General features: G+C 28.8%; 3 protein-coding genes and 1 long non-coding RNA gene across 4 annotated transcripts; 1 reads left to right on the top strand and 3 right to left on the bottom strand.

The window, feature by feature from the left end:
- Window positions 1-683: 683 nt before the first annotated feature.
- LOC108774811 (uncharacterized) lies at window positions 684-1,478 on the bottom strand. The gene is made up of 3 exons (XR_001940738.1): window positions 1,408-1,478; window positions 1,200-1,333; window positions 684-804 (listed from the first exon to the last, which is right to left on the bottom strand). It is a non-coding gene; the product is annotated as an uncharacterized LOC108774811 (long non-coding RNA).
- An 8,685-nt stretch (window positions 1,479-10,163) lies between these two features.
- On the bottom strand, window positions 10,164-12,842 carry LOC108774798 (venom allergen 2). The gene is made up of 5 exons (XM_018540998.1): window positions 12,801-12,842; window positions 11,923-12,019; window positions 11,430-11,485; window positions 10,991-11,105; window positions 10,164-10,255 (listed from the first exon to the last, which is right to left on the bottom strand). Exons 1-5 carry the CDS (start codon window positions 12,834-12,836, stop codon window positions 10,164-10,166), a joined length of 396 nt encoding a protein of 131 aa, XP_018396500.1. The 5' UTR covers window positions 12,837-12,842.
- Window positions 12,843-15,148: 2,306 nt separating this feature from the next.
- Window positions 15,149-20,105, bottom strand: LOC108774810 (venom allergen 2). Its single transcript, XM_018541009.1, has 5 exons — window positions 20,004-20,105; window positions 18,554-18,647; window positions 16,802-16,857; window positions 15,447-15,561; window positions 15,149-15,320 (listed from the first exon to the last, which is right to left on the bottom strand). The coding sequence occupies exons 1-5, from the start codon at window positions 20,037-20,039 to the stop codon at window positions 15,211-15,213; spliced, it is 411 nt and encodes a 136-aa protein (XP_018396511.1). The 5' UTR covers window positions 20,040-20,105; the 3' UTR covers window positions 15,149-15,210.
- A 16,822-nt stretch (window positions 20,106-36,927) lies between these two features.
- LOC108774799 (octopamine receptor beta-3R) lies at window positions 36,928-59,330 on the top strand. The gene is made up of 4 exons (XM_018540999.1): window positions 36,928-37,533; window positions 39,830-40,136; window positions 54,611-54,722; window positions 59,078-59,330. The coding sequence occupies exons 1-4, from the start codon at window positions 36,928-36,930 to the stop codon at window positions 59,286-59,288; spliced, it is 1,236 nt and encodes a 411-aa protein (XP_018396501.1). The 3' UTR covers window positions 59,289-59,330.
- Window positions 59,331-72,089: the final 12,759 nt, after the last annotated feature.

The following is a 72,089-nucleotide window of genomic DNA, read 5'->3' on the forward strand; positions in this document are numbered from 1 at the left end:
ATAAAAATATATTTTTGCGGAAATTTGTATTAATTAATAGAATACAATTATAAAAAAAACGAACAATTATTTCTCTCTCTCTCTCTCTTAATTAGAAAAAAATATTCTTAGCTTTAATTTCTGATTCTTTATTAGAGATTTATGTCTCAAAGTTTAAGTTTTTATAATAACAAAAAATAACGAATTATTGAATTAAATATTCTATTTATAATAACAAAATCAAACTTTTATTGTTACTTTAAATAAAATTTTTTATTTAAAACACTTATATTACAAAAATTTAATTAGAGAAGTAAATTCTTAATTCTTAAACAAGTTGAATATATAAAGTTTTGTTATATAAATATTTGCAAGTATAAAGAAATTTTAAAAATTAAGTTTATTGTATCAATCTATTTTAAATATGTTTAGAATCATATAATAAAGTGAAAAAAATCTATATATTTCGAAAAATATTACATTATAATAAATACATTACAAAACCAAGTCACTTAATTAAGATACAGTTATATATATATATTAATCTTAAAATTCATTTCATTATAACAAAAACAAAAATCAAAGGACATGGGAAAAATATAAAATGAAAAAAACATTAAACATCAAAAATGTATTATGTAATCAATTCTAATATTATTTTAATAATATATTTCATATATTCAATAATATATTTCAGTGTTACAATTTTACAATTTCATTATCAATCGTGTTCCAATATCCAGCTTTATTTGATCATACTTTACTTTTTACCAATTTACTTCCTACTTTTTATTTTTTACCTCCTAGTAATGATAGTATCGTAGGCTAAAAAAATATAAACTTATATAAATTATTCTATAATAATAAAAATATAATATATCCGATTAAAATAATGTTTAATTATTCTGCACAAGATTTATGTATTGATTCTAAATTCAACATAGAATACTTCTGTATCTTCAAAGATCGAGTGTCAGAAGCGATATGAATACACACACACACACACACACACACACACACACACACACACACACACACACACACACATACAAATATTTCTATCTAAGATGGATACAGTATCCATAAGATCCCAATACTATACTTGATCATCTAAAATACCTATTTCAAATATGATTTTTCGACTGGAAACATTAATTTTATATCACATTTGCAATTTGAAACATTTTTTGTCAGAGGTAAATATAATATCAATCACTTACGAGTAGAGGTTTCCCGGTAACTATGATTGTCATCAACGTTGCAATTATCGCAACAATGGCTATTAACTTTAAAGTATTCATACTATCCAGTTTAAATTAAATGAGTGCTGTATATTGCTCTTAGGCGATGCTTTCTATTAATTTAAAAATATATGATTTTGAATCAAGTAAGTAACAGATATATACCAGTAAGACATGATGTACGTACATAGTTCAGGCTGAAAGTTCTTTATTAATTTAAAAACATGATTTTAAATCATGTAAGTAACAGATATATACGAGTAAGACTTGAAATTGTATGTACATATACATATATCAGAAATAGTAAATCTCCTAACGCACTAAAAAAAAAATTATTATCATATTTAAATTTATCATTACTTGAATATGCGTCCAAGGATAAACATAAAATATGGTTTTTTATAATAAACGTAAGTTCTGACAAATATGTGTAAAAAATGTTTACTTATACATATATCTAAATCTTTATTTTTTTATTAAAATGTGTGTGGATTATCAAACAAGGAAGTGGATAGAAATATAGTTTTGATAAGAATTGACAGTTTTTTGAATGCACGATTGTAAGATACACAAGAGACATAACTCTTTTGACACATAAAATTTTTATCAAGCAGTTACAACTTTAGTAGTTATACGTAGCGTATTACGGTAGGGATATCTCTAGAAATATTTCTATAAAATGTTTGAAAACTTCTATCATAAAACAAATTTGCAATAATTTACGAATAGATTTGAAATTAATTAAATTGCAGAATTATATATAAAATTTAATAGTAAAAAAGTTTTAAAGAGATTAACGGGTATTGAAATAAAATATAATTATAATGACATTTAACAAAGAATACAAAAAGATAGATAATGAGAGACAGGATGAATAAAAAGAGGTAAGAGTTAAAAAGAGTATGAGAGAAAAAAAATCGATAGAAAGCACTAAAACAATAAGTATTTAGTCGAGCCCAACCCATTATTCACAGACATGTCACTTTTGATAAGAAACAACTGATCTATTTTAGATAATAAAGATTCTAGATAACTATTCGATAAATTCCACTAATCTTAAAAACTTATTCTTACGATATAAAAGCAAAAGTTATTCTCGGTTTAACAGGAAAAAAGCAAATTTAGCATTGCAATATCTGGAGACACTGCCGTGGCTACTTTACGCGAGCCGGCGAGATGCGGCAGATTAAGATTATCAGATTTTATAACGACTGAACTGATCAAGTTCTATAGACTTAATCGATAGCCATTACTTAAATTGTATAATAAAAGTGCTTTTATTTTTTTTTCTACGTGCCCTACGAGCGGAAATATCTAATTATAATGTTATTATCTACATCTCGATTGCCAACATGTATTTTCACGTACATCCCGTTTACCTACAGTTCGATTACCTTATACATGTTCTATTGCCTACAGCCCGATTGCCTTATTATTTATTTTTGTTTACATTTATTTTGGTAATTATTCGAAATAAATCATAACTCATGTGGACAGTGGAATGTGTAGACAGTAATGCGTGAGTTCGGGGCGGCTACGTCACCCCGACAAATGGACCTAACACATCCTAGCAGCTTGGAGCCTAACCGCCTAGAAGTTACAGCGTAGATTTACTCGGAATATTCCTAACCTATCAAGACAGTGGGGTGTGGGAACAGTCTTTTTAGAAGCAGTAAAAACCCATTTGGAATTTGTAGTGTGAAGATAAGATTCAGATTTTCTTAAGTGTGGGACCTATTCTGTATAGTTACCAAAATAAATGTAGACAATCAGACTATAGGCAAAAATTAATGTAATCAATCGGAATGTAGGTAAAAATATATGTAGGCGAAAATACATGTAGACAAAAATAAATGTAGGCAATCGAGCTGTAAGCAATAATACTTGTAGGCAATCGATCTGTAGGTAAATGGGATGTAAAAGTAAACGGTGCTGTAGGCAATCGATTTGTAGCAAACTCCTCCCAAGTGATAGCATAAGTTTATAATAAATTATTTTAATTAAATTTTCTTTATAAGCCAACTTTAAAATTATATGTATTCTACTCATTTTTCAGGTAGGACTTGTTACACAATCTTATTTTATTTTGTTTTTAATTTTACCTTTATAGATAATTTTTTTATTATCTATAGTTTTTCTTCTATTTGTTGCGAAATCTATAAAATTATTGACATGTTACATTATGTAAAATCATTGATAACACTTTAGAATGCTCTAGTTCAGTTTGCATATGATAGTTTTCATAAAAAAAGGATTGCACTTTTTTCTCAACATTTTCTTTAATGAAAATACTCTACTTTCTGTAGCGATTCTTCTTAAAGAAACTTCTACAAAATGTATACCAGTAATATGTATTTCAGTATTTAATACGTACTATATTCCTTGGTACATTACGTTCAGTAAAAAAAAAGTACTATTATACATATATACACACGGTATCGATTATGTTATATTGATAAGGCCATAAAAGTCATTACACCATTTTTTTTTTTAGGAAAGGTAGTTTGAAAATGTGAGAGAGCTTCATTCGGTTTGCGAGAAAAGTAAAGGTAAAAATGATGAAATATTAGTTTTGCGGAATTGTACATTTTTTATGACTAGCGGGATATTATTTGAAAGACAAGAAAGATTTTTTTCTTCCTCTCTTTTCCTAATTAATAAAAATTATCTGAAAATTTAATTTTCCATTTTTTCACTAGACGTTTATACTTAAAAATTTTAGTAAAAAAAATTATAAACTGAATATTTCATATAATAGAATTGACAGAATAAAAATTAAAGATTATAAACATAAATAAAATATTATGGTTCAACAATAATAAAATTAGTAATGGCAATTAATAAGAAGAGTTACTGGCTAAAACAATTTAATTTTAGCTCGTAGCCCTTATTGTCATTATTAAAGTATATTAAATATATAACAAGATTAAAATTTATTATATAATTCATTTTAATATTATTTTAATATTACATCTGTTGTGGTGTAAATTTTTTACAATTTCACAATCAATCGCATTCCAATATCCAGCTTTACTTCTTACTTTAGTTTCTAATGATGCCATTTTTGTTTCAAATCTGAAAATATTTCTTTTTCAGCCTGAAAAAAAATATAAACGCATATAAATAACTCTAGGAAATAGAAATATAATATATTTTATCTCAAAATATTATTATAAATAATCTTAAAATAATTACAACACCTTTTTATATAACCATATAGTATTATACGCTTAGATAATTAATTATTTAGATATAGATAAGATAAATTACACAAAAATATATCTTACAATTAGATAAGATAAAGGTGATTAACTTTACATTAAAATGAAAGGTAAAATTAAAAAAATGTTTATTTATATAATTTTATTTTTAAATAGCTATTAGGTAGTAAAACAATTTAAGATACAAAAAACGATTTCATATTTTTATAAATTTTTATTTTTTAAGAACAAAAGTGTTTTGAATATTTCGTTCTGATAAACGATTTCTATGTAGAATTAATATTTAATTGTCACACAACTAAAAAAGCACTCTACTGATGATGGCAATGATGTATTATATTAAAAAAAAATTTGTATGACTTATAAATATAAGTTAAGAATATCTATTTTCTTAGGTTTATTTTCTAGATATGAAAGTACTTCAATGTTGTTTTGAATAACTGTGTCAAACTAATCTCAATTTTTTGTCTATTATCACGAAAAGAATTGACAACCACCGAAAGACCGCCTAACCTACTGACGAAACTTGCGCGAACGTCGCGATGCCGAGAACTTGCGCGGATTTGTAGGTGTAAGGCTTAGTTTTTTGTTTATAAGACACTTGCATTAAAAAGGACCTTTATATTAGGCCGTTGCATAGAAATTTCTTACTCAATAATCTTGTACAATCTTAGATAATTTGAAAAAGGTAATAACATTTCTTTTATCTAAGATCACACAGCTAAAGATAATCTATATATTTTTAATAATCTAGATAAAGATATCATGAAGCAATTTCTTCATCTTCAGATGTGATTATTTAGATAACGAAAAACTGACCATATATCGTTGTTATTTCTTTCAATAATTATTCTATATACAAGATTTATGAATTTATTTTAAATTCAACATAGAATACTTTTGTATCTTCAAAGATTGGGTATCGGAAGTTATAAAAACACACGATGCGCGCGCGTGTAGAGAGAGAGAGAGAGAGAGAGAGTACATATATAAAATAAAAGAAAAAAAGATGCTTGAAAAGAATAATTTAAGATCATATATTAGAAGAATTTAAGATCATGTTACGAATTTGTACAAAAACGTAATTATAAATTATATATCATTTAAGAAAGTTGGAATATTACTAAACTATTAACATAATAAAATCGAATTTATTAGTTACTTACGTGTTTAGGTTCTCCCAACACTATGGTTGCCATCAATATTGTAATCACCACAACAAAGGTTACTGGCTTTAAAGTCTTCATAGTGTGTAGTTTAAATGAGCTATATATTGCTCTTAGGTGATGCTTTCTATTAATTTAAAAATATATGATTTCGAATCAGGTAAGTAACAAATATATACCAGTAAGACATGTTGTACGTACATATATATATATGAAAGATCGTGAATATCCTAAAGCGCTAAACAAATTATTATTTATTATTTGCGTATGATTACTTGAATACGTCAAACACACCATTCCAGCTAAGAATGGACATAAAATATATTTTTTTATAATAAATTCTGACGAATATGTACGAAAATGTATCCATATTCAAATATTTATTGTTTTTATCAAAGTACGCGTGGATAAACAGGGAAGTAAATAATGTTGTAACTTTGATATGTTGATTATTCTTTTTTTGAATACACGATTAGATGACATCAACTCTTTTGACGCATAAAATTTTTATCAAATAGTCGTAATTTTAACAGTTATATGTAACATACTATGATAAAAGTCTGTCAAATATTCCTAGAAATAAAAAAAATCTGCACATTTTTTCGTAATTAAAACGCCAACATATTTGGACAACATAAAATTGGATAACTTACAAATAGATTTGAAATTTATTAGATCGCAGAATTATATGTAAAGTAAGTTTAATCGTAAAAAAAGAATGTTTAAAAGATTAATAGATGCTTTAATAAAATATTATACAATTGTAACTCAAAGAACACACAAGAGTTAACAAAGAATCAAAATTACATCAAAATAATATTATGTTGATCCTTAAAATCACTAAACAATCAAACTATGTAATGAAAAATTATCATTTTTAAATAAATCAAAATTCAATTTCCTTGTGGACTCTCCAAATTTAAACCAGGAATTCTAGTAATAAAGGGCGAGTGAGTACAGCGTTGTTGTTACACAAAGTAATAAGAGAGAAGTGAATTTCTTCAAATTACTAATTTATTCAATCAATATAACAAAGGAGAAGGGCCATCAATAAGATGGGTTCTTGGACTCATGATCGCTCAGTCTCAAAGTGTCGTTTTACTCTTCTGTCCAATTAACCTTATAAGGCTAAAATGGTTATTTTAAAAAATTATTTGATGCGGAGGAATAATCATCTTTAAGCTTCCATTTTACATAGATTTTTGTATTTTAGACTTTAGAACAAATCAAGATGCATTTCATATTCTAAATATTGTTCGCGCAAGATCAAACTTCCCTAAAAACTGCACATATATAGTGTGACAAATAATTTTTAAGACTGGCGCCATATCTCAGCTAGTGGCACTATCTGTTGAACATTAGCATCACTAGAAAGATACATTTTTCTTCTTTCTAAGCACCCAGTTTATGCAAATCGGATGACAAATGATAAAGTTATGACAGGTCCTCCTAAACAAGTTTTAAGTCGATGTTGAAATTTTATCACGGCACAAAGAGCGATCATTAAATTCAACGCAAAACTTGATAAAAGTGCATCAAAAACATTCCGGTGGATACAGCAAGTATATGGCGATGCTTGTTTAAGTCGATCAAATTTTTTCATGTGGCATTAATGATTTTTTGATAGTAGAGAGTCTAAAAGATGATGAACATACGGGAAGGCCAATTTTAATTCGAAAACCAGAAGTAACCGAAAAAGTAAGAGATTTTGTTGCAAATGACCGCAATGCTTCACTGAAAATGATGAGGCTCTGAACATCAACCGAGAGACGATTCGGATTATTCACGAGGATTTGAGTAAAACAAAGGTCTGTGCTAAATTTGTTCCACACACTTTGACGCGCCATCTCACAATTCACTCATTGTTCGTCAATTTTTGGCCCGAAATCAAGTCTGCTCAATTATCCGCCATATTTACCTGATTTGGCTCCATGCGACTTCTCTTTATTCCCAAAATTGAAATTAAAATTGAAAGAATGCTTTTTTGAAGATATTCCGACCATTTAAACAGCTTTAAAATGAGCTGCATCATGCATTTGAATTACTTTTGAATCACTGTAACAAGTGTATTAAAGCAAGAGGAGATTATTTTGAATAAATAAAACAATAAGCATATGAGAATATTTTGTTTCTTATAGGCCGTCTTAAAAATTATTTATCGCACTGTGTATAAAACAACACACTTTGAGACTGATCGGTGTGTGATGGGCCCAAAAACCCATTTTTTTTCCTTTAGAATATTTTGACTCATTTGGAATCTTCCTCAGTTAATATAAATTTAATATTCTTCCTTTATGATATATTTATCATTCGAGTCTCACATCAGATTTACAAATTTGTTGAAACCTCTGTTAAATTTAACATGGCGATAAATGAATGTAATTTAATTCGTTAATGAACAAAATTAGCAAGTGACTTACCTTACAACAACACAAAATAAATTTGCGCACTGACACCGATGATTTACACCAAAATTATGTACAAATTCTTAATGACATAAAACCGTGTTGATGTATTTAGTTGTATAATGTATCTTAATGTTTTTATTTAATTGTTTCTATTATAACGCTCTTGATAATTATATTTACTTTTAATTTCAACTTATGTACCTTCTCTTTATATTTACATTGTCAACACACATGTTTTGTAACATAAAATTGTTAGTTAAAGATTAGACTCTCAAGTGTATAGCACGTTACACTTAACAAGTGATGTAATATAATAAAGTAATGTAATTTGCGATGTAAAATCTACTCATTGTTTTTTATTAAATTAATCGATTCAATGTTTCAAGACATTTTCTTTGTATTGATGTGAGGTGAGTCATTTGCTAATTTTATTCATTAACGAATTTAATTACATTCATTTATCGCCATGTTAACAGATATTTCAACATCAAATCTATAAATCTGACGAACAATAAATACAAAGGAAGAATATTAAATTTATATTAGCTAAGTGAAACTCCAAAGTGAATCCAAACGTTCTAATTTGTTGTATTGATGGAATAAATTAGTAATTTGAAGAAATTCACTTCTCTTATTACTTTGCATAATAACAACAACGCTGTAATCTTACTCGCCCTCTTTATGTATATATCACCGGAATTCATGGTTACCATTTTGATGTCAAAGTACATTATTTTAACGTGAAAAAAGAAGTAACGTGTTCAATAATAAAAATTCCATGTCACAATATTCTAATACATATTATAATTAAAAATTAGGTAAGATAATCTGCAATGACCAAGAAAACCAACTGATCTTTATTATAACAGATAAGATAATGTCGGTGGTAGAGAATGTCAAGAGAGGAAAAAGAGCTTAAAAATTACGAAAATAAATGTAAACAAAAATAAATAATAAGGTAATCGGGCTGTAGGCAATAGAACATGTAGGCAATTGAGCTGTAGGCAAAAATACATGTATAGCTAAAAATAAATGTAAGCAATCGGGATGTAGACAAAAATACATGCTCGGTAAAAATACATATGTAGGCAATCAAGCTGTAGGCAATAATACTTGTACGCAATCGATCTGTATAGGCAAATGGGATATAGGCAAACAGAGCCTCCTTTTAATATGGCTCTTCATATCTCAAAATTATCATCTTTGATGCTCGTGTAATTACGTTTTGGCAAATTAATCAAACAAGATTTAATTCAATACACTCGAAATCAAACTTGAATATTTCGCATATCGCAACGATATTAATGCTGTATATTTTCGTTGACTTGGGTAACAAATGCTCTTCAATGATTAATAAAAATCATTGCTGTGTTGTTATATACATTTATTGCTTTGTTATTTTATACATCTAAAAAATAAAAATTATATTTGAAAAAATTTTATTCATTACTATTAGGTCTATAATTTAATTCTCGGACCATATATTCAATCGACTACAATATTTATTTAAATTATATTCTTGTTTTCGCCATACTATCATTTTGAAGTGTTATCCTTAAGTTTTAAAATAAAATATAGGTGTCTCGGTGCTGCTAATCATACTTCAAAAAATAGTAGTGAAAACTATGTCGTTCGAAATGTAGCATTTGAAACACTGCCTTGCGTTCCAGCTAAAGAAAAATGTCGCTTAAGCTTAAGAAATGATTTGCTCAACTTTAGATAAAATATTGTTTCTGTATCAAACAGACACACTCTGTATTGTACAGTACATGTAAAAAGTGATTCCAAAGATTTCGTGATAAAAATTTTAATTTTTTTCTTCATTGAATTCATCGACTCGAAACAACCATTTTTTTCGAAACGGAATCCGACAGTTGCCTCAAAAATGACAAAAATGTGTAGAAAATGAAGAAAATTATTTTGATTAGGTTCATTCTTTTATAATTTTACATCAAAAACTTGGTAAAAATAGTCGATTTATGAAAATGCTTTAAAAAAAATAAACACCATTACGCATGATATTTTATTATCGTTAGTGTAACATATTAATTCTAATTTAATAACTAAGATAATTACAGAGATACAACGTAGAATTATGGATACAGATTATTTCATACACAAAATTGGTATAAAATAAAAATTATCAAATTAGTATTCAATCTTACTCATCACACCATACTTTATAACACATGCTATTTGAGCTAGACTTATATCTTCGTTGGATCCTGATTTTTCACCTTCTGTAATTAAAAAAGAGAGGACAGAAAATTATAAAATTTAATTCTAAATTATATATATATATTTTTTTTTAAATAAATTTTATTTGAAATATATATAGGTATATATGTGTGCGCGTATGTGTGTTATGGGCGATTCGATTAATTTGAGAATTATACATAATGGTCGGTCCGGTATATAATATATAATTCCCAATTTGTTCAGTCAATATAATTAATAGAAAAGAATTATTTAAATTTCTCGGTAATTACGTATATTTCTTCATGCTAAATAATTATTTTGATAAATTATCTTGTTATGTTACGTGAGGAAGTACGCGAAAAAATCTTATTTATTTAAAGGACAAGGATTTAGCTGTAGGGGTAAGAAGAAGCAACGTAATTCAAAATGTCATGATAGTTTATCTTGTTGAATAACATTAGTTAAATATTATTATTGAATTCATATTATTTTTTATATAACTAATCGATTTATTCCTCTGTCATTTTATTGTTCTGAATATTTTCAGTACTGATAGAAGAAATTAAATAAATAAAAAATATTTAAATGCATGAAATAATGATAATAAGTAATATGTTGAGATTGTAGAAAACAGACTGCCTTATTCTTTTAATTTTCAATCGTTCAATCTATTAACCACATTTCCCACTTATAAATGAGCATAATTCATATTGACCGGCTATTTTGATTAATTTGGACTTAATCCTCAAATTGCCTATAACACATATATTAATTACCTGTATCTATGCACCACCCAACGGTCTTCTCGCATGATTTCACGTTGTTTTCAGTCATAACATCTTCGCAATATCCAACACCTTTTTCTTTGACTACTTTATCTTCTTTATTAATCTTAAATAATGATCTTATTTAATATAAAATTAATTTTTTTATTTAATTTTAAATTTTCTTTCTTTGTGCCAATTAAAATATATAATCAAATATACTAAATTATTAACTCCAATTTTATTGTTATTAAATTATTGTATTCAATCTAATGAACTTTTTTTTATAAAATTATAGTATAATATGTGAAAAGCACCATATGTAAAAATTCTTAGCAAAAGTAGATAAAATGAAGTTACATAATTAAGGAATGTATTCTAATATCTCATTACATGTATATGAATGTATGTTTTTATTTTTATATAATTTCTATTTTTAATGAATACGTACCACGTGAACCCTTTTCAGTGCACAAAACCATACATAAACATCTATGACGGGATCGACTGCAATATATATTACAAATTTATTAATATATAATTTTAAATATAATATCAAATCTTATATTACTGTAAGTTGTTACTGTTTATCTATTACCGGAAAATTTCAAATTTAAAAGCATTAATACAAATTATAAAATACTTGATTATTTATTATAGTTAAAATTTATTTGAATCAGTGTATATCAGGTATTTATTAATTTAAATGTATACTTTGTATTGCTCTGGGAAAAGTTCTAATAAAAAAATTATAACAATTTATTAATGCTGGACTTCTCCTACATTAGAACTGTGCAGCTAACGACAATTTTTACTAATAAAATTTTAATAAAAAAAATACGTTATTAGAAATTGGTTTTTTTTTAAATTTTATTTGTCAAATACAACTAATTTTTTATAGAAACTTAATATTCAATATTTAATGTTTAATATTTCATACTTACCCATTAGATTTCCGCATTGCGGCAATTTCTCTTTACATTCCTTTATGTTCTTATGTAGAGTTTTTAATCCTTTAGGATTTGTATTTGCATAAGCTACCTAACGTTTAAAAAAAACTGATCATATTTATGTATAAACATATATAAGTACTTTAGTTTTAAAAATTGTTAAATATATGCACAGTAATTTTTTTTTAGTTGTAATAAGTATTTAATATGTATATTTAAATAAATCATAATATATAATATTCATATTTATTGAAATATATATTTTTTAGACAATTTTAATTAAATTTGTTTAATATTCTATATCAGGGATTCTTAAAGTGTGAATTGGATCGGAAGTCAATTTTTAATAGAACGCGAAAATTTTCAAAATGTTAAATCACGCTACATTATTTCATGGAACGGTACAAACTTACGCACGAGTGCTACAATTTACATATACACAACGTACATGTGTATATGTAAATTGTACTTAAAATTTGATTTTTGGAACAATGACAGAAATTAAAATGAAATATAGAAGTAAATTACAATTATCGAACACACACTCTTTACGCCTAATAATTCGCATTATTGTCGATATGAAAGCTATCGTCAACAAAAATAGTAAACAAGAGCTTTCTTTACGCATATTTTATTATATATTTCAGAAAAGATTTATAAAATTATGTTTAATAAAAATTTAAAAAAAAAGGAAGAAAATAATTAATTAATATAAATAATAGGATATAAATAAATGTAAATAATTTACTTCTCCAACTTTCTTATATGTATTAACTAGATCATAAATATTAAAAAATGGGTCATAAATGTTAAAATCTAAATTTGGAAAAATTGTAACTCTACATATTTAAAAAGATATAATTTATACTTACGGCTAGGAGACACATAACAAGTATACAAGTCTTCATTTTTAATTTTTCTAATTGTAAGACGCGTATAGAAGTTATGAGAAGTATCTTTTATAGTGTACTGAGAATATTTCGACAATGTATTTATTCTCAAGAGAATCCCTACAAAATGATTGTTAACGAAATTTACACTCATATTTATTGCATATATCATATACGCATGCGCATATTATGCACAAATACATTAGACGTGTAATCATATTGCGTCAAAACTTTGCACATAAAATAATAAAATAAAATCATAATAACATTTTAATACACATCTTTATCGATCATATTTACAAAATTTAATAAAAAAAATATAAAATATATAATAATATAATAAATATAAAATGTACTACATAAAAAAATAGAAGATCATATATTTTGACTTCCAAAAATAAAGAGAAAGAGAGCATATAACTTTGTTAAAAATAATATACACTACATAATATTTATTATATATGTAATATTTATTATTATATTTATTATTATATTTAATATTATTTACTTTCAATTTTTAATTACAATAAATGTTCAAAGTGTTTCCCATTTAATTCGATACACGCTTGGACATGTCGGATCATGGACTGTCACATTCTTTCAAAGATCTTGGGACAATTGCGAACGGTACCACAAGTATTAAAGTGCCTTCGCGTAGCATACCTTCAGTGACAATTTGAACTTTAATAAATAAATTAAGGATTTTAAATGACCTTAAAGATACAAATCTACAGGATTTAGATCGCATAATACTCAAATATTTGAGTTATATTTCAGTAACAGTGGATGGACATATATTCGTATTAACATTTTTTATGTTTTGGTGTAAAAAGCTCGGCCCTGAAATTTATTACCTTATTTTTCATTTTTTTTTTGTTACATTTTTTTGTCATTGTATATATCAAATCGTGAATACCATTTAACGCGCTAAAATAAATTTTTATCGTTTCAGTATTTATTATTACTTGAGTACATTGAACACATTATTCCATCCAGGAGGAAACATATAATAAAATATGTTTTTTGTATTAAATACATTTTTTCTGACAAATGTGTGAAAGCGTGCCAGCTTGTACATATATCTAAATACTTTTTTATCAAAGTTCGTGTAAACTGTCTAATAAAAAAGTAATAATAATGTTGATAAGTTAATAGTTTTTTTCAACACATGATTGAAAAATATAGACGTAAATTTTTTTGACGCATGAGATTTTATTAAGCAATTATATTTTAATAGCTTATATGCATATATAGTGCACTATGGCAGAAGTCTCGAATATTTCTAGGAATACTTTCTGAGAATGGAGTATGTACAGACACTTTTTTGATGTATAAAATTTTTATCGAGAATTTATAATTTTAGTAGTTATATGTACGCACAGGTAGAAGCTTTTTAAATACTTTTTGGAATAGAAAATCTACATTAACAGCACGTCATTTCGTAATGTTATTAAAACGTAAAACAGATAATTCAATATTATTATCATTGATTAATAATTACCTGTTTTGGTGAATTAATTAAACAAGATCTGCCTGAACACAATGAGTGATTGCTTAGACGATATATTCCTAGATTCTATTTAGCAGGCATTGTCAAATTCAAAATCAAACTCGAGTATCTTGTATGTTACAATATATTAATGCATTTGTTGATTTAAGCAACAAATGTTCTTCAATGATTAATAAAATTCATTGATTTGTTGTTGTATACATTTTTATGCGATTTTTAGGAAATATTACTCTAAAAATTTGGTTTTTATATTTTAATTGCAAAAATTGAAAAATATGCAATTGTATTAACCGCGGAATTCATAATTTTCTGAATTTTTAAACGCCATAATTACGTGATATTCTTCGCAATATATTAGATTAATTTAAAGATTTTAACGAAATTATTGGCTCATTGCCCTTATCTCTTTATATTAGTTGTTGAATGCATATTGAGCCTTATCATAAATATTTGAATTTTTGAATTTCTTTTCTACGAAAATTTAAAAAACATATAAAGGTATAAAGTTAAATATGATATAAATCATAACTTATAAATTTATTATTTATATTTAATACGTATACTTAGATTAGATATTATTCATAAAAAATTTTACTCGAAACAATAATATTTATTACTGATAACAAATTAAAATAATGTTATCGGTTCATAATTAATGTAAAAAGTAAGGTTTAATGAAAATACTTTGAAAAAAATAAACACTATTATGCATAATATTTTATTGTTAGTATAACATATTGGTTTCAATTTAATAACTACAATAATTACAAAAACAGCATAGATGAGTTATAAGAAAACAGATAATTTTATATATGTATAATTGGCATAAAATAAACATTATCCAAAATTAATGATATTTATACTTTTGATAATAATCTCTTTTTACGCGTTTTCTTCTTTTGGTTTCACAATCATACCCATCACACCATGCAGTATAATACATTCTAGCTTCCTGCTGGTTTTCTCAAAGTTGGAGCCAAGCTTTTCATCTTCTATAATTAAAAAAAAAACAGAAAACTATAGTATTTAATTCAAAATTTCATCATAAAACATAAATCTCTTATGTTTTATTAAAAGTAAACTATTTATTTATAAAATATGTATATATAATTGGTTACCTTTTTCTATGCACCAAGTAACGACCCTGTAGCAATATTCCAAATGCTCGTCCATCATAACAGCCTTACAGTAATCAATACCTTTTTTCTTTATTACTTCGTCATCTTTAGTAACCTACAAATAGTAATCGTATTTAATATTATTGTGTTATTAAATAGTACATACGATATTTAAAACTGAAACATTTATTCTCTTATATATCTTGATTATATTATTTTAAATTTTCTTTCTTTGCTAATTAAAATACATAATCAAAAGTTGCTATTAAATTATTGGCGCATTATATTAAATCCGGTAAATATTTTAAGAAACTACAACCTTGGCCAAAGATATTAGGCATTTATTTAGGAAACAAAGAATATGATATTTTAAATCATTCGTATCATGTTTACACGTTTCTTAAAAGATTTTAGCAACAACACCATCAAATAGAGCTAAGTTTTTAGCTTTAAGAATCTTATTTTAAAATTGCAGTTCGATTTTTTGTTACTGAATTATCGCGGATTAAGTAAAAAGTGAGCACTTTGACTTTAATTGCTCATTAAAAATTATCGTACCACAATTTTAAAATAAGATTCTTAAAGCTAAAAACTTAGCTCTATTTGATGGTGTTGTTGCTAAAATCTTTTAAGAAACGTGTAAACATAATACAAATGATTTAAAATATCATATTCTTTGTTTCCTAGATAAATACCTAATATCTTTGGTCAAGGCTGTATACATTATATATTCTAGAGTCAAGCACAATATATATATAAATTCTTAGCAAAAGTAAATAAAATTACATTAATTAGGGAATGTGAATATTCTGATCACCGCACGCATATACGGGGTGTTTGTGAAGTAACGAAAAATTTTATCGCATAGGAGTAGAATTGACTAAACTGAGAAGAAAAAGTCCTCTACCATTTTACAATATTTTCACAATAGTTAACGAGATATTATGATATTAATTTATAAAAATATCCAAATACGCGCGGCTCACCGCCAAGGCTGCGTTCGGAAATGTCACCCAGGTTTCCCCGAGTATCATCTTATGCTTGTTGTTCATTCAATGTTAAACAAAGATAAGATGATACACAGTATTCGAGTGATATTTCCGAACGCAGCCCAAATGTAAGCGCGCGGTTGAATACGACCGCCCATCGAGGCGCGCCGCGCGCGTTTGCCGTCGCTAGACACGGCAAACGGCAATGGGCATTATCTAGCGACGATCATTGCTTCTTGTTTAGTCCATTCTACCCCTATGCGAAAAAATTTTTCATTACTTCTCAAACACCCTGTATATATGTGTTTGTGTATGTGTGTGTTTTAATTTTTTTATATAATTTCTATTTTTTTAATAAATTCATACCACGCCAACTCTTTTCAATGCACAATGCCATGCAGGGACGCTTACTAAAGGATTTCCTGCAACATAAATTACAAATTTATTAATATAATTTCAAATACATATACGTTCTTACAATTAAATTTATATGAAAAACACTTATTTAAAAACCAATATATAACTTTGCTTAAATTAATATGAATTTTTAAACTTCTTTATTTCTCTATGCTTATGTTAGTGATATTTCAATTCTTAGAGGTGTCATACTCTTGAAATACTTTGACTAAAATATTACACGAAATATTGGTCAAAGTCTATTTCAATTTGTTATTTTCTTTTATAAATTTTTTTTATAAATCTTTGGGTTTTGATAATTGTTTCGTTCTGTGCTGGACTTTAACTCTTTTCAAGTTTATCCGTTTAAAATGTCATTTAGTTAAAGTAAAAGACATATTACTTTCTCCCGTTTTGTTGGCAAAACGTAAATAGATTTATCTCAATTCTATTTAATATAAACATGTACAATTTTCAATGTTTAAAAACTCATTGCTTTATATTGAAAATGAGTACTTTATACTTTAAATTTTAATAAAATTAAATAAATTTATATTAAGTTGACTTTTGAACAATAGCGAGAATTTTTTTTAAATAGAAGAAACCAAAGTTAGTTTTTAAAATTAATTCTTTTAGTTATCAAAGAGAACAGTATTTTTATACATAATATATGTAATCTTTGTGATATTCTACTATTCCACTTTAGTTTGGCAGTCATAATTGAAATGTAGAAAACGCTACGTCTGTTCATGTAATTTTCATTGTTAGGATTAAATATTTTATCGTTCGAATTTGTTTTATTGGATACATAAATTAAGATATGTTATCATTTTTATGTGGGGCATTCCATGCCAAGTGGGCCACCCAATTTTTGGGCTTTCTCGCCGCAGCACTCTTTTCGCTTGTCATTAGTGGGCATGAGAGGCAAGTTTGAAAATGAAATGTAGAAGTTACCTTATAGAAAATTGAACGCTCTTTCACGTAAGAATACTCTTTTTTCGATCAGACCGGTTTAAGACGATGTTTGTCAGTAAAATGAGGAAAATGAGTGGTGCGGCAGGGGGACGGAGCGACATTGCCTCACTTTCCTAGCTCTTACTCCCAAACGAATGCGTGTCCCATTAAGTCCTTTTAGAGTAACAAAGTAGAGACCTAGAGCTACATTTTGAGCTATATTAAAAGAAAATTGAGACTGGCCTTTTAGGCGCGCCGCCATTTTAAAAACTTCAAAACTGACAAACATCGTCGTAAACCGGTCGAAAAAAAAGTATTCTTACGTGAAAGAGCGTTCAATTTTCTATAAGGTAACTTCTACATTTCATTTTCAAACTTGCCTCTCATGCCCACTAATGACAAGCGAAAAGAGCGCTGCGACGAGAAAGCCCAAAAATTGACGGCTCTATAGTTCGGCAACCAGTTGGCCTACAGGTATATTATTTAGCATAGAGTCTTTATTCATCAAACTGTTCAAGTTCAAGCAATATGAATGAAATCCATGAAACTTCGCAAAATGAGTGGCCCACTTGGCGTGGAATGCCCCATATATTTCCTAGATCTTTACATTTGTTCTGTATAGCTAATAATGATTTTGATTAATATACTTTGAAGTAGGAGTACACTTTTAGAAATTAATTTCTTTCTAAAATTTTATTTGTCGAATGTAATTAACGTTTTATGGTAACTTAATATTCAATATTTTAATGTTTAATATTGTATACTTACTCTTTAAATTTTCGCATTTCGGCAATTCCTTTACACACTGCTCTAAGTTCTCAAATAGAATTTTTACTCCTTCTGGATCTTTTCCATAAGTTACCTAACATTGAAAAAAAACTGATACTATATTCATGTATGAACATTTTATACATAAGTATTTTAGTTTATTTAATATATGAAAATGATATAATTTCTTTTAGCTATAATATAAAATAATTATAGATATATTTAATAAATCATAGTGTAATATAATAATCATATTTATTAATTTCTATTTTTCAAACAATTTTATTTATTTAATTCAGACAATTAAATTTTTTTAATATTCCTAAAGTGTCCCGAATTTAAATGATCAAACTTTAAGAATACGCGAAGGGAATCGATACTAAAAAAAAATTCTTTTAAGATATTCGTTTTAGAAAACAGTGCAAAAAAAGACAAAACGTAATTTTCGGAATATTATCGTTTTCAAGACGGAATATTATTGTGTGTGTGTTTCCGTGTACGATTTCAGCGATAATACTTCAGAGGAAATGCGAAAGTATGCTCGCCGATTTCCAGACAGAAGAGTGCCTGATTAGCGAGACATTACGTTGACTAGATTAGTCTTTGGCTGTAATACGAATTAACTACAAGATGCAATGCGTGCATTGCTGCAAGATGCCAACATTTTGAACAATATTTGTATTAAACAAGTGACAAAGTGAATAAGTAAATGTGAATGAATAAAAGTAATAAATGAGTATAAAAATAAAAACTATATTTTATTTTGTGATTTTTCCATAGCAAAGCAAAAATGAGCATGTCTCTAAAGATTCATTTTTCTTATCGATTTCCCTTATCTATCGATTTCCTATACACTCGCGAAGTTGGCCATTTAAATTCGGGATACCCTCTATATCATTAATTCCCAAAATGTATCACAAATCGGTTTTTAGTGGATTGAAAATTTTCATGTTAAATTACACTTCGTTATTTCATGTAACTATACAGACTTACGCACGCGCATCACTATTTTGTACCTATCTGAAATTAAATTTTCAACAATATTAGGAATCAAAATCAAATATCAGAATATATATATATATATATATATATAAATTACGATTATCAAACTTTGCACCTATAGTTCGCATCAATATTAATATCAAGATTACAGTGAACATAAATATAATATTATAGTAAACAAGCGAAATCTTCCGTTATATATTTAAGAAGTAGATTTATATAAAATTAATATTTAATAAAAATTAAAAAAATAGAAAGACAAAATAAATTAATATAAATAATATATATATATATATATGATATAAATAAATAATTTATTCTCCTTTCTGCTTTTTTATTTATATTTATAAATTAGATGGATATTACTTTTGTTCTAAAAAATGGATCGCGATCTATACAAATTTGGGAAACCCTAATTAAGTATTTGAAAAATATAATTTGTACTTACGGCTAGCAGGCACATGAAAAGTATGAAAATCTTCATTCTTTTACTTTTTTGTAAGACGTATAGAAGTTATGAGAAACTTTTTCTATATAGTGTATTGAGAATATCTCGACACGTATTTATTCTCAAAAATAAATCTACCGAAAGATTGTCAATGACGTTTATACATATATTTATTGCACATATCGTACACGAATATTACACACGGATACACATATTACGCATATAACTATCAAACACGTTTTATATAAAACAATAAAATAAAATCGTAACAACATTTTGATACATATTTTTATCGATCACATTAATAAGATATACAATATAATAATGTAATAAATATAAAATGCACTACGTCAAAAAAATAAAAGATCATATTATCTGACTTTCAAAAATAAGGAATTTATAAGAGAGCACACTTCGTCAAAAGTAATGAGTTGATCCAGAAATGATTTTAAGGCTTTCATATAGCAAAAAATCAATTACATTGTTATTTAAAACACCAATCTAAAAGTATAAAAATAAAAAAAAACAAATTTTTTGCAAAATTATAGAATTAGGCTTAGATAATTTCTTCTATTCTAAATCTGAAAAATAGAATAAATGAAGAATCAATTCGAAGCCGAATTCCATAATTTTGCATGGAATTCGTTTTTCTTTTTCAGTTTTATTTGCGTCTAAATTTCTCGCTCGCTTTAAACGACTACCAAACGTAAAAAACGTGTCAATTCTGATTAAAATTTAGTTTGGAAGAGTTTAAATACTCGTACTTTCCAGATGTGACATCAAATGAATTGTGGCATCTCATAAAGATTTATGATTTATCAAACTTATCAAATCATCCTATACGAAATATAATGTACAATATGTTTGTGTGCAATAAGCATATCATATATATATAATTCTCTTACTTTACCATGCTTTGACATAAAAATATTAAAATAACAGCATTTAATAAGATCTAATACACAATATAGCCTATTTGCTGTTTATAGATAGCTACATTATTAAATCTTTACTCATGTAAATATTGAAACTGTCTTATATTTCCAATTAATGTTTAGAAATGTTTTTTATTTTGAATCTGCAACTATCAGTTTTCGATTCAACAAAAATCACAGATAGGATATGTCTAACTATATCCATGATACAGTTACCTTACATCCAATTAAGTATGATTGAAGATTTTGTTTACGTACAAAATGATTAACAACAACATCGTTTGCGCTTTCGAAATGTTGCGATTTTTGTTGAATCAAATATTCAAAATTGTCAGATTCAAAATAAGAAATATTCTGAATATTAATTGAAAATATTATGAGAGACATTTTTAATATTACATAAGTGTAATCAAAATTTAACTATCCATATAACTATCCACAAATAGTAAGTAGACCACATTGATTATTAAGCTTTACCAAATACAGTTTAATATTTTTGATGTCAAAGTACATATCTTATATGGTACCAAAATAAAAAAGTCATAATGCTATATAAATTTTATTTTAATTAACGCAACTTTGCGATAATTACTTTTGTTTAAAAAAAATATACATAGTTAATAATATTGTAATAGATTTCTTACGTTATAATATTTTTTTGTGTAAAATATATATATGTGTTTAAATTTAATTTTGTACAGAAAAAATTCAAAATAAGAAATCTTCCAATATTTAACATTTTTATCTAGCATACTATTCATCCAATTAATGCGTGCACTTGGTGCCTTACTTTACTTAAAAGAAATAATTTTTAAACAATAAAATATTTAATACATAAGAGCGAATGTTATTGCTTTTGGAATGTTATTGCTTTTAGTATAGTCACTTCATTATCAACGCATGCTGTATCGAACGATACATAAAATCGTTTATATATTTTATATAGCCTTTGATAAAAATAAAATATAATACGTTTTTACACCTTCATACATACGTGCATCTACGTGCGCGTAAATGCATATACTTATTTACTTATCATAGTACGTGTAGATTATATCTAAGAAGGAAGAATAAAATTTTTATTGACAATTCGGTTACTTCAACGCACGATTGAAACATTTGTACAATACGTAAAGTTGTAGTTTTTATTTTAAGTGCAAAAATTTTTTTTGATGAAATAATCGTCATAATTTCTATTATACATATACGTACGACAACATATTGCAACAATATATGCACGTACAACATATTGCAGTAAAAGTCACAATCGTCAAAATTGTAAATAAATGGTATCTCATGTGTAATTTGAAGTAAATATAGATGAAAAAGATAAAAAATAAATGCATTATTTCACTATTACGCATTATTTGCAGAATACACTGTACATTTAAGTCATTATAAATATTAATAGATATCTGTAATGTCGTTGTACCTTCGCTATCTATTACAAATTGTATATATTATAAAATGTTTATTTTAAATATTTCATAAACAATGTAAAAAATTATTTATAATTATACAATTTTCCAATTTTGTTTATTATTGCGAGCTGTTTTTTCAGTAGATATTAAATTCTTTTACAATTAACACAGAGATTTCGTGATTGAAATAGATTATGTATGTATAGATAAGAATACTTTTTCGTGATTAAAAAATTTTTTAATATTGTATGCTTGCTTTTTTCACATACAAACCAAACTTCTTTTATACAATACGCATGAATATTTAGTTTTTCGTAAAACATTTTTAAATATATGAACGATACAAGTAAACACAATGTAAACACAATTCAGAATCGAATTGCTTTTATTATAAAATAAAATATACTTTGTAGTATTCTGACATTTTTTGAAAATTTTTAATTATATATTGCATATAACAAATTTCTCCAAATAGACAGATTATATTAAGAATTACATCAAAGTTGAACTTTTCTGTAATTAATAATAGCTTCATAACTTTTATCTCGTTCATTTCAAATTTGCATGAATTAATTTGATAACATTCTTAAATCGTGGAAGCTTCTAATATAATGTTTGTGTGAATTTATATACTACGTATGTAGATCTCTAAATGCGCGCCAAAATATTTTTCCTATATTAGGTTCAATTTTTCGTATTGTTGGTACTTCCATCTTATATCTTCGTGTCGAAAGTTGTGTGTCTCTAAGTAGAGGGAAAGATGGGGTGGATCTTACTTCGCGTGAAAAGTGAATGTAATCGAGAATAAAAATTCAATACTTTAAGATGTTTATATCTCAGAAATTAGAAGAGTCTACCACGTGATTCAAAGTGAATCACTCAACATTATATCGACTTTAATTGTATTTAAAAAACAAAGTCATATTGGTGAAGTTTAATCTCTTCGCATTAATTACCAAAAATTCTGAGTGGAGACGTCAAAGTTAATTTTACTTTTTAAATGATTATATAGTTTTTAATACATCTACATTTGTATAGTCCAATTCATTACGGTTTCAATGCGTATGACTTAAAGGTCATCGAAGATCAAATGATCAAATCGTGACTATAATTTACAATATTATTACCTTCGTGTATGTTCAAAGTGCCGTCCTTGGCTACGAATATAGAAAGTAATATTATATAATTTCTAAATCGCGACGTATTCGATAATGTTATAACGTAATTATTGGCGAGATATTTTAACAATTGTAATTCACATTTTCAAGTCGATTGTCATTCTAATAAAAAAAAGTAAACAATTGAGAACGATAAGATTTCTATCAATTTGTATCATTTTCTATAAGTTTATATTATTTTCTGTAATCTCAACCTCGTGAGTATCAAGATTGATCGGATATGAATTCTATCGTATTTTATTGGGTTTTATAAGATTTATACAAGATTCTTATAAAATTTGAAATTATAAGATTTCAAATTAGTGAAGTCACGAACCAGATTTCATATTCAAAACGATTTTTCTATATTCTTTATCAACTTTTTTTTACCAGGATTATTCAATCTTCTGTATCTACGTACGATATCTCTAAGGTATCAGAGAAAAAATCTAACGTTAAGTCGGAGGATGGTAGCTGGCCAAGTAATAAGGAAACTTCTTTCACACAGAATCCAATCTTTTAGAAACATTTGATTCAGAATATTCCGAACTCTGCAAACGCTGCATAATTTGCAAGCGTGCCATCCTGCTGAAACAACAGTTTTTGTCCATCGGTTATAAGATCGACGTTCTCTAAAAGTTCCGGCAGTTTTTCTTCCAGAAACTCATTATAAACCATATTTGTAAGAGTATTATTGAAAAAATAAGAACCAATTACGTACTCGTAATACTGCACTAAACATTCAACGATCATGGTCTGATATGGTATGATATAATATTGTCAATCAATAAGAGTTTTCGCTGTCCAATAATATAAATTATGTCAATATATTCACACTACATTAATAAAAGTTTTATTAGAAAACAATACAAGAAAAAGTTGCCATCCCTCCGTATTATGTATTGAATCCAGTAAAAGTAGTTTATTTTTGAATGCTTGCACTAAATTAATATGAATAAAGTTGGAACTTAAATCTTCTTAATATCATGAAATGGTTGATCGCAAAATATTATAAACAGTATTAAATGAACACACATTGTGAGCACTACAGCAACAGCATGTAAAACTACAAACACACAATCAATAATTCCGATTAATTTCGGTCGAGTCCTATGAAATGATCTTATAGAAACCTTATGCAATTCCAAGTTGCTATGAATGCTTATTTGGATGTAGAACTATCGGTTGCGACACAAACATGCAGTAGCCCCGAAATTTCCGTGACATTTATTTAAAATCTTTTGCATTTATTTTTCCGCAAATATAATTAATTATATTAACGTAGTGCACAAAGATATGGAAACATAATTATGTACTTTCTTAATTCTTACCAATCTTCTTAATTATTTTTTTTTTGGCAATTTGTTTATGTGATATACACTGAGAAAAAGAAATTGTTAACTCAACTAAATTGGCGGTCACGGGCTGTCAAGCAAATATTTTGTTAATTCAAAAATAGGTTCTGTCGAAATAAATAAGTCATTGTTCAATGTACTACTGCGTATTTGACTCAAATACATTAATATTTCGACTAACAAAATATTTGCTTGACAGCCCGTGACCGCCAATTTAGTTGAGTCAACAATTTTTTTTCTCAGTGTATAGCAAGAGAATAGTTCTTTAAAAAGAAGTATGTTAAATAGAATAATGTTAAATAGATATCTTAAGTTTAGAAATAGTAGTATTTTATTAAGTTAGAAAGAGAGAGAGAGAGAGAGAGGGAGAGAGAGAACAAAAGTTTGTTACAAACATTACAAACGTTACAAACTTAAAAATTCAAATAGCTGTCATTTTATGAAAAATGAAGGAAATTTCAATTTAAAAAGAGTTTTAAAGATTAAAATCTCAATTTTCGAAAGATCACTATGTTTTGTGAGTGTCTGCGAATATTTTCATTATTATATATAGAAAACAAATTAAACACAAAATGAGAAATTCTTTTTCACTTTGTGAGCTTGTTACATTCACAAAAACTTGAAAATTTTTTTAATTTAAAGCGTGAAAACTTACACTTTTTCTTATACAAAATCATATTTTGCAATTGTTCTTTGTAATATCTTTTGTTACTTTAGTTATCGTGGATTGAATATAATAGAAGGAGTACTTTAAGTGAATAGAAGAAGTTTTGACTTTGATAACTCCATTAAAATTCAAAGTACTGCAATTTAAAAACCAGATTCTGAAAGCTAAAACTTTACTTTATCGAATGGTTTAATTGTTAATTAAAAAAAACATGCAAATATTAATACAAATGAAGTAGCACTACGAACTTTTATTCCAACCCAATTGATATAAAACCATATAAATTGATATCGAACTTACAAAAGGAAGCGTAGATTCGGCTTCAGTTTCCGCTAGAGCTTCGGCTGCAATTTTAGCTTCAGCTTCAACCCGAGAATCAATTTTGACTAAGGGATTAATCAGTTGATTAAGTCAGCGTAATGCTTAGGCCTATAACAATCACCGCTACAAACACAAATTTTGAAACTTTTTTATCGTATTCTAACTTCACATTACACTTCCACTGCTTTATATCCCGTGATTATTAGGAAATATATATGTAACTCAGATAAGAGAATTTATAACGGGCAGTTGTGTGAAAAATAAATATGTTTTGTTATTTATAAAATTATGACTTTTGATATTTTATGTTGATATAATATGTATAAATATAGATATAAATTATGAAATAATACAGATTAGTTACGCATAAAATTCCGATTCGTAAAATTATATAAGAGTTACAATATTAATAAAATAAAATCTGTTACCTCTATATGTATAACAAAAATTATAAAAAATTCATAGAATTTATAAATAATTTATTATAAATATATAGTAATATACATATCATGACATTATGTTAATTGTTATATATATAATTTTGAATAGTTATCATATCAAAACACAAGGCATATAAGATTCTACATGTACTGTATTATTTGAATAATAAGTATGAGAAAGTTTACAATGTATATTTATAAGAAAATAAGAATATACTAGCTACTAGGAAGACCTACACAAATTTAATTTTTCTTAAATCTCCTTTATCTTCTAAAAGAGAAAATCAGACATATAAAAGTTTATCCTAAGACAGATGAAAAGATTCATCGGACAAAAGGTGAAATCAATTTCCGTGATATGGAATACGGACACGGCACGTGTCACCACCGGTTTAGGAGCCTACTGTGAAAAATGGGCAGTATTGGAAAAACGACAGTGTTCTAACTGGACAGTCACATACACAATCGGAGAACAGATAACGAATGTAAATTACGACGCCATGTGTTCAAGTCAGCTTGTAACTCACATATCTTCAGAAAAATCATTCGAAAGGTTACTTTTTTAAAATAATTTAATTCATTTATCACTAGGTCTATTCTCGTACATCTTAAAAATTAAATCGTGTAAATATATAGTAGTTTCTTCTTCCTCGATTAATCATATGTATGCCCATTATTTTTAAATGATTTATATTTTTCAGTATTAATTATTGTACTTATTATTAATTATCATACGTATTTGTATTTATTATTCAGTTTTAGTTTTCGTTTATTTCCATTTCCTTTGAGATTTTACTTTAGTTTTTTAAATTTTATTAGTTTCTTAGCTTATCTACATTCTTAGTTGTTAGATGTTAAAAATTCAGAAGATAAAAAAAATACGATAGCGTCCAATTAAACTTTATAGAATAAAAATCGTTTCAATTTTCAACGAGAAATATTAAGAAATAGCTTGTTCTCTAAATACTTAACCTTTAAGATCCCAGACTCAAAAAGAGGGTTTTTATATACATAATATACGATCACAAATATCTGTCACAGACAACGCTTATAACATATAATTTCGCGTAAAGGTCTTTTGCAGTCGACGTGCGTGGTTTGAGAAGTTCGAGAAAACTTCTCGCCTTCTACGGTCGTCGAAATTGGATCGGAACTTCTTACTTACTACGCAGATGTAAGATCTTCATAGAGGGCAAAAAGTTAGAACGAGGTGGCACTTCAAGAAGTCGGTGTAATCTTCGTACTCGTCGCGATCAAAGTAAAGTCCCACCGCTTTTCCCCTAATACAAATGACTTTTTCAAAATTTACTTAAAACTTGTTTAAATGAATTAATTAGAATTAAAAATTTTTCTTATCGCGCGTCAATTTATTAAAATATTAAATTCGTATGTTAAACTCCTTATTAAATTCGAACGAATCTTGAAGCGAGGGGACCTTGAAGAGGCACACGAAACTGGCTCACTCGTCGTTGCGTGCGGTCGCTCCTGCTTTTCGCGTGATCACCGCCTTTCGAGCAGCGCGCGCCCTCGAGGAGGAAGCGATACCCTCGAAGAGGCGATTTCGAGAAAACGAGAGCGTGTAGTTACAGTAAAATCGCGCGCGAAGGGAAACACGTGCGCGGCCTCGGTGCTTTCGCGCGAAGGCCGCTTGTCATTATTACATACGTGCCCCGCGAACACCGATCGATCGTTCGATCTCACGATACGAGCACTATACGTAAAGAAGGATTTTGCCTCTCTCTTTCTCTTTTTCGTTTATCTTTCTCTTTGTCTTACAATTTTTCTCTTATAATATAATTATATATACTGTTGGAGAAAAAATATCGAATTTAACGTAAATCGCATGTCCACTCAAATTTTTGGGATAATTTGACACAAGATGAATATGTTAGAAGGTTACACAAACAGCATGTAAAAGAGAGTAAATACAAAAAAAAAAAAACGATAATATCGACGCAGTTTGTAAACAGCAAAGAGTGGAAGCATTTTTTTTCCAGTGAAATTAACATTTATGACATGTTAAATTAACCCATATTTTATTTAATTAACTTATAATTTGCATTTTAAAACATTTTATTTTCATGTTATTTGTTCACTTACTCATAAATTGTGTCATTTTGACACTAAGGCATATTGAAAATATCAATTTAACGTAAAATCTTTAAATAACACAGTCATATGTTATATTAAATTAACACTCGAATACGTTAAAAAATTTAACACAAACTGTTAATAAGAACGTGAACCGTTTCTAACACAAATATATACAATCTTCTTTAATGTATATAATGATTACCAATCAAATTTTTTGCACTCTTTATTAATTCTATATGAACATTGTAACATACAAAATATAAATACATTAATGTGACATTTATGTTTTCTATGAGTATAATATATAACAGTCTCACTTTCTCTCTCTCTCTCTATTCTACAATATTATATATATTACGACAGCTTTACAATTTCTTTTCCAAGCAATCGATTCCGTAAGATTATATACATATGTATACTGATGAAAAGAAACGTTTTATTAATGAATTAGTGGATATTTTATGTATATATTTCAGAAATATACTTCGTGTATTTCTGAATTCACAGATAAACGTGTGTGACGTAAACTTTTGTTCCCGACATCTTCACGGTACATGTGGTGATATGAGAGTTGCGAAATATGGCATCGATTGAGCCGGAATTGTTAGCGAGCGTGTGCAGTTATTGAGATAAATTAGTATAATACGCCACTAAGGTTGCAGTAATAAAACGTCATTTCTTTTCTCGAGATCTCGGATCAAGGTTTCCTCAATCGTCAAGCTTCTGTGCGTTCATTCTATGTAAGTAATTTACTGAGAGTTTTTTTTTTACCTCTTACGATAAGTTTTTCGTGCAATACTTTTTCTCTTCTTTTACAAAGAACTTTATTGTTATCTCAAATTGCATTTATATGTGCATAGTGACTGACTGCTGTCACTCGTGATAAAAATAAGATTCACGAGCTATACGTTTCGTAACAGACCGCCCGTTTTCCATATTACAATTAATATCAGCGCACCCTTCTCATGTTCTCATGTTATGTCGTATATGCAAATATTTGTACGGTACAAGACAATGCATTTCTATACATATCTGAGCTTGAGAACCCGGATATGCGACCTTATATCATCCAAACAATAGAATCGTCCGGAGAAATCGTTATATGGCGAACGCGAAACAATGCATTCGTTCGTTTTGTTTGCGTTTTTCTACTCGACACACTTTTTTTTATGTTTGAAATATTTCAAATGTAGAAGTTTAATAATAACGCAAATAAATATAAATATTATAAATATTTTTATAATTAAATATTTTTAATTAAATATTTTTTAATTTTGTGTGTATCTTTAAACAGAGCTCCGCAAATAATCTCTCTACTTTTAAAAAAAGGAAAGAAAGAAATTAAATGTTTTTAAAAAGTAGTCAAAAAAAGTATTTTAAAATATCAATGTATGTGCATAATGTGTGTATACGTATAATAAAGAGTATATTTAATGTACGCATAAAGGGAGTTAATTATAACAAATGAAACATTATTATTAAACTCAGTTTATATTATATTACGCCATACTTTATACGTTTTCATATTAAATTACTTACATAACTATGGGTGCTGGAGTCAAAGGTCAAACTGACGTTTCTACAGTTGTTTTACCTTAGAAATAGAAATTTCGTTACAAATCTGTATGTCAAATCGAGGTTGTATAAAATTTCTCACATATCTTATATTGTTTTTATTTTGTACATGCATCTCATATTTTTCTTTACCTTATCTAAGTAAATATGAATTCTTTGAGTCAAAGGTCAAGTTATCGATATCCCGCATTTATATCCCTTTCCCCACGTATCGAAATACACAACATAGGGCGGCACTATGTGAGAAAGGAAGAGAGAGGTAAAGAGAGAGAGAGAGAGAGAGAGACAGCGAGAACGAGAATTCGAGGGGGAGAAATGCGGCGCCGTGGCGAACGTCGCGACGCTCAGTCTACCGGCGTCGTCCGAACATGTACGATCCGTTAAGGCGTTACTACTCGCCGCCTCTTGAAATCACCGCCACCGACGACGACGACGCCGACAACGGGGACGACGACGGTCTCGTCGCGACCTTGCCCGCGAAAGATCGATCCGACAGCATGTCGCGGATTAGAGCAAAACATCGATGTTCTAGGACCGGTCTTGCCAACATTACATTAAATAATAGTGCAGTTTAAATCTTTAAAGGAGTGTTGATAAATTTATCGTTATCTCATTGTTTATGAAAGACTCAAAACTAAATACTGAAGTATTCAAGCAAGCTTTAAAATTAAAAATTCAATAACAACGATAGCATTCCCCACACAAGTGACATTCAATACTGTTTGGTAGAAAAAAAAATAATAAGTTTTAAATGGAGAAAAATTCAATTTTATTTTATTTACTCACACTACAATTATGTGTTGAAATTTGTTTTCGTATTAATTAGGATAAAACAATGTCATAAATTAATTACGAAAAGCCTCAGTCATTTAAAATTTTATTAAATGTTTTCTTTAATCGTTAAATTTAAATGTTTTTCTTTTAAAATTTAAAAGTCTGAATCATTTAAGTTCCATTCATAATTACAATGATAATTGAACGGAACTTTTATCTAAAGAATCCGGTTTGTTCTTTATTAGAGACACATATGTATACATATATACTACTAAAATATTGTAGCTAAACAATATTTGATCAATAATAATAACAACAATAATAATAATAATATCTTTTTAACTGTGAGCAACGCCGACTGACATTGACAGAATCGATCCTAGATCGCATGGAGATCGCGAGTGTAAAGGTTGGCGTATTGTTATAAAGCATTGCGAATGATGTGAAGAGTATCGCCCTTATAAAGATGGTTTAATTCAGATCACTCTTATGATTTCCTAATGGTGACAAAAAGTGAAAGAATTTTGATTAACTGCTTCCTTTGAAACAATTCAGAACGAAATGGTTCGTGACATTGATAATGCTTATCGTCGTGAACCATTCCCCTTTGCAGAGGTGGTTAGAAATATGAAAGACACGCCGCGCGAAAGCGCTTGCGCCTTTCGTGGCGTCCTTGGATGCGGTTATATGAAGCAACGTCTAGACGTCAAGACGCGCTTTTAATTTCTCTGCTTCTTTAAAATGGGTAGATGAGGTGACGGATAAAATAACAAATGGTGATCTGTTGATTTCCTCGTTTCAAGGTTGTCAATTCATCGATGGTCTTTTTATCATAGTGAGATAATTTATCTTCGGGACTTTTTACCAGAATATACCATTAAGTATACGCTAGCGATTAACGTCTGAAACTTGTATGATAAATTACGACAGTTTTACGAAATTTTTTTTATGAAAAGTTTTGCTACAGGCAATTAAATAAACTTAATCTTTTGAAACTCTTTTTAAGATATATTTTAACATTTTGATTGGTATTTGATTAGTATGACTATATATACTAGTGATAACATAACGATAACGAATTTTACCGTACATACATTAATTTTCTTCATAGTAACTAATTTTATTGATTATTATTAATATTAATTGTTAATTCATTTGATAGTATATTTTTGTATTTTATAATCGTAAAAAGTTTTATGTTTCTTGTGTAACTGTATAATAAAATTGTATTTTTTCTACTTTTTACGTTTTCAAAAGTATCCTCACATATAAATTTTCTTTATCTGTTTTTTTTTATCTCTGTACAGTTCTAAAAATGTGCTTTAGGTAATTTGAGAGCGAACTGTTCGATTTCGTATACGTAAAACGCGTTAGCAGTTCAATCGTCATTCCTATTTACGTTTAGACGAATTGGCACTCAAATGACAGCTTCGCATTTCAGTATTACTGATGTACAGATTCTCAGTGTCATTTAATCTGCTTGTAAACCGGAAACTACATAGGCATTCTCATTATTCATTCCCCAAAGATTAATCCTGTTCTCCCGATATTAATTCCGTTTTGTAAATTCTGACATTTTCTCAATGAATGCGCAGTTTTTTTTATATCTTAACAATTTATTAAATATATTGAATTTATGATATTTAAATGAAGTAAACATTTTTCTTTCTCTTTCAATTTATATATTGTAAATATAAAAACGCGCGCACTCACGCAATTGAAAACAATAAATTCCTTAAAATGAAAAATAGAAAGTATAGTTTATGTCGCTAAATAATAATTACATGTAGAAAAAAAAAACAAATAAAATTTCACGAAAAAGCTGTATGAGTTATATATAGAATGTCATTTATAAAAATAAAATTAATTGGGAATCTAATGGACTATTAATAGCATAGAGTTGTCAAAATTGTTCACAACTGTGCGTGTTCGAATTCTATGTGAATTTAATTCATGTCAAAATTACGTAATCTGACATTTTACAACAACATTCTTCACAGAAATAAATTATTGAGTGAGAAATATTCACGCGTCGATCGAATCGCCAATGACACACGTCAACATTTTTTAAATTTTAATTTCTAGAGAGAGAGAGAGAGAGAAGAAAAGACATCCATTGACACATATTGACGTGCAAAGCGTGAATGTGTCTGTCGATCTTTCAAAACTTTATTTGCCTTCACGTTCTCTCGGATGCTAGGCGTCGAGGACAAAGGAATTAATTTGTCAATCAAAAGGTTAACTCAAAGCCGTCATATATCGAATAGATCTAGTAGAAAATATCGCAAGAAAATTGTAACAATTGTGATTAAAGATAAAGAATAAAAATAATATTTAAAAAATAAAAATAGATATTTTTTTAAATGGTTATATTTATAACAAAAGACAAAATTAGAAATCTTGAATATTTAATTAAAAAGTAAAATTAAAATGTCAAATATTCAACAATTAAGGAAATGAAAAAAGAAATCTAAACGTTATTTTTAATAGAACAATAACACTTAAATACTGGACACAAATTAGGCCCTTAAAATCTCATTATTTTACATGTTACTTTTAGTAATTTTATATGTATTATTATTATATACATTCTGCAGTAATTAATTTTTAACATAGGAGATATGTGTATAATAAACTAATTTAATGATACATTAATGAGGTTATAATAATAAATACATTAAAAAAAAACTTTTATAAATCTTTGAAATAAAGTAAATTTTACCTACGAGATTATTTACAAGATAATTTCATGAATTTAACGATTTATTCCAAAATGTTCATGATAATTAAATTATCGTCAATTCTTTTGTTCTATTATTGACAAGAAAAGCGATTCTGACACCTTACTATGTATGGTACACATTCATACACACAGAGAGTAATTGCTAATAGGCTATGGGTAAAGCCATCTCTATGAATATTGCAGTATGTAAATCCAGGCCTCTCTTGAACTTGTTCTACTATACCAACTTCTCTTTACCCTGACCCCTTCCCGGTTACCTTACTGTTCACATTTCTATCGCTCAGGACTACGTTCGGAAATGTTAACAGAGTGCCCCCGTGTATCATCTTATTGTTTAACATTGAATAATAAGGATAAAACAATATACGGAGGCACTCAAGTAATATTTCTAGTGTAATCCAGGGAAAGTTAAACATCCACAAAAGCTGTGATTATTAATATTTAACTTAATATGGAAATCTGTCTCTCTCTCTCTCTCTCTCTCTCTCTCTCTCTCTCTCTCTCTCTCTCTCTCTCTCTCTCTCGCACAAGCCGCTAAACTTATAATAAAAATTATTTCTTGGCAAGGAAACGGGATTCAATATGTCTCCCAATTTTAGAAACTTAATTGCGTAAAACAATCATGACACTTTCAATATTTCTGTATAAAAGTCGTCTAAAAGTCAGTTATGTAAAATTTTTTTAATAATAAATTTCTTATTTAAAAAATATCCATACATACATATATATACATATAAGATATATAAAATTGTAGATAATTCTCTTTTAGATAGAATATAAATATTTTTATTTTTAGAGAAGAGGATTCTGAAACGTTTATTGTTTTATTTAAAAAATCATTGTTACATAAAATTAAATCATACGTCATATTCAGAATTATGAATGTAGAATAAGAGGCAAATATTTTCTCGCAATTTTCAAATTAAATTCTCGTCACATGCGAGTTTTATACGAGCTCAAAAATTTTATAAGCTTACGTAATGAAAAAGCTGTATACGTAAGGTGCATCTTGAAAAAAACCGCGTCAAAATAGATTACGTATATCTGTATTCCTACTTTAGATTCAAAATTTCAACCACTTTCAACATAAGTGATCTACATCTATTATACACGTTCGTATGTATCGTTATTAAAATTTCAGAAAGCATCGTCGTGACGTAAATATCTTTACTAACAGAAACGAGATGTAAATTTGCCTCCGTGCTGTTTGCAAAATTAATATGAGATATTACTTTTTCTTTTATCTCTCCCTCTCTCTCGAAGTAATACGGTGTAATCTTCGCAGGACAGATATTATATAAAAAATAATAAAGGCTTACTTTCGAACAAACATCATTAATAATCTTCTAAGCGCAATAGAATAAAATTAAATTTACACTTATAAAAAAAATAACGAAAGAAAATAATTATGTAGCGTCCTATTATTTATTTTTACTGATTTTGTTTAGTTTTTTATCTTATATTTTTTTTAAATAGATATTTTATTATTATATATATGTATGTATCTGATTAATAATAGATATTACATTATGTATAAATGTATTAGGAAAGATTTAGTTTCGCCACGTTAATATCATCAAGATGTGGTTGCGACTACGATCATGTGATTACGATAAATCAAGCTTCCAAAATTGCAGCAATTACCGGGGAATCTCCTGCAGCTTCGCTCGAGTTGTCTTTCCGATACCGGAGAGGAAGTTTCTCGCAAGGAAAGTTGTGCTGATAGGTCGATGTCTGCACCAACTTCGCTATAAATGTTAATGAACTGTCGACAGTTGGAAAGTGTCGCCTTCCAATTTTGAACGAAATTTTGATAGATTACCTAATTAACCGTAGAGCAATTTTGCGACAAAGTTAAATTGTTGCGACGAATGTCATCGTGTCTTTATAACAGAATGAGATTCAAAACAAATGCAAATTTTAATATATATAATATACTTTACAGCATATTTTTTAAAATACTAATTAAGAAAAAGGATTCTAATTATAATTAAATGATAGTGTGTCAGATATCAATTCAAATCAGTGAAAAAAGTTTCAGAAATGGCATAGTTAAAAAAAATATATTAAATATATATTATAATTATAAAATATTGAAGAACATACAAAAATTTAAATTAAATATTAAATACTAATTAATCAGAGTTAAATATTAAAAATAAAGTATTAATTGTAGATTAAAATAAAAACTATTCTAAGAATAAATTAGAATGATAATTTATTTTAATCGAATTCGAGAATTCAAGCGACAGAATTGAGAAAATCTATTGTGATTGTTTGTAAATATGTCAGTAATGAAATGAAGTGTTATATTTATGTCTTTTGAACTGTCAGTACTTGATTCGTCAATCCATCGTTAAAGGAATTGGAAGACCCTAAATTATACGTGTGTAATCATATGAATATAAAACGTAGCGGTTCCAAGAAAACGAAAGAGAAATCGTTGATGGGATGTTTTCGTGGCTTGTCGTTAATAATACAGTCAGATGTATTTACAGATACTCACGATTACACAAGCATACATAAAAGCCAGTACGATTGTAATTTTGATGTTCGCCATTAAGATCGGTAACTGGGGTACGAAAGAAAAGGAAAGTTTCTGTTTAAAAAATTATATATCCATTATATATCCATTTCTACGCTGAGTTTATTGTTATATTTCTTTGTAACATTACTATAAAGTAAACGATATTTTTATGATCATTATATGTACGAAATTTTATGATACGTATGAAAAGAATGATTAAAGATAAAAATAATTAAACTGACATTAGGTATTTTCTATATATTTAATCTAATGAATATAATTCAATGTTTATTTATACGCATTTATTTTAATTAAATTACCTACCTAGTATTCCAGGCATGTTTATGACATTGTTTACCTATGCGAATATTTCTCCATTAATTAGTCTAATTAAATTGTAATTTCATTTAATTATTTTATTTAATTATTTTAAAGCACAACCTTTTTTTCTCTTTACGACAATTTTTATAACTCATACTCTGATATAAGTGCTTCATATTAAACTAATATTTTCTTAAAAATCGAATTAATCTTTTTTTTAACTAGTTAATTCTTCCTTTAAGTCCAGATCTATTATGGAACAAATAATAAACGATCAAATTTACAAAGAACAAAAACTTTCACGAACAATGTAAGAGATTTGTTTTAAGCAAAGTGCAAAATCTATTATATCGCTACTTAAGATGAGAGTACTATTATTATGGAAAGTGATTGGGATAAGTGGAAAACCTGGATTACAGTGAACAGATACATTTGGTTTAAAAAAATGATAAAAGTGATACTTTTGTATGCAATATAAAGAGATGGAATGTTTAAATCGCCATCTTAGCGTTATGATTCAGAAACGTTTATAAAAATCGACAAACCTGTCGATGGATTTTAATAGATAAATATTTAATATGATATTGATCTGGGATGGAAGTCAGCGAGCCTCCGGATGAGGAGGTCTACCGCCGAATACTCACGATCAACTTTTCTTCAAATCTCGAGGGTGTTCCCCTTTTTCGAAACAATCTGAGTATTATCGATGAATCAAGAAATATCACTCTAATCGCCCTTAAGGGCGTTATAATGATCAGCATCATTGTCACCGCATTGTTAGGCAATGCTTTGGTAATCGCCAGCGTCAGAAGACATCGGAAGTTACGGGTGCCCACCAATCGCTATGTAGTTTCCTTGGCGATGGCGGATCTTCTAGTGGCGATGTGCGCCATGACATTTAATGCTTCCGTCGAGCTTTCCGGTGGTAAATGGCTCCTAGGAAGTATCATGTGCGACGTGTGGAACTCGATGGACGTTTATTTCAGTACCGCCAGCATCCTCCACCTTTGTTGTATCAGCGTCGATAGGTATTATGCGATAGTCAGACCGCTGGAATACCCAGCCATTATGAGGACTGTAACAGTTACTGCCATGTTGAGTAGTGCTTGGACTCTGCCGGCCCTGATTAGCTTTATACCTATCTTCATGGGCTGGTACACTACGCAGCAACACCTGGATTTCCGTCGAAAGAATCCGCAGGTAGTTTGGTCGATACTGCTTTAAGAATTTATGAATTTAAAAATTCAAGAACTCTCAAGAGAACAAGAGCAAAAATTTACGAATTTAGAAATTATTCTTTCAATTTAAGAACGCAGAAATTTATTGAAATTTAAGGAAATATATTTTTAATATACTTTTAAAATTTTAATTCATATTACTTCTCTCTCTTTTACGAAAAATAGCGCGAACATCACTTTTGTGTTTATCGCCTCGAAATTTAAAATTCACAAAATATTTTTTGATATTGTGTTTTGATATCATTCAATCTCAAAGCGAATCAATACATTGTTTCTGCTTAAGAGCTTCGATTTTACTGAAGCATTTGATTCTCTACTTATCTCTCATACAGTACATCAAATAACGACTCTTCATTTTAATATCTCTGTATTCTCTGTAACTCTTATTGTCCTCCTGTATCATGTTATTACTTTATTTGTCATTTTCTCGATCGCATTATCTGTCGACTATGTTCAATCTATACTTGTGACACTGTCTATTATATTTACAAGACAGATAACCCAGATAGATCAATATCTCAGAAAAAGTTAATCAATCGCAAAAAATTCTTCACTCTGGATATTCTGCTTTTGTTACAATAATACGCTTATGCAATATAAATATTTTCTTATATATATATATTTCTTTTTACATAAAAGAAAATTTTAAATAATTTATCAAAAATAAAACGTAATTTTTATTTAAAAAATGTAAAAAAATCTACAAAACAAATACAAATAATGTGAAATTATTGAACAATAAATAAAATTAATGGAGCAGCAAAATAGTAATAATTTATATATAATTTTTGTTAGAAAATGAAAAAAATATGTTATCTTTCGCAAAAAAATTGGTCTCGATGTGTAGTTTATTGATATTTCGGTTATATGATTTTGTTGTATTTAGCAGAGATACAAATTACAATATTATATACGATATAATTTATAATTTTTACGTACACTCCAGTTTTATGTGAGGTATCGATTTTTAATTGATGGAGTACGCCATCGGAAAACTATTAGTGATAAGACTCATTTATCAACGCTTAACCGTCACAGCTACTTACGACTTCTTTTCCTCATAGTAATTACTGATCCGCGAATTTAATTGATCTTCAAAAATAGAATCCGGCTAATCACTACATTTCTCAAGTTAATGTTCTTATATTCTTAACTGTTATTAATACTGTATTAATCAATGTTGGTGACATCAATTGAGTATCACACATCATTAATATTTTTCTTATAATAATTAATATTTTCTTAATAGCTATTAATGTAAGTGGCTTATAACATCCTTTATCAACTTAAGATTTAGTGAATTTCCAGAGATAGCATTAGATTAATTACAGTATTTATCTTTCCTCTCTTCAATCGGTATATACATTTTTTAATGAATAACTCTCGTAATCTCGCTCGTTAGAAAAGCTGTATTACTTCAATTTGTATCAATCCCTTAATTACAGAGAAATTAATTTCACATCATAATTTGTATCTTGCTAATACCACATCACTTTTCAAAGTCAATTAAATACAAAGGCCAATAATTATGTTTAAAATACATATAGAACGAATGCTGATTTCTTTTATAATTAATCGTGTAATTAGTGTAGAATACCCCATATTAATTTGGCAAAAGGCAATTTATTAACTTTAACATTGTAGTAATAAATTAGCTATGACGCTATATTCTCTGATAATGAAAAAAGGAAAAGAAATTTGAAGATTTTAGAAAAGGATGAAGGAGAGAAACTAAAAGAACATATCCCCTTAAATTTCGTTATAAATAGTATCTTTAAATTTTTTATACTTCAATGGCTTATTTTAGAAACTTTTTAATATCGTAGTTTTTTTGACGATCTCTCAATTTTACTCAAATATAACTAAAAGTTATTAAAGTAGGTATTAAAAGAGTAATATTGTAACGGTTTTCATCCATTATTTCCATTCATTTAATTTTAGATTCACAAATATAACATATTGAATTTTTCACTTTTATATTTTTTAACAAATTTTGCAAACCTTTCTGTGGTCTATTTATCTATACATATATTCAAAAAATCATTTATTTATCTATACATATATTCAAAAAATCAAATTGCAAATTTATGCAAAATTTTTTTAATTTTTTATACTCCGCGCGAGATTATTTAAAAGTCTCATATACTTTTTGTAAAACTCATTCTGAACGGGTTTATAATTTGTGAGGGGCAAGGAGGGAATTTTCACAATAATCCTACAAGTATCAACTGAAAATTCTCCGACTTCTGCGATCTCAGATTTGCATGTTTGTGGTGAACCTCCCATATGCGGTGATCAGTTCCTGTGTGTCTTTCTGGATCCCGGGTGTCGTGATGATCATCATGTACTGCAAGATTTACAAGGAGGCGGTCAGACAAAGAGCAGCTCTCAGTAGGGCATCCAGCAGCACGGTGTTGAACAACGTTCATGTACGTCGCTCCTCTAGTGGTTCCAGACATCATTCTAGAACGTCGCACCAGCTGCTGCTTCATCCGAGCGATGCCAGTGATTATGGAAGACCGCCCTCTTACAGAGCTTCAGCGGCGGAGCTCAACATCGAGAATGGTGAGTGCGAGAATGAATCGGGCGAGTATGAAAAAAAAAAAAACGGAAATAAAATAAAATAAAATACGAAGGAAAAAATAAAACGAGAGGTAAAAAATACAATAAAATAATATAGAAATGCTAAACAATGCTGAAGAAAATTTTGATGGGGTTGAGGGAGGGAAGAGGGACGTCAAAACCTTGTGCATCAAATGCACGAAAAGTATCGGAGCGAGAATGGTGTCCCTCAATTATCGACGAAATTGAGCGGTGGCAAATTCAATTGCGTTTCCCTTCCATCAGTCGTCTCTCGTCAAAAGGCCTTAATGCATGTTTCAGCCGACGTGCACAAAGCGAAGATTATTACTTTCGCCCGCGGCCACTTGCCTTTTTCCCGCTACGCTTGATACGTCGAAACCGTGTAATCATCGATCCGAAGAGAAATTTCGCTCGGATTTCGTAGCAAATGACATGCAGTGCAAAAATGCACGACAGAACGTTCATTATGTCGGTCTTTTTAACGACACAAAGAACCTCGCAAAGAACATTAATAAAATTCTCTCAATATGTGAATTATACTTTTTCAGTACACTCAGTAAAATTCGTATCATTTATCATTTTTTTGTATGATTTTACATGCATTTAAAAAACAGTTTTAAAGATTAAGTTCAATAGCGAAAATTCTATCGCATATTTAAATTTTTAATATTCATACATTTCCCTTTTTTACGTTCATATACTTAAAAGAAGAAGCTAAAGCTAAAGAATTTAAAAATTATCGTTCTTGAAATTTTTCGTAATATGTGAAATTGTATAAAAAGTGTGAAAAGAAACGTTCCAATGTTTTTATCTGAATAATTAATTTTCAGCTTTTTAATAAAAAACATTTTCCTGAATACAATTGTATTGTTATTATAAAAATGAAGACCACAAAGACATAATGTTAGAATGCCTTTATATCGAAATTTGTAATGAATAAAATAATTGAGCAACAAGAATCCGCTTTCAAACTGAATCGACAATTAAAAGCATTGTTTTATAACCAAATTAAATTTAACAATAACATAAGATACTCGCGAATATACATGAAAATCGGAAAACATTTCATTAATCCTTTCAACCATAAATAGCCAAAAATTTCGGTAAGCAATTCTACGATTACTATGACTTGATTTTGAAATATAATGAATATTTATAAAAATTGCACTTTGCATAAAATACAGTATACAGTACTCACTCAGTTGTCTTTCAGAACAAAAAGTTTTTAATAATGATAACTGGCTTTTAATCACAGATTCCCTGATAAATCCAAAAATTCCACAATATAAACTGAATAATTTGCAAAAAAAAGAGTACAACTTTTATTTCTTCATGATCGTCCGAAGATCGTTTTATTTTTACATCTTACGTATTTTTATTCATGGAAACTTTAACGAAAAATTGTCATAAGAATGACACTACACTCAAGAAAAAATTGATACGTAAAAATAAAAAATAATCTTTTTATTCACATTGTTATGAAAAAAAAATTGCTGCCAGTTATGTTTTAATCCTTTAAAAACCACAGAGTTTCATCAACAACTCTGAATTACTTTTTAAATGATTGAAACATAACTGACATTGATTTCGTAATGATGAATAAGTTTAACTTTATTTCACGCACAACATACCAATTTTTCCTCGAGTGTAACGTCATTATTATGCATGATAATTTTTGGTTTCATGAAGAAAAATACATAAGAAGAAATTAAAATTAAACGATCTCCAAACGGTTGCGAAAAAAAGGTTGTACTTTCTTTTTGGTTTGCGAATACATTCCGCACGAAATAACGTATCGATTGAAAGTGTCATTATGGTATAAATGCCGAACGATAAATGGCATCCATCGCATTAGAAAGCAATTATATCCACAAACGCGTTTAGCGTCGACACAAATTAAATATCTATATCGTTATCATATACGCATTACAATACTGTTTCGATATTGTGACTGACGCGATTTGTAATGACGCCCGTGGAGTATTCTATTTGAAATGTACGTCGCGACGGATTTTGCGGATATTATTTTCCTTGCTTCGAGAGAGTGGCGACGGTTCTGCAAAAGGATGATAAAAATTCCTGCGCACTTCCCGTAGCGTTTTATCTGATGGCGTATAGAAAAAAAAAAAAGAGTGTATGAGAATTCTCTCGTCCCTGCGGATTTTTTGCAAATACGTTGCGCGTTTCGCACGCCCACCAAACGAGAATTGCGGTGAATTGCTTTCAATAAAAATGTGTTTTTTGTTAGATGCGGAGAAACGAATCGATCGGTTTCGCGTTCGCTTTTCATATCACGATGTTACATCTCTAACAGTTTTCTCGTATCCTCTCAATAGCGATGTATTCAAAAGCTCGTGACGATTTTTTCCCCTCTTTTTCTTCTCTCTTTTTCTAGCTCACTTAGTTGGCATCCCATCACTTTATACATGAAAATAACGCCGGGAAGTCATGTTTCTAATTTTGACACGTAATCCGCGGAGTAGCATAGTCTCTGCTCGTTCTCTGCGAGCCAAGTAAACACGTCTAGTAATAGATCACATAATCTAGTAATAGATCATCTAGCAATACATCATGCATTATATTCTACAAGACGAGGGTGGCGATAACGTTGTATAATGTGTAGAATAACTGCGTTGTATGACGTGTATATTCTTCGTGTTTGCGTGTGTAATAGATCTGATTATGAATAACAAAATAAAATTATCCGATATTATACGATATATACATATAACTGTACACGTAACATACCAAATAATACTGAATTCGTATAAATGATAATAACGTCAGCGTATCAAATTCACTACCCTTCTGTACTAACTAATGTAATAATTCATACGAAATTATTTATGCAAATAATAATTTATACGTAAGAATAATAATCGTACAAATAAAAATGTATGCAAATATATATTTGCGTTTCTTGTTGATTTTTATTATAAAATTATTTTTAAATGCGTTTATTTACCGGTATTAACTTAAATAAATTTTACTAGGTATTTAATAGCTTTTTGTAATTCTTTAAATAGAATGTAAAATATAAATGGAGTGTGAGTGGAAAATTGCAATCATAATTGTCGACATTTCTGTAACATCTTTCAACATATTCCTCGTTTCTATAAATGAAAACATTTGTTATTTTTAATGAAAACTTTTTTTTTTTTATTAAAAAACGAATCAACATAAAGGCTTAAATATCAGTACACAAACGGATCAAAATACATTGCAATATCGAGAGAGAAATATTTCAAAATATATTGTACGATTTTGCCGCGGGATTTTCAACAGCCCTTTTCCTTCCCCTCCCTTCTCCCCTTCTCTCTCTCTCTCGTGTATGTTTATAAAAACCTTTGTGCTCCTGTATAAAAGCACGGTTAAAATATTGACGTCCTTTGAAAAATTCATAAAATATCTAACAAAAATATTTGACACCTGTGGCAACCGTGATCAATACTTTGTGTTTTGTCTCGCTGGAAGAATATTACTTCACAAGCAAGATATAGAAACGTATCAATTACTGCATGATTACGGTTACGATAGCTTTTACGGAGGAATATTGTGGCCATACAACTGCCAGCTTACAGGCAATCTGGTTACGGCAAATTGCAATTAATTTATACGTAGATATAACGTGTGTATGCGTCGTGAATGCGAATCACGATCGACATTGTTCCAAGCCACAAATCGAGATGATTTCACAACCACGTCGCGATCCACAGACGCTACACAGATCACGTTCCGATTAGAATATTACATATCGCGGTAAATATACGTGATGCGCTCATATCTAAAGTACAATATAACTTTGTAAATCTTTTAAAATAATTTTAACTGAATTGTATTATAAGACACACGTTAAGAGTATTTCATTTTATCAGATTTAATTTCTTGAAATTTTATTATTTTTGTTATTATTTTTATAGATTTTATTTTGTTAAGATCTTTATTGTGTGTGTAATTTTTATAGCTGCATATGTATATTATTAGTCATCTATTATTACTTTTATTAAGCTCGACTTAATAAGACGTTATTAAAATAAATTAATGTTGTATTACATCTTTGTCCCTTTCATCTTACAATTTCAATTTGAAGTTTAGTTACAAAGGTATATAACGTTAAAAATTACAAATTCGATCAAACTTCATCTCGTTTCGCCACTTTTAACATTCAACTTTAGGTATCCTCGCTACCAACCCCATTAAAAGTTCGCTGAAGCGAAGTTCCACGCGAATAGAAGCGTCGGTGATAGTTTTTTAAGCTCTCAGAGAGGTTGACGAATTCAGAATTACTAAATCTCATTAAGGATCGTAATTGTGATGCAAAGAGCTTACGTTCATAATCGAACTGTGGTCCCTCGTTTTTATTTTCGTGCGAAATTAATCAACTATATTTCAAATAGATGTACAAATAAATGTACAAAAGTATGGGGCATCTTTTCGCGATCTTCTGTGACCATAACGTAAAAATTTATCCCCTCTTTCGTTCCTTGCAGCTTACCTATCCTCCCTTAAAATTTTGCCCCTCTGTTTCTCTCTCTCTCTCTCTCTTTCGCTTACTCTCTTTTTCTAGTTCGGTTTTCTCTCACTCCCGCAACGCATTCACCAGATATTGAGCGAACAAGTCGCGGGCGAGAGGGTGCTACCCCGGACGGGAGGGTGTTCCCGTTGGAGCTGGCTGACTGGCTGGCTGCTGCAGTCGCGTTCACTGACCTACCTCAGCTTGCTGGGTCGAGAGACCGAGTCTGCCCTTCTCGTGATGTCGTGTTACTTGCTAATTTAGCTTCGTTTCGATTCATTCACAAGATCGAATCTTTTGCAAACGCAATCGCGAATTAAAGATCAGAAATATGAAGAAGTAAAAATATATATAAAATTCTATACAACTTACCCAATTTACTAGATCGTCAAACATATAAAAATGTCTCACAAGTTTCTTATTTTAATTTATTTATAATTAAGAAATTATAGGAGTCTTGATACTTTTAGATTAAAATCAATTCCGATATCTCTTCTATATATAGCATTTAATTTATAAAAAATTTTACATTTATTAATTGCTTTATTGAAAATGTTAATATATATAATATAAAAAATGTAATACTAAAATTGATATTAGAACTATAAATTTAATTTTAGCAATTCACATAAAATGAGAAATTACACTATGAACACATAAATATAATAATATTATGAACATAATGATGCTATAAAAATTATACTATAAACATATATTATATCAATTATGTGCGATATATATATGTGTGTGTGTGATATACATACTATAAAATTATATAAAATTGCCTCATTTTTCATGAAAATTTGACTTCAAATCTCAAATTTCTAATAAAATGCGAATATTTGCCGTAGTTTTTCGGATATTCTCATGGAATAAATTTAGGTCGAATAAATCTTGATCAACTTTCTGTAACAAACAAAACTGAGAGAATGTGCTTTACAAGTTAGAGCGTGCGTAGGAAATACTCTATAAAACCTCTGTAATGGAATTACGCATCTTTTCCACACTAATTTTTTTGCTATTAAATTCATCAAGTCTTGATAATCATAATATAAAAAACGATGAAGGAAAATCGATCAATATCAGTAATTGTGAAAGCGATCCATTTACACGCTGTACCTTACGTCACTAAAATTTATTGTTCATATCCTACATCAGAGCATATTTCCATAAATACGTGGGTAGTTAGTCAGAGAAATATGAGTATATTTTTAATCAACAAAAAATATTTCTAAATATCTAAATTTCTAATTAATATCTTTTCTGTTAAAAAAAAAAAAAAAAATAAAAGAAATAATCCGAGCTTATTTCGGAGATTAGGCGCTTTTTTATTCGAGAGAATTGTCGTATGGGAACATACACCGGGTGGCTCTGCCGGATTACAGTTTCCCGTTCCACGAACTGAACAGTGCTGGATCAGCTTCTGCTTTGTACGATTCGTCATTCTGGACGTTCACGAGTGCAGTTCCGATCTTTTCCATTTTCTATTTTACAACTTGCGCGAAGTCACGCCATAATATGTGTCTATCGATGATAAAAGTGTGGCGGCTAAATGAAAAGCTTATTGGCAGGCGAATCGACCATGAAGTATCGACAGCTTAACGTGATTGTGTCTACGTGAACTTCAATTTTATGGGAGGAGTCTAAAACAACATGACGAAAATTGCTTTTTATCGATGACAGCCAATTTTGTTAAAAGATAAAGTCTATTTTTTATATTTTTTATTTATTTGCCTTTTTTACTTTTGCAACATATTAATCACGAAATATATTTTATAAAGATTTTTATTATTACTCTCATTAAAATTTTATTTTTTTTATTAAAAGATTTATTATTTATATGAAGAATTATTTATTATTGGAGTATTATTATATATTTTTATTAAGGTAATATTATCAAATTCATTTCAAGGGAAGTTTTTTGGAATATCTTCCTTTATCTTTCTACAAGGAATAATTCAGAAACTGCGAGAAACTGTCAAGAAAAATGCTAAGTATCATACATAAAATGATTTATGATTCTTTTTTTCTGTTACAAGTTAATGATCTGTTAGAAGTTGGATTGATGTTGATCGATTTATATTTCTTACTTATTGTCTTTTCGTTTGTTTTGCATGCCATAGGACCATGGCACATAAAAAAGCCTAAGCAGTAAGACGGAAGTATATAGTAAAGAAATCAATATATTACGGTCTCTAATGTGAGTGACTAATTCGTTTACTGCTTAAGCTTTTTTAGTGTGTTATAACCCATAGTTTCCACGCAATCATTTTTATGACATGTTATATGCATATATGTATATATACATATATATTACACATATTTATTTGTGTATATATGCGCATATATTGTATATTGTGTGTGTGTAAAACTCTTGACAATCACATTCTTAAATTAACTGTCACAAATTTAATCATTACACGCGTCAGATTATTTTTATTTTTTTCACATCTCCATTTTATTTCCACGAAAATACTTCGAAATCGCCCAATCGAATCGAATCGATATATAGAACGATGGCCTGATTCTCACACTGTAGGCCCGCGCAACGCTTGTCTCCTCGTACACCTCGCGACCTAATTTTGCGAAAGGCCTTTCAGAAACGTCGACATTTAGCTAAGTACATATCATTCCTGCGTGCGTATGTGTGATGCGGTCTATGTGTATATACGTGCAACCGCGTCAGGGATGCATCATTAAAGTGGTTAGATGGAATGAAGGCGTAGACCGATTTCCGAGGATGGTGCATTTCAGCTACGCTGCACGTTGCACGCCTATTAACCACCGAAGCGGTATATCAGGGGTCAAATCTCGATGCGAGTTCGATTGAGCACGCGTTAAATTTCATTTCTTGTCGATGAAGACTATCGCGTTTTGCTATTAATTTATTAAAATTATTAAGAATACTATAAGTGATTGAACTAAATATTATTATTGCAGAACACGCGAAAATGTGTACGATAGAATAATAAGTATACAATAATTGCAGAAGTAAAGAAAGAAGATAGTAAATTAAAAGTTCATATGTTACATATTTATATAATAATTTATATAATAGAGAGAATATGTAACTAAAAAATTATTTTGTTTGTTCAAAATTAAATTTTAAAATAAAATAAAATTTATAGTTTATATACATATATAGTTTCTAGAAATCCAGATTTAGAAGTGAATATCGATGCCTGACACTTTTCGCACAGCTATTTTAGTTTTCTCTTTAATAGTCTTTTCCGCAGAGCACAATACCGTCTGGTTGTTGCGAGAGAGAATAATGCGTACAGTTCCGTCGAAACATTCCATGGAGATCTGTATCGTATGTCGTGTATCTCTGTGGTGGCAACTCGATATGCAACATCTATATCAATCTCATCTCCTCGCGAATCACGTTCCCAATAATAGACGCGACCGGGAAGAAGAAACGACTCGTTTCAGTTAGTTATGGACGACAAAATTACGTGTCATATAGAAGAACAAAATGGAATTATTAAGACTTCAATAGTGAATTCTCTCTTTGTATACACTGTTAAAAATATATACATTAAATTTCATGTAAAGTAACGGAAGCAAATTTCAAGCAGGTACATTAAAATCGTTCAATGTTGTCAATGATCGAGCATAAAATTATAAGTAACTTATTGTTAGATTTAACAATTTTAATGTATCTGCTTGAAATTTGCTTCCGTTACATTTACATGAAATTTCATGTCTTTTTTAACAGTGTACATAAGAAGACATTGAACATTATTTTTTCGTAATGTGAATTTTGTAATTTAGATTAATTTTTAAAAATTCAAGTTTTTTCCTTAGTTAGTAATTTTTTATTATCATCTTAGTAATTTTAATAATTAAATACATATTACTATTTTTTCTAAATATTTTTTAATTTAAATAAACTTTCTTTAAATAATTTTGCAATCAATCATTTTGATACTAAAAAGTTACTGTATCATAAAAATTTTATTGAGGAATTACAATTTACCAGAAAATTATATAAATTTTTTAAAAAATTGTATAAGCAACATTTGACAAAAAACTGATGAAAGGTCCTAAAAATTATTTGTCCATTTTATCTTGCATATATAATACAATGAATGAAAGAATTATGATATAATTCATCCACCATTATTTCTATTGAGTGTAATTCATCCGTTATAATCACATCTTATCCCATCTGACATTTAAATAAAGCCTCGTGTTTGCTATCTGGAGAGTTAAACCTCATGACGTGGATGACGTGTCAAATTTGAGGTACCATTTGTTCATTGGCCTGTACAATAGGAAACTCGACAGCAACATCAAATAGCTATCCATTTCAAATACAAGATAACAAAGTTGTTGAATATCACAAGTATTTTTATTACAATATATCAGTAATTTATAATATTATACCTAAAAAAATTTATTATATTTATTAAATGTTTATTATAATTATTATAATATATTTTTCAATCTTTTTATTGCAAAAAAAATCATTTCTAAGAGTCTGAACAGGTCATTTGTCAGTTTGAGACTGGTGTACGTTTAACAGCCGGTTTATCTGCCTGTCCGTCTGTCAGTTAGCAAGAAATGGAACAGATGTAATTGCCAAAGCCGACAGAGTTGCGTACTGTGGACAAAATTAGAGTGACGAACAGAGAATCTTCACGAAGTATAGTAAAAACATCTCTTTTTTGCTAGTGAAATTTCGCTGGACAATTTCCACGATGATGGAATTCTGCCATCATAATTACATAAGTACGTCATTATGCGATTATATTATCCTGACTCGGAGTTCGAGTGGAAAAACTCGAAGTTTAACAGGATATTGTGTCAAAGAATGTAATTTGAACGAGTCGATTTTTCGATCCGCTATTGATTATGGTTTAATTGAGTTATTATTACCCGCTCGTTATCGTGTCACTTGTGACAAGACACATTACATTTAGCATGAATTATATATTGCTTAATATGCAGGAAAGAAGAGGTACAGAGACAGCGAGAGAGAGAGAGAGAGAAAAAATTAAAAATAATTAAACATAAAAAATGGTATATATAGAAACATTTTTCAAATAAAATAAACTATATTTTTGTAACTATAATTTTTTGAAATCACTACATAGAAATGATTTATATTAACTAATAGAAAAAAAAAACATTAATGTATAATATAATATCTTGTAATCTTAAAAGTTGCAAAAATATTGTAACTTACTAAATTAAGAAACTAACAAAAGACATTTAATTTTAATAGCGTTATAATTTAATTTTAGTGACAAACATAAAGAAATATTATGTATAATTAATTACAAACATATGCGTACATTATGTGTATATAATATATATAACTATATAAATGAAGAATAAATAATATTTATAAATTTTATACAAGATATTTTACCCACAAAATACATATATATAATATAATGTACTATTTTTTCATATTAACAAATTTCACACGCAACAGAGGTTTAGCTTTTCATCTAGAAAAGTGAAATACTGATTAGCTGAAGAGATTGCGATAGTATATCATTGCTCATCACTGTTATATCCACTTGTCCTTATCCATTTGTTTTAAAAAGAGAAAAAATTGGGCCACAAAAGTGTTAAAGATATTTCCCTGGAGACACCAAGTAACGACATATTAAGACGCAACTTAAGTTCGTAAAATTACACGATGCGAAATAAGGTCGGATTGCCTTGTATCTCCGATTGTTCTGCGCACGTATGTACATGTACAGGGTGATTAGTAACAGAGAATACGCTGCTGATATGTACATATTTTAATTTACAAGTATCTTGTAGAGAATGAGACTTATGAGACTTTTTATTTAAAACTTTAATATTTAGTACTAAAAAAGCACAGGTTTTTATAAATTATTATAAATAATAAAATACAAAACATTAGACGAAATAAATAATTTTCAAAAATTATATGAAACTTAAATTACGTTTTAAAAATATATTATATAAATCTAAATTTTCTATTAATAAAAATATTCTTGGAACAGATATCATATATAATTATGTATATACATAAATTCTTATTTCTAATTTTAAAATAATTTTTAACGTGAATACGTTAATTCAGCATAACATTACGCATCATTCCATATAAAAAAAATTTATGATTTAAAAATATAAGATAAAATCTGAATGACATTTTTTCTTTTCGCTCATATGTAAGTTTGTATTTAAATTCTAACAAATTGGTACGCACTTATTATCGAGGATTAACTCTAAAATTTGTAGGCCCTTATACTTTCTCGTTAAAATCACCCTGTATGTAGAGGCGCTTCTTATATCTTGATAGACGAGAGCATTGATTGCACGAAAGCGCTGAGCATCGACCAACCAACCAACCTAAATCTGCCTCAGTACGCTCGAGCACGCGAACCCTTCAGCCTTCTGTCCGGACGGACACTCTTCCTTCCATTCTCGTATTATCTAAACAACAACTACCCCGCGTGTCTCTCTTTCCCGAATATAACCCCGAGTGAATTCTCTCTGTCTGCGGTTTTCTGAGTCCCGTTGCACATCCGGAAGGGTACTTACGGATTCACGATTTCTGTATAAACTGATGAAACTTTTAAGTCTCCATTACTGAACTACCAAAAAAATTCACTAAAACGATTCTTTTTAAGGAAATATTTGTCGTAATTTTATTTCAATTGTTGAATAAAAGCGGGATTAAATATAAATACCTAAAATACCGAAATATTATATTTTTATAATTATTATTAAAAAATGACTTATATGACTTCTGTCTAGCTAGTCTCTCTATACTTGATCAAAATTTAATAAAGAAGTTATTGTGATACACTATTTCTGTACTTTATAAATTTATGAGAAAAAATTTTTACGATTATTTTGTTTAGCCAAAAAATTTGTTATGCAATGGAAAAAGGATTGGCTGTGAGTTCGCCTTATGTATTAACGAATGATTCAGAAAATCAAATTATAAAATTTAGGCGCTGTGATATTAAAGTAATTTTGATTTCTGCACTGCATTTCTTAAAGTATTTCTCTCTTGGAACAAACAGTACATTCGTTTTTATATTATACTTATTTCTAAATTATTTAAAATGTTAAAATTAGGTTATTTAACTATACAAAAGATAACTTTAATTCATGCTATTAGTTTCAAGTAATTTTAATTTTTACAATCTTTAAAAGACTTCTTTCTTGATATCAGAAATATAATCAGCATAAAATATCTTTAAAATGAAAGAGATAATTAAATTAATTATGTGTAATTAATCTACAATTTTGCGCTTTCATATCCATATAGTTGGTTTTTACACTGCAGCCTTTAAAAAAATTTTATGGTAATTATGTTTCTGGTGTAAACAGAGAGGTTTCTTAATCTTTCATTTCATAAGACATTGGAAAACAACGTCACAGTGTGATCACGTAGTTTCAATTTTGACGCTGGTATAGATAAATTCAACTTTCAGCATCAGATCGCTCGGTTTAAAATTGGACGTTACATGCATAACACTATACCCTTTTCATATACATTTTTGTCTAGTATCAATTTTGATCATATAATTTATTTTGACGCTAAAAATGAGCGTCAAGTATCAACATAAAAAGGCATTTTAAAGGTTACAACATAAAAATCAAAGTTACTTGTATAAATAATGTGGTATAAATCAAAAATATATTTCGCACAATTAAATAATGTAATTTTAAATTACTTAAGAACGAATATTATTATTTGCTCCAAGAGGAGTAGATACCTTATAGATGCAGCACAAAAATCGAAATTACTTTAATACCAGAATGCATAAAATAGCGCATAAATCCTGTAATTAATTTTCAGTTACTGCTAACACGTGAGAGAGTAATCCACACATTTCTTCTATAGAAAAGAATTATTTTTAGCTAAATAAAACGGGTGTAAAAATTTTTTTCTTGTGGAGTTATAAAGTATATATAAATAGCGCATTATTATACTTAATAATATAATTTATTTAATAAATATTTTGATTAAGTGAAAGAAGTCATCTAGGTAAACATTTTTATATGTTTACATCATATGATTCAATTAAATTTTAATAAATATAATTTATTAACAAATATTAAATTCTTTTTACGACCGTACAATTGATATATAATTTATTAAATTTCGAATTTAAATGATAAACATCTATGAGTCGTTTTACGAGTATCATTTTCTGCATATAAAAATTATTACCTATTCCCCTGAAAAGAGAGTTCTTTTACGACGGCAGAAACTTTCTCGCGGAACACTGACTGACGAGATTAAATGGCCAGTGCGTGTTAATAGCTTGTGGAAAAATTTCTGTGTATGATGATGTTCGTTCGCAGTGCGATTATCACAGTTGTGCGCTACGATAACAACGCTCGATGGCACGTTATGCAAGGTAATTATATCAGAATTGGGTAGGCCGGCTTTTAATGGCTTTTGCAGGAAAGCTCTCGGGAGAAACTCGAGAAAAAATGAAAGATAGAGAGAGAGAGAGAGAAGGAGGAAGGGGGAACAGTAATTTTTTATTATATCTCGTTGAATTCATCGATTAACGCTTTACTAATCTGAATTTTTTCGCGAATCTCAATACCTTTATTTAATTATATTACATTCTTAAATATATTATAATTAATTTGTAAATACAGAGAATAAATCAAGGATTAAAACAATACAAACAAATTATTCAATAATTATAATTTTTTTCTTTCTTCGAACTTGATGTATTGCGTTACATCGCGCATAACTTATTATATTTCTAATTATATTTCTGTTATTTTAAAGAACAATTTGTATTTACTAAGAAATTTCTCACTATGATTTAACACAGTAAAATCATTTATAATTATTTATAATCTTAGTTATTTTAAAGAACAATTTGTGTTTACTAAGAAATTTCTCACTATGATTTAACACAGTAAAATCATTTATAATTATTTATAATCTTTATAATTCTCTCTCCAAATACAGAATTTTTCTATTGAAATTAAGAAACAATTTAATATATTTATACAAATATATATTATGATTAATAAATTATTTATATCGATTAATAAGAATTTCATATTAAACCGTGCGTTAGAAAACTCAACAAATAAGTAATATAAAATAAAATAAAGGGATAAATTCAAATCAAATCATAAAAGATAAAATACCAAAAAAAAAATTAAATCGTGCTTCAAAAATTAAATAATACCATAAAATATTATGATTTTAAACATAAAATGCAATGATTGAATTGCTCTTTTTTTAACTTTATAACCTTTAAATCGTGAAATCAAAGTTATTAAAATAAAAATAAATTGCTAAAGATAAAAAAGAGGAAGAAACTAATCAAAGAGAGAAGTTAATTATAGAAATTAATTATCTTATGTGAGTTTCCGTTTAATTTCGAGTAATCAACAATCAATTTGACTTCGCTAAATTACAGAGTGGAATCGTTATCAACCCACGTAACTAATTAAAGGTTGAAAGTTATGTGTGTAACTGAATGTCTCATTAACATGACGATGGATTTCTATAAAAAAATATAAAATTGACTATTATACTAGAAGAACCATTATAATTTTAATATTATTATTAGAACTGCATATCGGATCTAGTTTACATTCTATAATGATAATTATGTAAACAACTCTAGTTGAATTTGAATTAAAATTTACCAATTCAACGCGTGTAATGGAATGTATTATGTTAATACCCATGCTTTATACCCCACACATAAATCTACGTTATACGCAACGCGCATATTTAATACATAATTACAGATATAGTAATTATCCATAAAATTTTCATAAGAGACTGTGATATTTCTGTCCATCCAACAATCCTTTTTTGAGATTTGTTTTATGTGAGATATAAATTAAAATCTACTTATTTTAGACGCTTAATTATTTGATTAAGACTAATTGTAAAATACTAAATTTCCTATAAAAGTCAGCATTACGACATAATTTGATCATTTTTGTGTTTCAGGTACTTCGATACGACAGCAAACAAAAAGTTGGCGAGCCGAACACAAAGCTGCGAGAACACTTGGTATAATTATGGGGGCGTTTCTCCTTTGTTGGCTGCCGTTCTTCCTCTGGTGAGCATCAAGTGAAAAAAATTTAATAGTTCAATTTCTTAAAAATAAGTTTTATGACTTCATTTAGAAAAAAAAAAATGATCCAAACATTTTTCAAATAATTTGATTAAGATTTTATTCTATATAATATTTCTAATTGAGAAAAATTTGTCGAAAAGGCAAAACTAATAAAGATCAAGATACCAATGAAATGTAAAATAGAAAAGCAAATGTATGATTTAAATTTTTAATTTGAATTCTCGTCAATATAAAGAAAAAAATAGAATTAATTCAATTTAAATAAATTAAGAATTTTAAAGCATTTTGTGTAACATTAAATTAAGTAAATAAAGTGCCTATCTTACAAGACAATTGTAACTGTAAGCAATCTGTCTCTCATCAATTTTGATAGACTTTAGATAGGGATGTTGTAGGTGTAGAGAGTATCAAAAATTATTAAACTCTTATTTTTTGATTGCTTATCTCAAAGTTTAAAAATCCTCTTTAAAAAAAGGATTTTTTTTATTTTTGACATTAAGAAAATATGAATACCATATATTAATAGTATAAAATACTATAAAACTTTTGTGCAAAATATCTCTGAGGTATATTTCTCATATACCTCATAATTTTAAGGATATTTACTGCGCAATAAAAAAAGTTATTATTTTCGTGTTATTTCTACCTCTAAATTTTGAGATAAGCAGATAAATAAAGGGCTTAATATTTAGATGCAACATATCTGAAACTCATCAAAATCAATAAGGAGCAGTTACGACGGTGTTGCCTTAATAATCTTTTAAAATACACTACTCAACAAAAAATAGGAAACACTTTCAAACACGTTAAAAATTGCGCAATATTCAGAACACCGTAATTCGGTGAAAAATCATCGCAGACAAAAAATTAAAAAAGCATTTTAAAGATAAAAATCTCTGTTTTTGAAATCGGTAATTGTTATTTTAATCCGACTGATCCTTTACACGGACACGAATTGATATCCATCAAATTAAAAAATTTTACACAAACTTTATAAAGGCTTAGGAATAAAGTAAAAATTACACGAAAATGTAATTTAAAACAATCGAAAGAGTGAATCTTTACTTTTAATTTGCTTTTTTAGTGAACGATTTTTTTTCATCGAACTATTGAACGTTGAAGCAACAATAATCATTTTAGACACACAAACACACACACACAAGAAATAAATCTCTAATGAAGTCAATAAATTTCTTTAAAAGAAAGAACGCAAAGGATAACTCGAGCTCATCAAACAAAACGAGTGAAAATATATTTAGCCTTTGCTTTGCTTTGTAGAATTTATATATCGAATCGTTTTGTCAAGAGTAAGAGAGAAAGAGAAAAGAGAGAAAGGAAAAGAAGGCAAGAGGAGGAAAAGCTTTACTGATGCCAAATGTCTAAAGTTAGCGGAGGAAGAGACGATCTCGTCCGCCCCATGTTTTATTAATGCAAGCTCGGAAAGTGCATCTCTATGGAGTTTGTCGAGGGCTTACCCTACTCTCTCCGCAAGCTTGCTCGCAGTTTGACTATTTGCTTGACTAAGCGCCACGACCGTAGCGGAATATGAAGGTCTCTTTCAGAGAGACTCGGGGGACCAAGAAAAAACTTTGTCTCAAAGCGTTTCCGATCCAAAATTCAAAATAGATAATGTGAGAAACAGACATGAGATTGGTGGATATCTCGGAAAGTTTAGCCTTGGGATGCAAACTCCTTTAGGCACGTAATAATTATACGTGATGTGGTCACTTATCACTTAGATGAGTTTATCCCTAAAGGAGAGGATTTTGCAGTAAAACTGTTTTAGGATTATGTACCTGGAAAGTAACAAGAGAATAAAGGAGTTTAAAATAGAATGAGAAAAAGTACTTTAATTTTAAATTGCTACGGAAAGTTTGTCGTTTACAGATTAGCTTCTTAAAATTGCTATTAAAATTACATTAAAAAGATTCAATGGAGCGTTTTATACAAGGATAATCTTAAAATTATATTGTAAGTAAAATTAGAATTATTATATGTCCTTGCACGCTAAAAAAAAATTTAATAAATTTTAATTAATATTTCTTTGAATGGTCCTAGCAGAATATTTACTTATGGCAAGTAAATATTTAAATAAATAAAAAAATAATAGTTGAATCAAACTAATGGTTTTTGTGTCTAATAAATATACCTTTACGTTTAATAAATATTCCGCTAGGACTATATTCAAAGAAATATTTATTAAAATTTAATGAACTTTTCTCAGTGTGTATAAAGCTGGATCATATTATATCATTTTATTTTATATTCTTAATGCTACATATTAAATTAGTTCTTATTGAATGCGCAATATTAGTTTCGTAATAGAATTCATGGAAATTTCGTTAAACAGCAAATGATGACGATGAATAAATACGCTCGAATGAAGTTCCGCCGGAAAATGAGCTCTCTATGGAAATAGAGCGAAGCAATGCAGATATATGGACGTGCAACGGAACACCTCGATTTTGCAACTCGATTTTTATTCATGCAAATGCACAAAGCGCATCATTCTACTGACCTAAAAGCTCGCGTTAGTTTCCTAGTTCGGCCATTTTCCGAATCGCGTTATCGACTTTTATACAATCGATTCACTTTTATCGTATGAATTTAATGTGTTTTCAAGAAAATCTCCAAATATCAGTACTTAGAACTGTTTAATTTGTCCTTTAACGTTTATAGTTACTTACACATTTTTGTATCCCAATCCCGTTAACCTGCTAACATTTTAGATTTTTATTTTATTATGTATTCAATATTGTTCTTCTTTCTCTATGTGACATATATTTTACGAGACGTGCTACAGAAATAACAATAGATGTATATTGGAAAACAATACAGCGAGATAAATCCGTAGGAGCGGATGTAGTTATACTGAAGAGATCAACTGCGTTTTCAAAGTCCAATTTGTTTGATTGATATCGGTGGCTTTATAATTTTCGTCAAACGGAGATAACTGTAACCACAAATCCACGTCCATTTAATATTGCACTATATCAGTAAATCGATGCGCATTAATAATGATACGACTATATGGTCGAAAATACGCGGTTGCATTACATTTTTAGCATTTTTCAATTTATATAAAATATCCAATATTCTAGTCAATGAAGCAATCTTTTAGTGACGTGAACTGCATAAAATAAGCTTTCTCTTAGAGAAAATCGCACTAAATTTTTACAATAACATATATAGTTTTAAAATTATTTGTTACTCTTCTTCATCTTTCATTAATTTAATTTTGGAATCTAAATTAGAAATAACTATATCGAACTACAAGCATCATTCCTCTCTTAATTTAAACTAGTAACTGACGTGATAACTTCACGAATTGCCAGAATATAACAGTTTCTGTTTAGTAGATATACCATCAAACATTTACCTCATTAACCAAAACTTTGAGAATTTATGTTGCATTTTTGCAAGCGTAATAACACCTTTCTAAATCATAGGAAATTTCGAATTTCGTTACAAAATTGTGGGTGTTACGTGTGCTGAATTCAGGACATGAATCTTATTTTCACGTCGATTTTCACCCACGTAGGGCAAGGCAATATTGAAATATTGATTTGAAATCTACACATAATGCAGCAGATGCATGTATATACGAAATACCCAGTGTAGATGCCTGTAGAAAAACAGATGAGGCACACGTAGAGAAAACTCGTTTTCCCCAATGTAGTTTTAGCATAAAACAAATCCCATAAATATATCTGAGCTCTATATTCGTGCTTTCAAGGTACGGCTAACATCGCACTGAAGTACACGTCCTTATTGAAAATTATGGCGCACCGTATTTGGCTGATATATATATATATATATTCTCTTGATCTCTTTCCTACAGATTTACAATCTATCTCACGCGCTCGATTATTGATGCTACCATAGCATTATTCCCAAAACGCTTTTTTCTCTGTGAGAAGTGGATTGTCTTTAATAATTTACGTTATTATGTTATTTATAGTATTGCATTTCTTGCGAAAAAATAAAAAACACCTTTTTTACACAATAAATAATTTTTTATAACAAAAAAAAGTAAGAGAATAATATGAATAATATATCACATTCTTATGTTTTATAAAATTTGCAAAAGAGTCATTTTCCATTTATATTTTTCAGTTCAGTTATTCATATTATGCCTTTTTGAAAATATATTGAATCATATTATGGTTCTTTGAAATGTAACTCTAAATTAATTTCTTTCAAATATAAATTTATGAAATCGGAGATAATTTCTTTACATATATTTATATAACACTCGACCTTTAAAAATAGATTTAATAACCTTCTTTATCTTTAAATGTAGAAAAGATGAACTCTTTTTGTTTATTATTCTTCAGGTATCTAACAACGTCATTATGCGGCGAAGCCTGTTATTGCCCGGACACGGTGGTATCGGTGCTTTTCTGGATAGGTTACTTCAACAGCGCCCTAAATCCACTCATCTATGCGTATTTCAACCGCGACTTCCGTGACGCCTTCAAGGATACCCTAAAGAGCGCCTTGCCCTGCTGCGCCAACTGCTGGAAGACACCCTCACAATTTGTGTAGTTTGACATAACTTCAAAAAAAATCTGCCTCCGAAAGGCGTGTTCCAAGTTTTTTTTTTTTTTTTCAATAAATTTTCAGCCAAAATCAAGCCGTTTTGACGATTTTTGAACGTCAATCGACGCTGTTCGCAATTGACCCTTATTACTTGAACATATTGACTTCGCACGTCGCTTCTCCGTTATTCGTAACTTGACGCATAGCACACGCTGTTAATCATTACGTTGAATGTCAATCATCGTGGAAAGTGCATTTTGTAGATCGCGTTCTTTGCATCTCAGCATGTATAAAAATTTCTACTTCAAAGAAATATATTACGTATTATTATTTTAAATAATTTGAAGCAAAAAGGAAATAAAACATATACGCTACGAACAGGATTTTTTTTTAATTTTACGACTTAATAACATTTTACATTTCAATATTTAAATTTAACAATGAAAAGTAAAACTGTAATATTAAAATAAAATAAAAATAACATTGTATATATTGGGAAAAAGTAAAAATTTGTGTTAAATTTTAAAGGGTTAATCGCGAATTTGCGGTCTTTAAAATGTGAGTTCCTAAATACTACCGTAGCCATCGTTCAATAGAATGACGATCGGCGCGACGGCGCGTAATTACCTTCTACATAATCGCATCCCGAAATACATCCGGTAATGTGTAATCCATGCTATCATATCGCCTCGGGAGGTGCGCGACAAACGCTTTAGAGAGATTCGAGATCGAAATTAATGCTTTCCAAGAGCTGAGCCATTAAAACGGGTATTAGCGAATATAATCGAACGCTATTACCGAACGATTATCATCGATATACTTCGATCCGCGTGACGATTGCGAGGCTTAAATTCGGAATCTTCTTTTGACGTTGATGACAAAAGGAATCGATCGAATATCGTAATAATTAAAAGGATTTTTGGAAAATTTACAGCAGCGGTTATTAAATTAGTGAATATTCGCAGAAAATTAATGAAGGAGAAAATTGATTTATATGGAAATTTTTCAGAATATATAATCATTTTCTCCAGCCAAAATAAAAATATTATTCATATGTAAAAGTAAGATATTTGCAGAAGTCACTAACAGTCAACATTCGCACAAAATGAGCAATGCCGGAAGTCACTTGGAATGCGAGTATACACTCACACATACACATGTGTGTGTGTGTGTGTGTGTGTGTGTTAGTGGTATATGTATATATGTGCAAGGGGATGAAAGAGAAGTTAATCTTTGTTTACTCTGTTCATACGTCGAGATAGCCGGTTAGCGCTAATTAGATATAATTATTAGCGTACCGGTATACGCAAGGCTGTATCATACATATAACACAAGACACTTATTAACGTGCCGAGGCCATGTGTAACATTATCGTAATCACGAAACAATAACGCCGCGATGGATCAACACGAAGGATAAGAAGATACCTGTCGCGTGCGCCATTTTGCCTGTATAAATGTACCATAATAGCAATAACCAGAGATGGATTGTAAATATATATAATAATGAAAGCGTGAGTGACTTGTTGTTTTTGTAAGTATAACAAATATAACATGTATTGGCGTCAAGTTCTGTGTGTGTTTTACGTGTTGCTTGCGTGTACACGCTAGGGAGCCGAGAATACTGTAGGGTGACATAAATAAATGGACAAAGAATTCATCGTTTAAATGTATAGTTTTATTTCTTGAATTAATAAGAAAAACGAACTTTTACTGGAATCAAGAGAGAAAGAGAAAAAGAGAGATGACTCTAAATTTCATTAACATAATCGTGTGTTTTACATTATCCGCACGTACTTATTTTTCAAAAAAATAAAAATATATATTTAAATACAAGATAAGTTACTTATGTCATCCTAGTACATACACACGTACCTGTAGAGGTATTCCGTATTTTGTTAGAGTCCTCTCTTTCGTCAGTATTTCAAATCATTGGAAAATATATCGCTTGCAATAACTACAGCAACAAATATTGATGTAACTCTGTACACTTCGGATAATCGAAATTCGTAGTATTATTATCAACTTTTCCTATATTCTACATAATAAAAATAAAGAAAACACATAAAATAATAAAAATGAAGAACAAGACTCGATCTTTGTAAAATCGAAGTAATAAACAACTATAGAAGCCAATTATATTAATTGAAAATAACGATTTCAGTTAACACAGACTAAAGAACAAAAAAAGTAAAAAAACAAAAGTGCAGTTTTGATGAATATTTAAATTACCATTTGAGGATGAAATTGTTATTTTTCATGACGGCCCTCTTTTCTGGTTCGATATATTTCAACTTTATTATTTTATTACAGTTTAACTTGGTGCGCGATATTTTCAACAGAACATCGACAAATATACATATATAATATATATAATTAACGCAGTACGGAATACCTTTTCTGCATCAATGTAACGGTCTGCTTAATCGACCGTTTCTACTTGTTTCTGGATAATCATTCCAGAGAAAGAAAAAGTGAATGAGTGACCGAACGAATGAGAGAGAAAGAAAGAGAGAGAGAGAGAGAGTGAGAGAGAAAGGGAGACTATACTAACGTGCGCAGTTACGCGGACCGTCCGGGTAAAGACACTAATTAGCGTAATTCCCCAGTAGGCACGGCTTTTCCGTGCGTCCTGGAACTTCTGACAAATCATCTTTTTTACGTTCCCTTAATGAAACTCGCCGTACACGAAAATCAACTCGCTCTACAATAACTTTGCTATCGCAGACTCCTTAAATTCGCCATCGAATTCGCCTCGTTGTTCGTAAATAATTAGACTTTGCCAAAATTGAAAAGAAAGCTTGACAATTGCGCAGGCTGTCGGCAACGGGAAAATGGTAGCAAAAGATACTGAAAGACTACTACAAATTTTTGATACATTTAAAATACGGGGATTAACTTACTTACGATTTGTGAGTAAAGGAATTCACGAATTATAAAATAGATAGAAAAATGGCTTTAAATCGCTCTTTGTTAGAAACATCTTTCTTTTTGCATTCTCTTCTGAAACGGGATTTGGTAAATCCAGGATTAGATTTGCTGAAAAAGATGCGCCGTCCAGATCTTTTTCATCTTAAATGAAATATTCGTTCGCGTAAAAAAGGGGATCTTACAAATCTCACAATTTATACAAAGAAATAGAAAACGGAAAAATTAAATCGCAATAGAATTGATTAAATCGTCGGTGTTGTACATACATTGTTTACTTTTTATAATTTAATTTTTTCCACGTACTTTACGATATTCCAAGTTTTGACAAAATCTGTCGATGCGTTGAAGCAGTGTCTTTCTCCTTTGCGTATTTTTGTCTGATTTTTGTTTGGACGGTTTATCAATTCGGTAAAACATCATCATGCACCAACTCGATTTGCTAATTAATCCTATTTGTTACAATCAATTACGAGAATAACGATTGCTATTTTCCCTAGATATTCCGGGCGCTGGACATACAGATATCGAACTAAACTGCGCACGTCGTCGTTGTAGAACAGATAAAAAGAAAAGGGAATTATGTTGCAACGAGGCAATTAGGGACGTCAATAATATCGCCGCGAGCATACTTTTATTCTGGATCGTCGGTTATATGGAACGGTTTTTAATTAATTTATTCATTCGAACGGCGTTTTTCATTCACGAGTATGAAACCATGCACACAATCTCGAAAACATAATCGTCAGACATGTAACAGGAAAGAAAAAAAAGAACACAAGACGGAAAACTTTACTAAAACGAAAATGTTTAATTATAAAATATTAAAATATTGAGAACTTAAAATGTTTTAGTTTTAAATTTTTTCAATAAACAAAGCACCATGTGTTTTGTTTACTGAAAAAGTTTAAAATTAAAATATCTTTAAGTGTTTAAAACACGGAGCCAAGAATAAAATATTTTAATATCTAAAACTTGAACACTTCTTTTTCAGTGTTGGAAAATTAAAAAGTTGCTATTAACTGGAGCGGGTCAGTTTTTGTGTGCGACGTTTAATTAAATGGATAACAATGTTATAATTTATTATTCTAATTGATTATTATTATTTAATACAATTAATTAATAATTAAAAACAAATTTCAATTTTAGTAAATGTTAAGATACATTTTTAATTATGTACTGCCTTTTCTCTCTAATTGTGATAACAATTCTTTGAATTCTCTAGATTTGAAAGATTAACATAATATTGATTTCTCTACTATAACAAACAAAATGCAAATTATGATATGCATCAAAGTACGAACTTGAGGCGAGGATGGCGGGTTTTTCTGATACAAGTGTTCCTTTCTCGACACATCGACGCGAATATTATTTTTCTATGTACATATCGTGATTAGTTGTTGTCGTCGAGGCGTTTAAACATATTTTATATCGGGCTTCCGTTCAAGCAAGTTTGGCTGGTCGTAATGTATAGGAAGAAAAAAAAGTGCATTTAAAAGTCAATTTTCGTGTTCCGATCCAAAAATATCGCATTAACTAATTAAGAAAAAAGAAAGTTATATTAGATTGAAATATCAAAATAGCAAATTAAATTTTATAAAAATATCGAAGCAAATACTAAGAAATAAAAACATCAACAAACAAATATTTATCGTTTGCTCAGTTGAATCTGCCTTTCATAAAAAATATATACAAAATGTAAGCTTAAAACGTGTCAATAATTTAATCTTTATCGAAAGTGGATCGTTCTTCCTTTCGACATTAAGACCCGATTCTGTTAATGTAAGGTTAACTTTAATTTTGGTTTAACTTACTGTTTGTCTTTTTCCAATACTTAGAATTAGAAAAAGTAAATTGAACGCGGATTAAGGTTAATCTTATATTGATAAAAACGAGGCATAAGAAACGTATTAACTGACGTAAAACAAAGAAACCCTCGATTTATTGTATCAAGTCATTCCACACATTCACAGAAATATTTCTTTTATCGACAATATCAACTATTCGCAAACGTGCCATATGATACATAGGAGATTTGACATACATTTCGACCAGCAAAATAATCAATCGGTACCGCTTGTTCGTGTGAACGTGCAATTGTTGTATCCGACAATCTTGAGGTGACGTGAAGAAAATTTCATCCTATTGAAACAACGGTTTAACTTAAGTCACGCTGTACACAGGGCCTAAACAAACAAAAAGCGTAGCGTTTAAAAGAGAGATTCTCTAGCGATTCACTGCAATGGCAAATATAGGGCGGTGTAGACGTTAAAAAAGTGTCTAGCGGCAGATCAGACACACGCAGCAAGTAGAATTAAGTGCGAATGTGAGACCGCGATGAAAGGACTGATATGTAGATATCTATGTAAATTGCGAGAACGAGAACAAGAAATGGGGACGAGAGTGTGAGAGAAAGAGAGCGGTTATAAGTGAATCGAATCAGGGTAAAATTGATTCGAAACATTTTGTGCTATCTATCGCTTTAAGTATAATGTAAATATCGTTTAATAATATAATTGATTCTCAACGTATTTTATGAGCTTTTCTCATGTTTTCATTTTTTTCCTCACGAAATTTATTGTTTTATTCTTTTTATAAAAAGCAGTTTTAAAGGTATTTTTCAGAAAAGTGTAATTATTGCCGAAACTACGAACTAAAAGCGTACATTCATTCTCTCCGCTTAGCATGTAATTTCGCGAATCAATCTTATTCTATTCGATAATAGCTAATGACATAGAGTGAAAGAGAGAGAGAGAGAGAGAGAGAGAGAGAGAGAGAGAGAGTGAGAGAAAAAGAGAGAAAAAAAATAAACATTATATTACGAAACGCAAGACAATGCAGTCTTTAATCCTTGTCATTTATTTCCCAATTTATCTTATGACATTTTCTGCGTCAATATTTTATGAATCTCTATATTCTATACGATGAATTAATTCAGAGCTGCGACATTGTCGCGATGATCGGGATTGTTTGCGGTTAACTGAAAGCAGAAAATGACATGATTGATCGATAGTCTAACAGACTGTAACAATCGCGAGATAGTGTCCGCGTTTCCTTTTTTGTTCTTTTTTACTAAATCCTCTAAATATTTAAAATTATTGTATATTATTATATTTTGTCATATTATTTTATTTGTGCTAATAACATTTTAGAACATTATTTACCACATTTCTAATATTATGTTCTCATCCTTTTATTTTGTTGTTATCGTTATGAAAAGATTTTTCCTGCCAATAAATGAAAAAAATAATAAACAAAAGTAACAAAACAAAAGTAGAAATAACAAATAAAAATAATTAATATAAAAATATAGTCTGAAAAAGTTTATCTTTTCCGTTATAATGTTTGAAGAAACTAAACGAATATCAAAAACAGTTTCATATAATATTATTCGCAATTTGTGATTTTTTATTCTTGTTGAATTTGCGCACAAAGAGACATGGAAAAAGAGAGGAAAGTATTTATATAATTCTACTACAATTTCTTCTTTATCATATGCGTTTCTATTTATTTTTCCTTATTTGATTTATATATTTATCTTATTTTTCAATCTTTCGTTTCTTGATGAGTTTAACACCGAAAAATGTCCTCTTAGCTATGTAAGGTAAATATACATATCTAATAATAAAATTGATCAAATAAAGATCATCCTAACAACGAAAATTTGTTAAAACTTTCTATCCCTATTTCCTGTATTATTATATCCTAATAATAAAATGTAAGTAAAATAAATACACTTTTCTCTTTATTAATTAAGAATACTCGTTTCAATGGACGAGCATAAATATGCTATTCCGCTATTAAATTATACATTTATGCAGTTACAATTTTTTCGTTACTATATGCAGTTATAACATTTCCTTTTACAAATATACATTATAATACGTTTATACTAGCCAACATCAAATTCCGTGAATGTCGTACTATGGGAATAACAATTGCATGAGGTAAAGTCATGATCAATTGCAGACGAATTGCGCATAAAGCAACTGACAGATAGCTCCCGTTAAGGGAAATGGTCCGCGAAAATGGGTGGCGAGAGACGCGATTTTGCGAGAGTAACCACCGATACTGGTGTCATTTCACGTCGACAGACGTGTTGACAGCTACGAAAAGACGTTCCCTTATTTCCCTGCTTTATATCCGACCCTCGTCGCCAAGTCGCGAAATACACACGTACGTATAACACGCTCTGGGCTTACGAAGGTATAAGAAAAATATTTTTCTCGCTGCCTTAAGAAGGATAAAGGCATTCCCATAAGCCGTCCCTTGTCTGTCTTTGCACGTAAAATTTTCCACGAAGGTGAGAAAAATTTCTATGTAGTTGTAAAAAAATATTCGGCATTTTCGTTTATTGTCATATTTCATTAAATTTAAGTAGATTAATCACAAATTAGATTCGAAAGAAGAATAGAAAATATATGTACATGAGTGTATTTCTACGAAAAATTTCGTTAGTAAAAAATAAAGATAAGCAGTAATGGAAAAATATACAGAAAAATGTAGAGAGGAAAAATATAGATAAAAATATCAAGAAAAAACAGAGAAAACGTTACAGACAAAAAATGTAGAAAAATGTAATAAAGAAATGTAGAGAAAAATATTTAGAAAGAACATAGAAGAATATAAAGACAAAAAACGTGTATGGAAAGGAAATATAGACAAAAATATTCGAAATTAATAATAAAGCACATTTAACTCATATTTACATTAAACAAAATTAAAGGTTTAGCAAAACCAAGCAAAATTAAATTTAAGTAAGAAACAAATCAAATTAATTAATTAGTCTGAAATAAAGTTACATCTCCTTAGAAAATAAAATTTTGTAAGTTATTTTTTATAATTGTCAATATTAAGCTTTTTATAATTGTAGTAACAATTTTTCTTACTTTTTTCCTCTCGTCTTTCATTTTTTTAAAATCTCGTTTAATCCCGTAACACAACCGTTGCATGCCGTGGGCTTTTACGGTAATTCGCAATCGCGTCGTATCGGAGAATCGCGTATAATTGCGACTTACAAATTGGAGATAAAACGACGACTTTATTTACCACGTGAAGCGCAGGAGTACGTTTCTGCATTACATCGGACTGATTGCTCCCCAGGAAGCACGCAACAACCTTTCCATAACAAGTCTTACTAAGGCAACGAACAATGAAACAAAATAATCTCGTGCAAAAGAGGAGGAAAGAGAGAACTGCATTTATCACGTGTCGCGGATGCTGCGACGTACATTCTGCTTCAAAGAAATCCTATGTTCTTCCTTTTCAATAGAATTTTATTTTTCTTTTATTCAATGCAACGTAAATGCGCGCAATGCAGCTCTCAAGAGTGAACATTTGAAAAATGACAGTTTCCGTGTAATAAATTCTACTTGGCAAGAAAAAATTGTTTTCAGTCTTACAATAGTGACTGCGTAAGTAGAATAAGATAAAATACAAAATCTGCATCATAACATACTATATGTTCAGCAAAACATTTAAAATGCTAATTTAAACAAAAGTATAACAAAATAATTTCCTACAAATATACAATATAATTAATCATGTATATAATCTTTTTTTATTCTATTTTAATAATTATATTTTTATTATTATTTTTCATTTTTATTTTCTTCATTATATATGTATATATATAAATAAATTTTAATTATTTTTTGTGGTATACCAAGATAGAATTCTTTTAATAGTGGCATTAAAACCAGTCTGTTTTCCGCACGCTACCCAGTATATTGCGGCAGCCGTAAACACACCGTAAAGGACAATAGTAAAATGTGCAGCGTACTTTACAACGTTGTTGAACATCCTTAGCTTTTATCTTTCACTAAAAACATTTCTCCAAACCACAGTGTTTTCCTTCTCTATTTATAAATGCCTAAGGCGTGACACGCGGATGTAATCATGCTTATGGCGAAGCGGAAGATGATGCATCGCAAATGACGTTGCTGTTGCTCGCGATATATGGAGTTCCCTTAATGAAACACTTCGATATGGTACTGCAGATAATAATTCACATAAGTAACTTAAAACCTTAAGGCAGTTAGAAAAATAAGGCGCGTACGCGTATCAATGATAAAACAATTTTATTTTATGAGTGTTCTTAATTAATTTTACTCAGTTTAATTTTCTAACAAATAATAAACGGACAGTTATTATTTTTCTTTCTTCAAATGTTGAAGTTACTCGTTAAAAATATTTTGTAATTGAGACACTTGAAGTATTCTTGCAGAAATGTAGGTAATACTAGAAGATAGTACTTACTTACTTATTTTCAGTATTAAAAGCACTTGTTAGTACTCTGTTCTGTCTCTCTCATTATCTTTCAGAATTTTAAATTTCTATAAGGACAGAGATAAGAAAATATGTTTATCCAGTACAGTGATAAGATCATATAGTAGTATAATAAGTATACCTGTATTATAAGTTATTATTTTCAATAATTTCAGCATTAAATCTTTTTATTATTGATTATCTCAAATACAATTATATTGAATATAAGCAATTAATAAATATCTCCTCGATATTTTTATCTGAATAGTAATGTCTGCAACGAATTCTATATAAAATACCTTTGAAATCATATAATAATACAACTCGTCTTGTCTCGTTTTTTCGTTCAATTCTCTTCAAGAATCCGCACTTGTCATTCGATGAACAATTAATCACGATGACCATTTACTACTTTTTCTCGAGACTCTTATTGGAAAATAAATCGTTCATCAATTCATGGAATGGCGAAAGGTTCTCACGTAACCATCGTGTCAGGAATATTCGATATATCAACAAATAATAAATACTTTTTCATTACACACACATACACACAAATTGAGAAAAGTTATCTGCTTTAGAATGTAATACTTATATCAAATTTTAAAATGAATAAATAATTGCCTTCTTTAATCAAGTGTTCCTCAAAGAATGAAAAATTTGTCTTAAGTTAATTCTAATTTAATTTTTAACCTAAATTAAATAGTGATATCCACTATTAAATTAAGAAATTGTTTTTAGCTGATTTGACATAGAAACAAGCCAAAAATACATATATGTATATATTATATAAGTCTGTACTTCTTTAATTTAGCTTTAAAAACTAAACAAATCATATTTTTGTTAGTATTAATAAAGTGCAATAGTTAATTTTTGAGAAATAAGGGGATGTCGTTTTAAAAGATCTATATATCAGTATTGGCGAGATTCCTCTATTAAAAGAAAAAATAAGGATCTCAAAAAATAAATCATAAATTTAAAAATAAAAGACTGTACGTACAAAAATATAAATAATCAATTTAAAATAATTAATATAAATAAAAACTAAAAAATTAAAACAGAATAAAAAATCTTTTAAATAATCATTTGAATTTTAAACAATTAGTATCTACATTTAACTAATATTAAAACATAATTACAAAAGAGCTTTTTTTAAATAAAAAAACCAATTTATTTCTAATCTTTTATATAAATGAATATGAAAAATCTTTTCACAATAAAAAATTTTATAATGGAAAGTCGATAATTTAATAATCTTTGAACTTGATTGTCGTAAACCACTGTATATATATATATCAGTTAGTAGTTAAAGAAAAATATTGCTCGCGTGAGAGGAAAATATTGCGAAAACTTACAGCAAAATATTAACGTGCAATATTGGTCACTGAAAGAGCTTTCCACCATATCAAAATTCACCTTTATTATTCCACGATTGTTATCGGTATTGGTAACATTTTGCTTCCATTTCGATAGAAGTATCGAGTTTTAAAGAGAACAAATGGCCAAGCATCATAATAAAAAAGCAAGTAGATTAAAAGAGATTCTTTAAAATGTTATTGTTCCATTTTTTAAGATTCTTAAAATATAAATTAAAATTTATATATGAAAAGATTCTGTAAGTAGGAAGGAAAATGAGAAGGTTGTGAGCCTCTCTAAGTTAAGATTAAGAAGCTACTCTTTAATTCCTGTTAAAATTCCGCTTTATGACAAACAAGAGATATAAGCAAATTATGATATACTATTGCATAATTCTACACTAGCCGCGAGAAATAACGGTGAGTATAAATGAGGAGTTTTTGCGATACCGTTTATTTCAGATACGGTGAAGTCACGTTATCTTTTCCTTCACACTTAATTAAGAAAAGAATAATTTAGCGTTCACCATATTTGGGATAAACGGTATTGCAAAAACTCTCTAATAAGAGGAAAGAAAAACGAATTCCTGTTGATTAACCGAAATAAAAAAGAAAAAGAAAACACAATCAGTAAAACTAAAAGGTTGCCAATAAGATTTCAAACTAATACAAATATTACTAAATTCGTGTTTTTCAGAGTTAAAAGATTAGAAAAACATCGCTTTATATTATTTTTTCTTCTACAAGATTTGTCCATAGTTCTACGAAATAACGGAGTTATTAACGGAGTTAGACTTAGGTTTTGATGGGTACTCTTAAGTAGCTCGCAGAAGTAATTAGGGTTATATTACAGAGAGGATGAATATCGACCACCTCTTTGTAAGCTTATCAGCGCGACGAGGCCCTGATACGTCAGTCATTAATAGGGATGTGCTAGGTATTCGTGTTCACTGATAACTTTCTATTTCATGAAGACAGAGCGGATTAAATTAAATTTGCCGAATACAAAATTTTACACAAAAAAGAAAACCTTTAATAGAAATTTAATAAAAATAGATCCTTAAATTAAAATAAAATATAAAACTTGACAAAGAGCTGTAAAAATGTGTTATAAAAGTTATAAATAATACTTATATAATTTGCAGCTTTTATAATTCATATAATTAGCAAAAAATTATAAATAATGTATTATATATACAATATTATGTAAGAATAAATAGTGCGATAAAAAATAATGAAAAAGTACAGAAAACTGTTTCTTCAATATTCTCGTTAATTTAGCTTAAAAATATCAACTGCGTTAAAAATCAGAGATAACAAGGAATAATTACGATTTGTAGTCAAACTGACAGTAGTTATTTTTTCGTGACACCCTCCATATATGTATAATACTTTATAACCTTAATACTCGCGGCTACATTGCGGCAGATGGGTCTGCCATTCGCACTATGTAAGCTCGCTCTGTCCGTCGTATCCAGTCAATTGTCCCAATTCCCAGGCGGAAATCGATAACGATGCCCACAAAATTTATTTGCAAATTCGCACGCTACCGTCACAGTCGTGAAAGTGAGCCATTGTGTGTCTCGCGCTTCGACGAAATTCCGAAGCTGTCGGAACTGAAACGACCGAACTCGCGGCGGCTGCCATTAACGAGCGGAATTTGTCGAATGTGCTGATGATCCGGTTTCTGGTAATTTCTCACAGCTTATGATAGAACTCAGCTTTATAATTTTACGCTACAGATCAATATAATACTATAATATGTATATAAGTACTATTATTTTTTTGTTATTAAAAATATAATAATTATTTTAATTATATATTGCAACAGTGTTTACAAAATAAGAACATAATTTAATAATGTTCTTATTAATAATAAGTAGCTTAACATTAATCACAGTATAATAGATTATAATAAATATAATCAAATTTTCACTTTTCTCTGTCAGTTATTATTAACAGAATGGAAATAAAAAATGAATTTCTTGAATCGAAATGTTTAACTTTATGTTACAATGCAAGAAATAAAATTATTATTAATAATAATGTTAACGTATCGCGTTTATCAACGATGGTAAATGGGCAAAAGGGTAGTTGATTTGCGAGATCGATATGATTTCAATATTTATCGGTGTAAAGGCCACTTTCATGCACGTCAAGGCTGGTCATGTATCTATGACCGACTTAATATCTTACCACATCTCCTCTAACATGACAAAATATCCGCGGTCCACATTAAGTACACTTAACTTTATAATGAT

The sequence above is a fragment of the Cyphomyrmex costatus genome, unplaced genomic scaffold (assembly GCF_001594065.2).
Source record: "Cyphomyrmex costatus isolate MS0001 unplaced genomic scaffold, Ccosl1.0 scaffold275, whole genome shotgun sequence".
In the NCBI taxonomy this organism is placed as follows: domain Eukaryota; kingdom Metazoa; phylum Arthropoda; class Insecta; order Hymenoptera; family Formicidae; genus Cyphomyrmex; species Cyphomyrmex costatus.

Excerpts from the sequence above, each read along its gene's own strand:
- LOC108774798 (XM_018540998.1), bottom strand. The coding sequence starts at position 12,836 with ATGAAGACTTGTATACTTGTTATGTGTCTCCTAGCC. Across the intron at positions 11,106-11,429 it reads CACTGAAAAGGGTTCACGTG|ATTAATAAAGAAGATAAAGT; the intron begins GTACGTATTCAT and ends TCATTATTTAAG. Across the intron at positions 10,256-10,990 it reads TGGGTGGTGCATAGATACAG|AAGGTGAAAAATCAGGATCC; the intron begins GTAATTAATATA and ends TTTTAATTACAG.
- LOC108774810 (XM_018541009.1), bottom strand. The coding sequence starts at position 20,039 with ATGAAGATTTTCATACTTTTCATGTGCCTGCTAGCC. Across the intron at positions 18,648-20,003 it reads TTTTCATGTGCCTGCTAGCC|GTAACTTATGGAAAAGATCC; the intron begins GTAAGTACAAAT and ends TTTCAATGTTAG. Across the intron at positions 15,321-15,446 it reads TACTTGGTGCATAGAAAAAG|AAGATGAAAAGCTTGGCTCC; the intron begins GTAACCAATTAT and ends TTTTAATTATAG.
- LOC108774799 (XM_018540999.1), top strand. The coding sequence starts at position 36,928 with ATGGAAGTCAGCGAGCCTCCGGATGAGGAGGTCTACCGCCGAATACTC. Across the intron at positions 37,534-39,829 it reads TCCGTCGAAAGAATCCGCAG|ATTTGCATGTTTGTGGTGAA; the intron begins GTAGTTTGGTCG and ends CTGCGATCTCAG. Across the intron at positions 40,137-54,610 it reads GGAGCTCAACATCGAGAATG|GTACTTCGATACGACAGCAA; the intron begins GTGAGTGCGAGA and ends TTTGTGTTTCAG.